Genomic DNA, 72,089 nt, shown 5'->3' on the forward strand with positions numbered 1-72,089 from the left:
TCATTGTGTATTCCACGGACCAGCAAATACCGGCCGGTTTAGCGAGCAGAGCGGCGGACACCCCTGCTGAAATCCGGAGGAAAACAGAGGATGCAGAGGGGGATCACAAAGCCGAGGAAAGAGGACCGGGTTGAGACAATAGAGATTTTTGGAGAAGAGGAGCTCGGTGGGTAATACCGTTCCGGCTGACCGGATATGCACTGAGAGCGGTAAGCATTAAGGAGTTGGGCGCTTACTGATCTGGTTAACAACGGATGGTGCAATCCTGGGCATATTACGATCAAGGAACGTCTTTGCAAACTGGATATTGAACTTTTTACTGTTGGACTTCGGCCATATTCTACCGTGATACAACAGTTGGCGGCACGGGAGGTCGTTCCTGCCTGGGGCCATCGAACGTGCAGCTCCTCCCGTGGAGGATCAGACACCCTGAACCAATAGACTGGTCCTGGACTTATTTTCCATCTGGCATAGTTTGCATTTTGTTGTTTGATTGTTGTTTTTTTTTTGTATTGCTATATTTACGCTCTATTCCTGGTTGGTGCGGCTGTAAAGAAACCAAATTTCCCTCGGGATTAATAAAGTATATCTATCTATCTCCCGAAGCAAGAGCCAGCAAGCCGCCTTCCCTTGCCAGAGCGGGTCCGTCAAAGTTAACCGGCCGGGGTGAGTCAAGAGCTCGCCGCTGCTTGGAACGTACTTGTGCCCAGTTATAGTACTGTCCATCGTTGTGCTGTCTCCGTATCCATGTCCTACGTCTAAAACGGGTGACCGGCCCTGAACCCTAGAGGGGTCCTGACCGTGTCAAGAAGAATCCCGATTCCGTCCTGTGTATAAGGAAGATTCCCGGCTCAGTGTTTTATGTCCTGTATCTGAGTCTGTCCAGAGAATAAGAAGACTCCTGGCTCCATATCCTGCGTCAAAAGAGGAGTCCCGGCTCAGTGTTCTTTGTCCAGTATTTGAATTTCCAGTGTCCAGTCCTGGCTCCGGTGTTCCCCGTGTCCAGTCCTGGCTCCGGGGTTCCCAGTGTCCAGTCCTGGCTCCAAGTCCTTGTCCATTACGCTTATTCCCGCTTCCGCTTTGCTCTTCTTGTAACGAGTAATAAACTCAATGTAGTTAAACCTAGAAAACGTGTTTGTGTCCCCTCTTGCTCCGCACTTATAACAGGGAGTGAGACTCCCATTTTTTAATCAGCACGCAACTTCCCCCTCCATCCCCCCCCCCCCCACCCCGTGCTCATTTTCAATCAGTGCGTCATTCCCTCCCTGTCGGCCATTTTAACGTGCGTGACTATTTTCAGAGAGTGCATCACTCCCTCCTTCGGTCACACTTCTGGCCATTTGGAATACATGACTTTTAAGAGAAATAAATTCAACAAGTATTTCCGGCGGGGGTCGGTCAACAACCTCTGCTCCTGAAATGAAACGCGCTGTTAACCGTGGGCGAGGGGGTTTCTTGTGATAATAGTTGTTCGGATGGAAATGCGATAATCTCTCTAAGTTTTTTTTCCCCCCCAGTTAGTGGAAATATATAGTCGAATGTGTTTGGTTTAATTTCAGCAGAAATGCGTCTCTCTGTACCTGAACAGCAGAAGGACGTTTGAGCTGGAACTATACCTATGCAGGACAGTCCTGTTTACACACGGGGCCGAGCTCAGATCCTCTCGGGACCTGGGATGGATCAAATTCGCAGCCTGGGATTCGCTGGGTTAAACAGAGAAACTCCGCCCCACTGGTAGCGATGCAAACAAAAGAAGAGCACTACACGGAAATCCAGACAAAAAGGTTAACGCAGCCTGTTTGATTTTTTTCCTCTTTAGGGTTGCTACATTGATCCCACTCCCGTCTCCTCCCGCTATCAGATCCGTCCTGAGCCGGTGAGAGTTAGTGTGACCCGGACCGCGGCAGTCCCGCTCTACCCTGGCTCACCCGGCCCTGTCCATCTGTAATGACCGACGGACTCGGGAGCAGCAGCTCAGACTCAACTCTCCGTACAGGGTGAGCGCACCGGTGCAGGACCATTGTCGGTCACCCGGGAAGTCAGTCTGTGATTTCCCGGGACCACACTGAACGCTGTTCTGTTACGACATCAGAGGTAAGTGTTGTCTATGATTCTGGATAATTATTCAGCGTTTACACCACGGCTCGGCTTTGCTCGGGATCGGGAGTGAATTTAGTGCGAGAAGGGAGTCCTGGCATGTTCATATTGAAGAGCCAATTATTGTCCAAATGGATTAAGAGAAACGATGTCGTTACCTTGAACCAGAAATACTCTCCAGGGTGGTTTCTACTGAGTGCGTGCCGAAGGCTTCTTTTACCCCGATAGTAACATGCGAAATATCCCACAGGGCTGTGATCCGTAACCGGTCTGTCTCTCATTAAAACGCAAGTACTCAGAATAACAGGTCGAAACCCGGTTATATTACGAAACGTCGCTTATGGGAATGCTTTGGTTTGATTTGTTTGAAGGAAGCTTGAAAATTATTTTGAGCACATCTATAGATGATAGGAGCCTGAGATAAAAACAAAATGCTGGAAACTCGCAGCAAACAGGGGAGCGAAGTAACTGGTAACTTTGCGGGTTCGATACCCCGGGTAATGTCCTTACATCGCGTCACTGGTTCTATCGCTCTTCCCTGTAGCAGAAAGTGTTAATTACAATATTAAACTTCCTTCACGCTTGAATGACGGTGTTTTGTCGAACGGTTTCGATTTGATTTCAGCGGAAAGGCCGCTCCCTGTTCTGAGGAATGTGCACGGACAGGACAGGCAGCTGCTTGCTCGCAGACCCTGAGCACCGAGTCTCACAGAACAACAACCCCCACCTTCCAAATCAGTCAATCATCTGCCCTCTTGCCCTTTCCATTCCACTCCTGATGAAGGGATTCTGTCCGCAACGTCGACTGTTTACACTAATCCGTAGAGCTGCCTGACCTGAGCTCCTCCAGCATTGTGTGTTGCCATGGTTATGGGTTTTCCGTGTGGGGCGGTGGGCGGGGCTATTTGTAACAAAATGATACACAGTATCCGCACTATCAGAGTATTCTTGGGGAATTAAGTTGAGAATATTTCAGCTTCTGATATTTATTTCGGAACTTTATTTCCCAACAACCAGTTGTCTGTGCATTGGTTCAGCCATCAAGGAGATATTTGCTCTGTTTTCAGCCACTTCTAGCTGTGGTGCCTCTTGTGATCCTACTGTTTCCACAGGTTAAGTTAAGATTAAGAATAGCTCCACAACAATGGCCAACTGTTCCAAGGCAAGGGTGCGAGATCTGTGTAGCAAACACCTGTTCCATTTTCAAAATTTCTTATTTCAGACGAATACATCTACAAAAAGGGTGTTATTTTGCATATCAATGCACACTATATACAGTATAATGTATATATGTACAGTATGTATATGTATAGTAATATCGTATATACAGCATATAAAGTATATATGTGGTCCATATATGGCAATGCATATACAGTACTTGAAATAGTATTCACCACCCACCAAAAAAAAATCTTTATTCACATAAATGAGTATTGCAACCAGGGATTTTAATCAATTTAGCTGAAGTTTTGTTGTTTTTTTTTCTGTGAACCCCATCCTCTTTCTCTGCCACAGCAGAACCCAAATCCATGGGAGAATTGTAAAGCATGAAAAATAAATAAAGCGGTAATATTAGCCGTTCAAATGTATTCATTCAGTCCTTCAGTACTTCACGTACTTGCTGTTCTTCAGTACTTGGGTGAAACACCTCTTGCAGCTATTATAGATAGTAATATTTTGGGACAGTCTCTATTAGTTTTCCACAACATGGAGTGAGATTTCTTTATTCCTCCTTGCAAAATTGCTCAAGCTGTGCCAGGTTAGTTGGGGAGCGGCGGTGGACAGCAGTTTTGATTTTGCTAGAGATGTTCGATAGGGTTAAGATCAGATCGCTGATTGGGCTACTCAGAGTCATCAATTTTCTACATTTGAAGCTACTTCATGTTTGCTCCCGCAGTGTGCTTTGGGTCGTTGTTCTGCTTAAAAATGATCTTCCTCCCCACTTTCAGATTTCTGGCTGTGTCGAGGGTGTTTGTTTGCTAATGTTTTATACAAAATCTCTGTATTTAGCAGCTTTCATCCTCACATCAAACCATACCAGATGGTGAGTCGTGCTGATGAAAAGCATCCCTGTAGTATGATGTCACATTCACCATTCTTTATAGTAAGGATGGTGCTCACTGGCTGATGCACAGCATTACACTTACATACACACACTGCTTAGTGTTGAGGCCAACATTTCCAGTTTAGACATACGCAATCTTTGCAGTATCCCCTAAGTGACGCTGCACAATGTCATATGGGCAAGGATATGCCTTTTCTAAGAAGTCAAATCCATTCAGTAGAGGCATTGAATAACAGAGCAGAGCACTTACTTGGGGCATATCTTAAAGAGTAACACTGAGAAAATAATAAATATTTCCTTTGTTTATTTGGACAGGACACTGTTGCAGAAAGTTAATATTGGACCACTGGAAAATGATGCTGGTGAGGTAGTAATGGAGGACAAATAAATGGCAGATGAACTTAATGGTTACTTTGCATCTGCCTTTACTGCTGACAACACTAGCAGTGTGTCAGAGGTCTGAGAGCATCATGGGGCAGGAAGTAGTGCCATTGCTATTACAAATTTAAAAAAAAAAAAAAAAATCTCGGCAAGCTTAAAGATCTTAAGTTGTATAAGTCACTTGGACCAGATAGATACATTCCAGAGTCCTGAGAGAGGTTGCAGAAGAGATGACGGATGCCATTAGTCATGATCTTTCAAGAATCACTTGATTACAACATGGTCCCAGAGGACTGGAAGATTGTAAATGTCAATCCACTATTTAAGAAAGGAGGAAGGCAAAAGAAAGAAAATTATAGGCCAGTTAGAGCCGATAGTGCAGGTACAACAGATTAGAGATAAAGGTGGGAAGATGTGCCTGGAGGCTGTGGAAGTGAGCGAGGTCCTCAATGAATACTTTTTGGTATTCACCAATGAGAGGGAACTTGATGATGGTGAGGACAATATGAGTGAGGTTGATGTTCTGGAGCATGTTGATATTAAGGAAGAGGAGCTGTTGGAGTTGTTAAAATACATTAGGATGGATAAGTCCCCGGGGCCTGATGGAATATTCCCCAGGCTGCTCCATGAGGCGACGGAAGAGATTGCCGAGCCTCTGGCTAGGATCTTTATGTCCTCGTTGTCCACGGGAATGGTACCAGAGGATTGGAGGGAGGCGAATGTTGTTCCCTTGTTCAGAAAAGGTAGTAGGGATAGTCCGGGTAATTATAGACCAGTAAACCTTACGTCTGTGGTGGGAAAGCTGTTGGAAAAGATTCTTGGGGATAGGATCTATAGGCATTTAGAGAATCATGGTCTGATCAGGGACAGTCAGCATGGCTTTGTGAAGGGAAGATCGTGTCTAACAAGCCTGATAGAGTTCTTTGAGGAGGTGACCAGACATATACATGAGGGTGGTGCCGTGGATGTGATCTACATGGATTTTAGTGAGGCATTTAAAACGGTTCCACACGGTAGGCTTATTTGGAAAATTAGAAGGCATGGGATCCAGGGAAGTTTGGCCAGGTGGATTCAGAATTGGCTTGCCTGCAGAAAGCAGAGGGTGGTGGTGGAGGGAGTACATTCGGACTGGAGGGTTGAGACTAGTGGTGGCTAAAAAGGATTGGTTCTGGGACCTCTACTTTTTGTGATTTTTATTAACGACCTGGATGTCGGGGTAGAAGGGTGGATTGGCACGATGGGCTGAATGGCCTAATTCTACACCTATGTCTTAAGATCTTATGGTTTAAATATTTCTATGAGCTTCAGTGATGTGTTGTGTTGCTCCTTAACCTGCATTTTCATTTTGAAGGCAGCAAAACAACTGAAATGGGAAGTATATTCACTAAAACTCAGCCTGAAAACTTACCGCAAGGGGAAGTTGATGATGCCACAAAATTGAAACCCCCTGGAAGCTTTGAACATGGAGCAGGTTAGTAGACTTCAAATTGTTTAAAATTAAGCATCTGGTAGTCACTCGAGTATTACTTATGAACTCATAATGTAGCCCCCTGGTAAGCCTCAGGCTCGGTCAGCTCGCTTTCCTCTAGAGGAAGCAGCCTTCGGCCCTGCCAAATGGGTAGTCAAGTTTGTGTGGATGCTGTGTGATGCAGCCCACCCCTCCAAATAACAGACAATGCACCATATGCGATTAAATTATTATAATTTATAGCTATTACTAGAACTATGTAATTAATAGAGATAAAATATAAAAGGAAAGTAAAAGGTGCCAAACTTATCAAAGTTCAACCACTTCGTGCACAACAGTAACGGAGTCCTCTTTCCACCATTCAATCACCTCCGACCACCTCGATCCGCCACCTGGGACCAACCACGGTGGTCGACCAGACACTCCACACAAGTCTATCTTCGTCTCCTCTCCTTGGCAAAGACCCTGGACCTTGGACTTCGGCTGGGGGTCCGTCTCGTCGGCCAGCTCACAGCATTGCGTCCACTGTCTTGGTCCCCATCTCACCTTCTCTGCCAGAGCCCACACATCACAATAGCTTACAGACACACAAGAAAGAATAACATCTATCGCAGTTGGTTAGCAACTGAATACAACTCTTTATAACCCAAACTGCTAGAGAACTTTCTCAGCAGTTAAATAACAAAGAAGCCATTTTGATTAGCCTAAGCGGTAACATCAAAGAAGAAACCCCTTACAATAATAATTCTGAAATTGGGGAATGCACAACAGACCGTGAAATCATATTCCTCGAAGGGCAGGCATGATTCAGTACTCTGTGGGACCTTTTTAGAAATTATAGCCGTTGAAATAGATGAGTGGGAGCCGGTGGACATAGCATAGAATTTATTTCTTCCTCCCTTCGTTTACGGCATGTCCCAACAAGTGCGTGCCGCAAATTATACGCTAGTGACTAATTAAACTACTAGCCCAAACATCTTTATAATGTTGGAGCAAACCGGAAACATGTGGTCACTGAGAGAAACGTATAAAGTCTTTAGACAACAGCAGCAGTTGAACGCAGGTCACTGTGGCTGTAAAGCATTCTGCTAACTACTATGTCACCAAATTCCTAACCAATTCACCTTAACTTCCAACTCAAGTCTTCAAATCCTGGCAACATCATTGTAACTTTTCTGTGCACCCTTTCAATCATGTTGATTTCTTCTCTGTCGTTAGGTGACCAGAACAACACACTCTGATCCAGATTAGGCCTCACCAATTTCTTCATGCACTTCAACATATTTATCCTTCCAAAGTACACATTTGTCTGCATTAAAACCCATGCCACTTTACAGTCCCTTTCCTGGTAAATCCCTCCTGCACCATGTCCAGATCAGTTGCATCCTCCGAAAAGGGAGGTAGGTTGAATGTCAGGTCCCGGGATTATGGTAGCACATGGCTGGGTAGGGTCCGCGTCCAGAAGGATGGGGCAATATGTGAAACGGTGAAGGCAGGGTGCCTGGAATGAAACATCGTAAGACCCTGTGAGCATGTGCTGTCTACCAACGAGACGTTATGCGACCCGTGTAGGATAGTGTCCTAGAAGATGGGATTATCAAACTAGACTCGGAAAGGCTAATGGAAGGTGGGTGAAAGGGGCCGTGAGATGGGGGCAGACCTCTCTCAGCGTGCCACCCCGGGGAGATGCTGGTAGAGCAGCCTGTTTCTCAGGCAGGACTGCAAATGAAATCTCTCGAAATACAAGCTGCTACCGGTGAATTTGCAGAATACCTGCTGGTGGCCGATTTGAGAATAGGAATAAGAGTGAGCAGAGTACATGGGTACATGGTCCACAACTTGAAATCCATAGCCTCCTCGGTTAATGTTAGGGGCTCATTATATAATAAAGGTTGTGAACAGACCGTTTACAGTAATGGAGAATTTTCTTTCGAGAGGACTTGAAAAAGAAATTTTCAGGAAGAGGTTTGCTGGAGAAAGGAAAAACAGAGGGGTTGGAATGTTAGCTGTTAGTTTCAAATTTCCAGTTTAATTATCGGCAATGATTAATTTGCCCCAGATGCACATTTTCCTCAGAAATGTGGGCTTCCCGTATCTTAAATAAAGATGCACAAATGTCCACGTCGACTGAGATTATACCTGGCCATTGTGGGACCAGAGTTAATCTAAACTTATTTCCGTGTAAAAAAGAAAAATATACCAGAAAAATCACAAGAAGGAAAAAAAAATCTGTATTTGCACTGTTCTTCCTTGCAGGTAACTGCAAACCTTAAAATGAACATTCATGTCCCACCATGACAAGCTTTCACACATTTTTCGGAGAACCAAGGAAGCGACAGAAAGCTGATGGATGGGGACCCCCGGCAATTTAACACATCATGCAATGTCTTAAAAGCACAGCCTCTTGAAAATGGTCTCTGGACCCTGTCTCTCACAGACATAAATGCAGACTCACACTCTCTTCTCTCAAATAAACTCAGTGTTGCCATATTTTACACATTTGAAGCATGCAAGATATTCACAATTTAAACCATGTCAGAGACCTCTTGTTCCTAAGGGTTAAACAGTTTCAGTTACAATTCGAGAACATTGAAAAAACTCCGAGACTTTAAAACAAATAAATATTCGAAGTTATTCACCATGCAAAAGAAAATAACATTAGACAAGTTTAAATCGTGAAATCCCAACAGTAACTAAATTACCAACATACTTGGACCTTTCTGTAAATCCAATCTCATTAATTGCCTCCAGAGTATTACTAAAGTTAAAATATAACTCCTGTACTTCCATCTCCTATGCTGTAATCATTCTCCTGAGTACCCATATCTCAGTTTGTGTACGGTCACTGGGATCATGCAGTCTCACCCCTTTCAAGATTCAAAGTTGCTATCAGACACAAATGTATACGTTGCGACAGCCAACTTGGGAAGAGTAGAAGGACCGAGTTGAGTACGTGGGTAAGGATCCCAACTGGGAGTCCATAGACGCCTCGGTTAATGTTAGTGCTCCATTGCATAATAAAGGTTCTGAACCCCTCATTTAGTGCAATCGGGAAGATGTTTCGAGAGGACTTGAAGAAATCCTCAGGCAGAGGGTTTTTGGAATCAGGAACGCCAGAGGGGATGAAGTGTGTGGGTTGTTATGAACACCACATTTGAGAAACAAGTACATGGGCGGCAGGGCCTAATGGAATACTTGGTAGGGCTCAGAAAACCTGTGTCAACCAACTGTTCAAGTTTATTTTCAATTTCTCATTGCTACATTTGCAAGTTTCCACCTGTTTCAAGCGCACAAGAAAAGCAGGATAAGATGTCTTAACGACTATCATCCTTGAGCGCTCATATCTATGGTGTGGGAATTATTTTAGAGGTCAGTTATGGCTGGAATCAATTCCCACTTCAGCAAGAACCTGGATCCTCTGTAATTGGCCAATCTCCACAATAGGCCTACAGTGGATATGATCAAATTGCATCTCCACGTGGCCAAGGATCATCTCGACAATACAAATACCTATGCCAGGATTCTGTTATTTAACTACAACTCATCATTTAACACTATCATTCCTACAATTCTGATCGAAAACGTCGAGAACCTAGGCATTTGTATCTCTCTCTGCAACTGTACTCTCAATTTCCAAACTGGAAAACCAAAATCTGTGCGGATTTGAAATGCAGTGCCTATGAAATATTCACTCCCCTCACCTTGGAAGTTTTCATGTTTTATTGTTTTACAATGGATTTAATTTGGCTTTTTTTGACACTGATCAACATGAAAATGACTTTCTCGTGAAAGCCAAAACAGATCTCCACAAAGTAATCTGTATTAATTAGAAATATAAAGCACAAAATAATTGATTGCATGGGTGTTCATCCCCTGTAATAGGACACACCAAATCATCACTCGTGCAGCCAATTGATTTTAGAAGTCACACAGTCAAAGTATTTCAATTGCTTGTAGTAAAACTACACCTGTATATAGAAGGTCCAACTGCTGGTGAGTCCGTATCTTGGCAAAAACTACACCGTGAAGACAAATAAATACAACAAGGATCTCCGGGAAAAGTTGGTAGAAAAGCACAAGTCAGAAGATGGATACGAGGACTTTTCCAGGTCACTGAATATCCCCTGGAGTACAGTTAAGTCAATTGTCAAGAAATGGAAAGAATATGGCACAGCTGTAAATCTGCCTAGAACAGGCTGTCCTCAATAACAGTGACTGTGCAAGAAGTGAATCACTGAGGTGGGGGGGGGGGGGGGGCACCAATGGTCCTATGATAACTCTGGAGGAGTTACTAGCTTCAGTGGCTGAGATGGGAGGGACAGCGCATACAACAACTATTTCCTGGGTGCTTTACCAGTCACAGCTTTATGGGAGAGTGGCAAAGTGAACGTTGCTGTTGAAAGAAACTGGCATGAAATCTTGGCTACAGTTTGCCAGAAGACATGTGGGGTAGGAGACACTGAAGTCAGCTGGAAGAAGGTTCTATGGTCTGGTGAAAAGAAAATTGAACTTTCTGGCCATCAGACTAAATCTTGTGTTTGGCGCACACCGCACATCATCAAAAACAGTCCATCCCTACCGTGATGCATGGTGGTGAGTTAATCATGCTATAGGGATGCTTTACTACATCAGATCCTGGAAAGCTTGTGAAGATAGAGGTTACAATGAATGCAGCAAAATACAGGGTAATCCTGGATGAAAACCTGATGCAGTCTGCAAGAGTACTGCGACCTGGGAGAAGATTTGTTTTCCAGCAAGAAAATGACTCAAAGCATAAAGCTAAAATTGCTCAGAAGTTGTTCAAAAACAACGTTAATGCCCTGAAGTGCCCAAGTCAGAGTGTGGACCTCACTGCAATTGAGAATCTGCGGTTCGACTTGAAAAGAGCTGTTCACTCATGGACCCCATAAAATCTGACAGAGTTTCAGCAGTAACGTAAAGAATAATGTGGAAAAATTTCAGTGTTCAGATGTGCAAAGCTGATAGAGACTGATCCATGCAGATTCAAGGCTGTAATTACTGTGAAAGGTGCATCTACTAAATACTTCTTGAAAGGGTGAGTAATTATGCAATCAATTGTTTTGTGATTAATAATTGTAATACGTTTGTATCTTTAGACCATTTCTTTAGAAATGTGTTTCACTGTGTCACGAAATAGTCTCTTCAGTTGATTAGTGTCAAAAAGCCAAAATAGATCCATTGTAATTCAATGTTGTAAAGCAAGAAAGCATGAAAACTTCAAAGAGAGATGAATGCATTCTAAAGGCGGTGTAACATCTCCACCTCACTGACAATCAACATTGGTGCACCACAGGGGTGTGGCCTTAACCATTGCTCTACGCTCTCTGCATCCATGACTGTGTGGCTAGGCACATCTCAAATGCCATCTTTAAATTTGCTGATGATATCATCATTGTTGTCAGAATTTCAGATGGAGATGAGGGGCCATTCAGGAGCGAGATGTATCAGCCGGTGTCACAGCTTTCCATGAACAATTTTTCACTGAATTTCAGTAAGACCAAATAACTCACTCTGGACTTCAGAAGGGGTAAAACGAGGGAAGACACACAAGTCCTCGTAGAGGAATCAGAAGTGGAGAGAGTGAGAAATTTCAAGTTCCTGGTTGTCACTATGTCTGAGGGTCTCACCTGGACCCAACATATCAATGCAGCCATTAAGAAGGCAAGACAGTGGCTATATTTCATCAAGAGTTTGAGGAGGTGGGGTAGTGGGACTAAATAGAAGAATGAGCTCATGATAAAATAGTGGAGCAGACTCGAAGGGCCGAATGGTCAACTTCTGCTCCTTTGTCTTTTGGTCTTATTGTCTTATGGAGATTTGGTATGTCACTAAAAGCATTCTAACCGATTGCATCACTGTCTGGCATAGCGGAGGCTGTTACTACACAGGATCAAGGGTAGCTGCAGAGAGTTGTAAAATTATTCAGCACCATGGTGGGTACGAGCTTTCATAGTATCGGGGACATTTTCAAGGAGAAGTGCTTCAAAGAGATGGCGTCCATCATTCAGGGCTTCCAGTACCATCAGAAAGGAGGAACAGAAGCCTGATTCAACAATAGCTTCCCACCCTCTGCCATCTGATTTCTGAATGGATACTGAACCCATGATCACTACTTCACTACTTCCTTTAAAATTTCTTTATTGCACTACCTATTTAATTGAACTATTTCAAATATATATATATATATATATATATATATACATATGTATGTTTATTTCAGAGAGCCCGAAAGTTGAAAACGCCATCCCCACCATGGCTGAAGATGTGAATATGAATGGGGATCCAGCGAACTCCAAAGAGGGAAAGGACACAGGTGCGTTTATAAGGTCCTGCATGGGAGTTCAGTCAAGAAGGTTCACTCACTTGGCTTTCAGAATGTGATAATTAATTCGATTAGACATTGGAGCTGTGGCAGAAGCCATAGGGTGGTAGTAGATAATTGGCTCTTGCACTGGGGGCCGGTACCTAATTCAAAGTTGCTGGTGAACGCAGCAGTCCAGGCAGCATCTCTAGGAAGAGGTACAGTCGACTTTTCAGGCCGAGACCCCTGAAACGTCGACTGTACCTCTTCCTAGAGATGCTGCCTAGACTGCTGCATTCACCAGCAACTTTGATGTGTGTTGCTTGAATTTCCAGCATCTGCAGAATTCCTGTTGTTTGCGGTACCTGGTTGTCTGCTGCAAGGACTGGTCCAGGATCTGTTGTTGATTGCATCTATATAAACGATCTGGATGATGATGCGATAAAGTGGATTAAAAACTTGCAGATGACACTGAGGTAGGTGGTACATAGGCAGGGTAATAGGCCGTCAAATTTTCCAGCAGGATCTGGACCCGATGAAATTTGGCTGAATATCGCAGATGGAATTTCATGCAGAGATGTGTGAGGTGTTGCATTTTGCGAGGACAAGTCAGAGTAGGATTACACAGCGAATGTTCGGGGAACTGAAGAATGCTATTGAACAGAGGGATCTGAGAATACAGATACACAGAACCTTGTAAGTGGTATCACAGGTAGATAAGGTCGTCAAGAAAGCTTTTGGCACATTGGCCTTCAGAAATCAAAGTACTGTGTTACAGGAGTTCAGATGTTAAGTTGAAGTTCTCTTAATTGAGGACTAATTTGCAGTACTGCGTGCAATTCTCGTCACCTACCCACAGGAAATACATCAACAAGATTAAAAGAGGGCAGAAAAAATGCAAAGGTATGGCCGGGATGTGAGGACCCGATTTGTCAGGAAAGATTGAATAGATTCGGGTTTTATTCTGCAGAGTGAAAGAATGCCAGGAGATTAGATAGGGCTATAGAAGATACTGAGGAGTGTAGACTGGAATTAGTTCATGAATTAACGATTGATGGTGAAATGTTTAAAGGGAAGAAAAAGAGGATCAACTTCACTCAGAGGTTGGTGTGAATATAGTCTTTATTTCCTAGAGTACAGGAGAATGAAAGGAGATTTGATAGAGCTATATAAAATTGCGCCTACACTGGAAGAAGAGATGATGATTTAAGGATGAATGGTAAAATGTTTAAGAGGAACAACAAGGAGATTATCTTCACTCAGACTTTGGCGAGAGTGTGGAACACGGTGCCTGCGGAAGTGGTGGTGGCCGGTACGATTTCAACTTTTAAGAAAATATAGGTACATGAATGGGAAGGACATGGAGGGCTATGTTCTGATTGCAGGTCGATGGGACTAGACAGATTAATATTTCGGCCGAAGAGTCTGTTTCTGTTCTGTGGTGTTCAATGATTCTAAGAAATGCCTGGCGAGGGAATAGATTCACTGAAGACTCTGGTGTTCATTAACGTAGTGACTGGGAAGAGAGATTTCCTGACAAATCGACCCAGCAACAAGAGTTCACCCAGTCTGGAGTGATGGTGATGTGCAGTCCAGACAGTGCTAAAGGAGAAGAAGTCCAGTCTGCCATGTCTGAGATTTTGCACGGCAACGTTCCTGTTTAGGAATACCACACCTTTATTCTTTATTCCCTTACTCTGCCATGTTGAAAACAATGGAAATCTGGGACATCAAATGTCACTAATGGCTGCAGATTCATAATTCCACATGATGATCCATGCTCTGAGCTTATCCACCTTACGAGCAGTATTCCATAGACCATAGAACATAGAATAGTACATCTCAGTGCAGGTCCTTCGGCCCACAATGTTGTGCTGACCCTTAAACCCTGCCTCCCATATAACCCCCACTTTAAATTCCTCCATGTACCTGTCTAGTAGTCTCCTAACGTTCACTAGTACATCTGCCTCCACCACTGACTCCTCGCATTCCACTCACCAACCACACTCTGAGTAAAATATCTTCCTCTAATATCCAGCTTGAACTTCCCAGCTTAAAACCATCTCATCTTGTACTGAGCAGTGCTGCCCTGGAGAAGATGCGCTGGCTATCCACTCGATTACTCCTCTTATTATCTTGTACACCTCTATCATGTCTCCTCTCATCCTCCTTCTCTCCAAAGAGTAAAGCCCTAGCTTCCTTAATCTCTGATTATAATGCATACTCTGTAAACGAGGCAGCACCATGGTAAATCTCCACTGTATCCTTTCCAATACTTCCACATCCTTCCTTTAGTGAGGCGAACAGAACTGGACACAGTACTCGAAGTGTGGCCTAACCAGAGTTTTATAGAGCTGCATCATTACCTCGCGACTTTTAAACTCTATCCCTCGATTTATGAAGGCTAACACCCCATAAGCTTTCTTAACTACCTTATCTACGTGGAGGCAACTATCTGGGATCTGTGTACACGTACTCCCAGATTCCTCTGCTCCTCCACATAACCAAGTATCCTACCATTTACTTTGTACTCTACCTTGGAGTTTGTCGTTCCAAAGTGTACCGCCTCACACTTCTCCGGGTTGAACTCCATCTGCCACTTCTTAGCCCATGTCTGCAACCTATCAATGCCTCTCTGTGATCTTCGACAATTCTCTACACTATCCACAACACGACCAACCTTTGTCATCTGCAAACTTGCCAACCCACCCATCTACCCCACATCCACGTCGTTAATAAATTCCCTTCACTAATATGCACGTAATTCCAAACAGTATTCCCATCTTGCTTAATCTTACCGTTCCTGACTTAATATGTAGGCCTTGCAACATTTATTTTTCGTGCAACCTCTCCACTATCTGCATAGTAAAATGCTTTCCATCACCTGCAACTCTAGATTAAAATGCCTGGGTAGGTTGTGAGACCATAAATCATAGGAGCAGATTTAGGCCATTTAGCCCATCGAGACTACTCCGCCATTCCATTTGGCTGACCCAGGATCCCACTCACCCCAATACACCTGCCTTCTCTCTTGTGTTGAGATACATCAGGCAATTTCCATGCGAAGATTGGTGACCATTTTGGGATCAAGGCACATCAGGACCAGAGAGACACACAGGCCAAAGGAGTAAACTGGCAGTTGAAAGAAGAAGAACATGCAGGGTTTTATATACCACATTTGGTGGCATTGCTTGTCTGTGCAGTCCCATAGACATTGAGCAGAATGCAGGTTCAAATCTCACCAGAGATTCTGGAATAGTGATGTGAAGTGATAACATAAATTGGTGAACAGCCAATGTCCGTAATCCTGACAACAAAATTTGTTCATATAACCCACTGAAGTATCACGACCTGAACTTGTTACTCTGTGTCTAAGCACGACGCCTACCTTAATCCACCCGATTTTTACCCATTCTTTAAAATGACGGCATTCCATCCCTCTAGAATGAAGGACACAACAGCTGGAAGTTTTGTAAATGGTGTTCACATCCTAGGAATGAGCAGATTAGAGGTCTGGCTGGATGCTATAATAGTAAATAACCCAAGAGCACATACTCGACGGGAACGTTGGCAATATTGAAATCCGACTGGAATTACTATAAATTTCAGATATATAGACTATAGTTCAATGTTGTTTTTCTATCTATATTATGCATTACACCGATACCACAAAGTTAACCAGTTCACGACATATGCCAGCGTTATTAAACCTCTCCTCTCATTCTGTTTCGGATATGAATAAAATCGCCAAGGCATTGCAGGAATTGTACAAGCGGTAAGTAAATGGGTTTGGATAGATTGTCAGTATGTACGTGATGATTTACCTCACAGACAGAGAGCAGTTTGCAGATGAGGAAAGAGCAGAACAGAAAGCAGTGTCTTACTGTCATTGGAAATCACCTAATCCTCATTCTGTTTATTGCAGAGAGCCAGGATGTTGAAAACCCCAACCCCACCATGGCTGGAGGTATGAATATGCATGAGGATCCAGTGAGCTCCAAAGCGGGACAGGACACAGGTGCGTTACAGAATACTAACAAAGTTAAATGTTGCCTTAACATCAGTTCCAGATTTAATGCCTGGGCCCGTAATTCATAGGAATACAGGGAAGACGTAAGGGCTGAGAAATATAGGGATAACATATACATGTTTATTATAATCACTGCTTGAGAGATTTTATGGACAGTAACTGGGACTGCCATGCTTGTAAATGTGATGACTGAGATAGAGATTGTCAAATGTGTTCAAATAACTTTCCTTAATCAACCGAGCGGTGCCATGGAGCAGCCCACCGATTTAACCTAATGTAATTCGGGGGTAAAATTGCAACGACTAATCAAACTAACCACCGGTACGTTTTTGGATTGTGAGAGGAAACCGGAACATCCGGAGAAAACAGTCGCCACATGAGTTGGAACATACAAATGTGCTCAGCGAGGACACCAGAATTGAACTCCAAATTAAGATGCCCTGAGCAGCAATAGTGTCGAACTAACGGCTGTGCTACAGCGGCGCCCCTGCTGTTCTGTTGTTTGAGAAAGGCTCTAAAGATAATCTGAGTAACTATGATGGACGTGCCATCAATACTGGGAAAGTTATTGGAAGTACTTTAAGTGTTAGAATTTTTATAGACAGGGACTGCTTAAGGATATTCAACATGGTTGTGTGGTAGTATGTTATGTCTATCCAGTCTTATAGAGTAATCAAGGAATATACTATGAAGGTTGATAGAGGAAAGGCAGTAAATCTTGGCAAGCCCTTTGAGAAGATCCTGCATGGGAGTTTAGTCGAGAAGTTTCAGTCATTTGGCGTTCAGAATGTGATAATAAATTGGATTAGACATTGGATTTGTGGCAGGAGCCAAAGACTGGTGGTAGAGAGTTGGCTCTCGGACTGGTGGCCGGTAACTTGTTGTCTGCCTCAAGGACTGGTCTAGGGTCTGTTGTTGTTTGCATCTATATTAACAATCTGGATGATGACGTGGTCAAGTGGATCAATAAGCTTACAGACGACGCCGAGGCTGGTGGTACATAAGCAGGGGGAAAAAAAAAAAATCCGTCAATTTTTCCAGCGGGATTTGGACCATAAGACATTTGTTTTAAAATCGCAGGTGGAATTTCATGCAGAGATGTGTGAGGTGTTGTATTTTGCAAAGGCAAGCCAGTATAGGATTACACAGCGAAATTTTGGGGTACTGCAGAATGCTATAGAACAGGGGAATATGAGAATACAGATAAACAGAACCTTGTAAGTGCTATCACAAGTAGAAAAGGTCATAATGAAAACTTTTTCACATTGGCCACCAGAAATCAAGGTATTGTGTTACATGAGTTCAGATATTAAGATGAAATTCTATTCATTGCGGACTAATTTGGAGCGCTGTGTGCAATTCTCTTCACTGACGTACAGGAAATACATCAACAAGATTGCAAAAGTGCAGAAAAAAAATACAAGGATATTGCCGAGATTTGAGGACCTGAATTGTTGGGAAAGGTTGAATAGGTTCGGACTTTATTACCCAAACCAAAATAGAATGAGAAGACTAGACAGAGCTATAGAAAATTATGAGGAGTATATACTGGAATTAGTTCATGAATTAAGAATTAATGGTGAAAACCCTCACTAACTTTTATAGATGCACCGTAGAAAGCATTCTTCTAGGGTGCGTCACAACCTGGTATGGAAGTTGCCCTGTTCAGGACCGGAAGAAGCTGCAGAAGATCGTGAACACGGCGCAGCACATCACACAAACCAATCTTCCGTCCTTGGACTCACTTTACACCGCACGCTGTCGGAGCAGTGCTGCCAGGATAATCAAGGACACGACCCACCCAACCAACACACTTTTTGTCCCTCTTCCCTCCGGGAGAAGGCTCAGGAGCTTGAAGACTTGTATGGCCAGATTTGTGAATAGCTTCGTTCCAACTGTGATAAGACTGCTGAACAGATCCTGATCCGGATCTGGGCCGTACCATCCAAATATCCGGCCCTGCCTCTTGGTTTTTTTTTTTTTTTTTGCGCACTACCTTACTTTCCCTTTTCTATTTTCTATTTATGATATATAATTAAAATTTTTATTTATGATATATAATTAAAATTTTTACTATTTACTATCAATTTGTACTCCAGAGAGCGTGAAGCGCAGGATCAAATATCGCTGTGATGATTGTGCGCTCTAATATCAATTGTTTGGTGACAGTAAAGTAGTAAAGAAATGTTTAAAGGGAACAAGAAGAGGATCATCTTCACTCAGAGGTTGGTGTGAGGGTGGTCTTCATTTCCTAGAGTGCAGGAAAACAAAAGGAGATTTGATAGAGCTATATAAAATTATGCCTTGACTGGAAGAAGAGATCATGAGTTAAGGGTGAATGGTGCAATGTTGAAGAGGAATAAGCGGATTATCTTCAATCAAACTGTGGCTAGAGTGTGGAAAATGGTGCCTGCGGATGTGGTGGATGCCGACACAATTTCAGCATTTAAGGGAATTCTGTCATAAGGCGATGGCTGGGAACGGACCCAAGTGCAAGACAGAGGCACTGAAGTACTAGGGACAGGACTAGAATGCAGGGTGAGGGCAAGGACATGGACACAAAAACCGGGAACCCAGAATAGGACTGGTCAAGAGAGTTAGGAGCCCGGGCTTGGACTCCGAGCCAAGACAGGACAAAGCCCCAGTACCTGGGTCTTGCCTCTGGCTTGGATCCCAGAACTAGGCAAGGACGAGTCCTGGCTGGCAGGCAAGACGAGGCTGGAGTCTTCAGGCTAGAGACTTGAGGTGAGGCTTGGCAGGAGGCTACTCCTGGGCAGGGCACGGTATTCCTGGGCAGGACGCGGATCACCACCCGACGGAGGCAAGGGACAGAACTAACCACAGGTAATGGCGAGACGGCCTGGCTTACCCGACGGAGGCAAGGGACAGGAATGGAGCTAGGTACGGGGTGGCTCCAGGACAAGACTGAAGGCGAGACGAGGTGAGAGTTACCGGCAAGGCTTCAGGCGAGGAAACAGGCAGAGAAAGGGATACAAGGAGTAAGGACAAGAACAATCCAGCAGACACACCCTGGTCTCTGAAGATATTCATGCAGCCAGCCCCAACGAGCATCAGCTGCCTCAATTAGAGCTCAACAAGAACAGAAACAGGGTAGACAGGAAAACCTGGAGCAAGGGTCGATGGACCGGACCGTGAATCGGAATATGGACTTCATGGACCGAGCCATGACAAATTCAGTATATGTACATGACTGGGAAGGACATGGAGGGCGTTGTTCTAGCTGCAGGTCGATGGAACTAGACAGATTAAGATTTCGGCCGAAGTGTCTGTTTCTGGGCTGTAGCGCTGAATGATTCTAAGGAAATCTGGAGAGGGAATGGATTCACTGAGGACTCTGGTGTGCATTAATGTACTGACTGGGAAGAGAGGTTTCCTGTGAAATTCGCCTAGCAATAGGCGGTCACCCAGACTGGAGTGATGATGATGTGCAGGTCAGGCAGTGCTAAAGGAGACAAATAAGGATTTGGAATCCGTAATCATCGGAATAACTCGAGTATTCTCCAGGGTACAGGTCAAAAATGTAGTTAATCACGGAGCACTACAGCACTTTGGCGAATATAGTCCATGCCTCAGTAGGCCAGCTGTCCAGTCTGCCCTGTCTGAACTTTTGCACGACACCTTCCCTGTTTAGTGATACCACACCTCACTCTTTATTCCCTCCTACTCTGCCAAGTCTAAAACAATGGAAATCTGGGACATTAAGTTTCCAGTCCTGCCTCTCCTGCATACAATTCTCATTAATGGCTGCAATTTCATAATTCCACATTATGATCCACGCACTGAGCTTAAACGCCTTACGAACAATATTCCCTGCACTAATATACACGCAACTCTGAACAGTATTCCCATTTTGCCTAATCTTACTGTCCCTGACTTTCTATGTAGGCCTTGCAATATTTTTTTGCACAACCACTCCACTATCTGCCTAGTAAAGTGCTTTCCACCACCTGCAACTCAAGATTAAAATTCCTGGGTAGGTCATGAGACCATGAAACATAAGAGCAGAATTAGGCCATTCCATTATGGCTGATCCAGGATCCCACTCCACCCAATACACCTGCCTTCTCTTCTTATGTTGAAATACATCAGGCAATATTCATGAGAAGACTGGTGACCATTTTGATATCGAGGCACATTAGGACCAGGGAGACACACAGGCCAAAGGAGAAAACTGACAGCTGAAAGGAGGAGAAAAATATGCAGAGTTTTAAATACCAGGTATGATGGCATTGCTTGTCTGTGCAGCCCCATAGACATTGAGCGTAATGTAGGTTCGAATCTTACCAGAGATTCTGGAATAGTGATGTGCTGTGATAAAACAAAATGCTGATAGGACAGTGTCCGTAATCTCGAGAACCAAATTTGTTCATATAGCCCACTCAAGGATCAGCACCCCAACTTGTCACTCTGTGTCTGAGCATGACACCAGACCTAATCCAGTCGATTTTTACCTGCTCTCTAAAATGAAGGCATCCCCTCCCTCTGCAATGAGGTACACCACAGCTGGCAGTTTTGTAAATGGCGTTCACATCCCAGGAATGAGCAGATTAGAGGTCTGGCTGGATGCTATATAAATAAATAATCCAAGAGCACATACTCGACAGGAAAGTTGACAATATTGCAATCCCACTGTAATTACTAACACTGAACATTGTTACATTTTGGAGAGGAGGGGGGATTGCAATATTTTACACCCGCTTCCTCATCATTGTGGTGGCAATGACAGCTTTAGTAGAAGGAAGGAGAAAGTATAACTGAAGCGATGATGCGTGTGGGGCGAACGGCAATGCTGTTCCGTGCAGCTCATGGTGGATTGGGCGAATGTGGGGCCTACATACGGAACTGCGCAAAACTCTTGGCACCCTACCTATATATATGTCCCTAATGCTTTTGCGCAATACTGTAGTAATGTTATGTAATGAATGGTACTGCAGCTGCAAAACAAAAAAAAAAAGTTAAATGTGTGAGTGATAATAAATCTGATTCTGATACGCGCCTTTATTGTGGACTGAAAGGGCGAAGGGGGCAGAGAGAGGGGAATTGTTTGGAAAAGTGTAGGGAAAGAACACCAGAGAGACATTAGTAATGATCAATAAGCCAATTGTTTGGAACCAAATTACCTTGCCTCGGTTCTTAGGGCTGGATGTATCCGTACCCTTACTACAGCCGACCCCAGGCACTTCTATTCTGCTACCTGTCTCACTTCCCTCCCGCCATCTCTGCCATGGATCCCACGCCCCTCCTGCGGTGCACGCTCTTTTCCAATATACTTTTCTCTCCGTCAGATTTACCAACTCGCACTCCACTCCACGTTGCAGAGTACTGTACAGTGTTTTTATATTTCGATTCCCAGATCCCAATTCTACGATCTCAGATCTCCTGACACAGTGTGAAGATTATCAACTGCGCAACATGACCATTTTCTACCGAGAGAGACTGAAACCTGCGATTGAGGAGCGGGTAGAAGGACTCAGCTTGACTTTGAGACAGGAAGGACAATTCAGCAAACGGGAACACGAGGTGAGTGGGAAAAATGGTTGGGATACAGTTCATTTTGGTGAAAAGAGGGATGAGAGACAACAGTCAGTCTAGCTCATCCTCTTGTTTCTCTACACTGCAGTGATGATATTGATCACTGAACAAATTGGGTCCAAAACATTTGCATCAGGGCTAACTGCAGTTTCAAACTTAATTCATCAGTACAAACATGCTGAACTTAACACACTGGTGAGAGAAATGCGATTCAGTGAATCAGCAGCAGAAATAAAAACCCGATTAAAATACCCATGAAGATCTTTGGTCACATTCGGATTAATTTCATTTCTCCTCATGGACGATGTAGATGTCCAGTTCCCTGCTGCCATGTGTGGAAAGACACCTGGCCACGACATCGATATGGTCACATCACTCCCGTACGAAGCCAGGTGCCTGGAATTTCGGTAATGTGTCGTGGTCCTCGCATTAGAATCACACAGCAGGAAAATTGGCCAAGTCGCCCTAAATCTTTCCTATCATGTGTTGCTCAAATTATCTTCAACATTTCATAGCTTCAAACAACGCTCATTATCAAAGTATGTATACAGTATACCACCTTGAGATTCGCTTTCTTACAGACATTGAAGAAACACGATAGGACGTATTCTTTAAAAAAACTCACATAACAGAGACTGCCAAACACCCAATGTTTGAAAAACAAAATAGATCATCCGAACATTAAAAGTAAACAATTATTACCCAGAATATGAACTGCAGAGAACACCAAAGTGGAAAGTGAGTTCACAGTCACCCAAGCCAGATTCACTGTTGCAGCCGGTCCTTGATCCCAGACCAGACCCGCAGATGTGAGTAAATTTCGAGAATCAGTGAACTAAACACCGGCTTGCCCCTCGCAGCTGCAACATCAGAAAGTTTTCGATCTGGTCTGGCACTGAAATCGACAAAACATTGGCTAATTCTTCGCTTTCGGGCCCATTCCCTGCCACTTCAATCTGGCCCCAAGTTCGAATTAGCAATGACCGTGGCGGATGTGTACACTAGAGACTCCAGTTTGCCGAATTCCCCCACAGCACCACACATACACCAGGTCGGTTCAAAAATAACAACTTGCAAGTGAAAGGCTTTGCAATATTCGTAATATAGAAAAGTGTGAACTGTAGAGTTGCTGAAGTTTTCTTTGCTGTCTCACCAGCTCCATTTTTCCAGGACAGTACGAATGTACTCATCATATAGAACCTGATAACTAACTCAAAGGATTCACTTTAGATCAGGACACATCAGCCTGGTCACCTGGGAGGATCCTTTAGAACAGTAGGAATTTGCCGAGTTGTCCCAGAGACTAGTCAAGACACAATCCAATATAATCAAACATAGTCAACTTTTCAACTGTGGTATCTGCCAATAGAGGTCATCACCCCGAGTGCTTGTGGGTAAGAAATGTTCTCACTGATCACATCCATGTCATGTCACTTTCATCATACTGAAAGAGACAGAACCAGACCGGAGAGCGCCGCGAAGCTCTTTGTCCATGGGACAATGCATTGTGCAGCAGCAGTAGAGTTGTTACGAGGCATAGTCTACGGGTTAATGGCAAACGTCTATCTCACATTGCCATCACCAAAAAAAAACATGTCACAGGTCCACAGGCATTATAAAGGAATGTGCAAAGGAGATTACTTCACTCTGCAACAATAATATTAACTTGTTATTACCTTTAGTTCGTGTTTTGGTTCCATTGTATGAACCCATAGATTTGCAGAATGGATCAGGAGACAGACCAGTGGTTGCCCCGGTGTCCTTGGGCAAAGAGACTATTTGAATGTCCGATCAATGAGCAGATATTTTCCTCATCGTTCTGTGTCTCTCCGTCTGATCTTCACTGTTGTTATTCACAGGAAGTCACGAAGCTCGTTGAGAGGAGAAACCAGGAAGAGAGTTCCAAACTCTTCCTCAGTCTGGTGATGGAAAAAGGCGCCCAGGCCCAGAGGGTGATGTGGGAATCCTTTGTGGAAATGAGGAAGGAGTTACCAAAGTTGGACAAAATACTGATGGAAATCCAGGAACTCGGTACAGTGAAATAACACACTCTGCCCTAAATCAGATTGAAACTTTCCATATTTAACAATGCACTTGGCACCCAATTCCATGAAAGTTTTTCGATGTCAACAGGTCCTGATCCATATGAACACATGAATGTCAGCCGAGGCTTTTGTGAGTTACCATCGCAGCTGAGGGGTGAGTGATGAAATAAATGATTGAAACTGATTACTTGACAGAAATGAAGCTGAACAGCAATTGTTCACAGATTGCTGAAACTAGGAGCCCAGCTGTCAGTGTTTGTGGAAAGGGGTGGTCATGACTGGAAATCACTATCAGTCAATTGGTATTCTGAGTTGAAGCTACACTTCAGACCATTCCTGACATGTTGTGCAAATAACTCAGTTCAGTATGCGTAAGAGTCACCTAGGCATTTACATCCAGCAAGGTCCTGCTGCCCAAGAAACACAGACATTGCTGGCAGTCTGCTGATGTGTTGTGAATTCCAACAATGCTGGCTGCTGACACAGCAGATAGCCCCAGATTGTCTGAGAGTGGAAGAGTCGAGAAGTTCTTCCACGGTTAGGACGACATGCTAGAGTTGCGGTGAGCGTACAGTTTTTCAGCATCAGTGATCTAGGTTCAATTCCCGCTTCCAGTCCGTAAGGAGATTGTACTGTCTCTTGTGGCCGTGCGGGTTTCTTCTGGATGCTCCAGTTTCTTCCCACATTCTGAAGCTGGAGTCATAGAAAAGTACTGCACAGCATCAGGCCTACTCCCACTGACCTCCATCGATGTACTTATCCAAACTTCTCTTAAACGTTGAAGTCGAGCTTACATGCGTCACTTGTGCTGGCAGCTTGTTTCACACAATGACAAACATCTGAGTGAAGGATTTTCCCAATATATTCCCTTTAAAAAGTTCACCATGGCCTCTCGTTGTAGTCCCACATATTGTCAGTCGAACATGCTAGCTTACATTTTGCCGATTTATACCCCCCATAAATTTATATACCTCTATCAAAGCTCCTCTCAATTTTCCGCGTTCCAAGGATCACAATCCCAATCCATTCAAACTTTCGTTATAATTCAGGTCTTCCAGATATGGCAACGTCCGTGCAAAATGTTCTCTGTACTCTTTCAACCTTATTTCCATCTTTCCTGTAGGTCATCATAACTAGACCTCAACAATGTCTCACACAACTTCAACAAAACATCCCATCTCCTGTACTCAGTACTTTGATTTATGAAGAATAATATGCCAAAAGCTTTCTTTATTACCCTGTCTACCTGTGACGCCATTTTCAATGAATTATGGACCTGTATTCCCAGATCTTTTTATTCTACCACATTCCTCAGTGTCCTACCATTCACTGTGTCGGACCCTCGCGCTTGTCTGCATTAATTTGTATTTGTGATTTTCAGCCATTTTTCCTGAAGTTCCAGATCCAGCTGCGAGTCACGATAGGATTCCTCGTTGTCGAGTACACCCACAATATTGATATCATCTCAAATGTGCTGATCCAGTGAGCTACATTATAATCGAGATCTTTGATATAATGACAAACAACAATGGACCCAACCCCGACCCTGCAGTACGTGTCACTTGTCTCCAGTCAAACAGGCAACCATCAGTCAGCCAGTGTTGAGTCCAATTTACAACCTCATCTTGAATGCCAAGCACTAAACCTTCTTGACAAAACTCCCATGTGGGATCTTGTCATATACCTTACTAAAGACTATATAGACAACATCCACTATCTGGTCTTTATCAACATTCCGGGTAACTTCCTCAAAGAACTCTATAAGATTGGCTAGACATGGCCTATTACCCACGAAGCCATGCTGACTGTCTTCAATCAGTCCAAGTCCAGATGTACAGATCAATAGGTTATTTGGTCACATCGGTTTAGTTGGGCAGTGTGAGCGCATGGCTGGAAGTGGTTGCTACTGTACTGTATCTCTAAAAAATAATGAATCCGTTCCTTCAGCCCAACTCCCACGCAGCACAATAAGCACGAGTATTAAAATATACTTCATTTAATCCACATTAGAACTATTGATTGCATATACCTCTGGCAGGGTGTTGATGATGGGGAAATCTGAAGAAACACCTGGCTAGATCATAATACACTGTGAAGCACCATGCAATTCTGAAAGTGACCCGGTACTTGGTCGAACGCCTCCAAACAGCCCTGGAGGTTTCCTCATACACTGATGACCCACATACCCTTGGCAGTGTCTTGATACACTGAACCTCTCTTGCCTTTGATGTATTCACAAAAGCCTTTTGCTTTTTTCTTAACGATTGTCATTCACTCCCAGACTGGTCTTAGAACTCATTTCCAGTATTTATACTCTACTCTTGTCAGAACATTTTCTTTGTTTTTTACTCTCAATATCTGAGAATACCACCTTTTATCAGTTAAACCACTGATAAACCTTGATGTTAAATTTTCCTTACAATTTATTCCTTTGGCACCTAAGGGGGCACATTGGCCCCAAAGTCCCACTACTCACTTTTGAATGACTCCGGTTTAATGGGTGAAGAATTATCTTCAATCAGCGCTGTGGTATACAATCAAAATAATCCTTCAACTTCAGGATATCTATGTCCAATCCATCTGTTCTCCTTTCCATAACTGCTATGAAGCTTAGCTACATTATCCATATTTAAAATACTTTAACTGCAGGATATCTCCTTGACACACTTTAAACGTTATATCCTCTTCAATCTGTTAATGTAAGGCAATTCAGATTCATTTTTAGGAAAGTTGGAATCTACTTCTACGACGGCACTCTCATTTGTAACAGCTCTGTGTAGCTTATCTACTCCTGTATCTCCTGATAAGGTGTGTGCGATATCTGAATCAAAGTGGTTGCACTCTTTCTGCAAGGAAGGCACAAAGTTCATGTGTAAGTTGGCTTTCACTTCATGGTTAAATAGCTGAACATCCTCTTCAAAATGTAAGTGTTTTGATTGAGATGTTGGCTCAGATTTGTTACTTGAACTTACATGTATTGCTTATTACGTTAATGGACAAGAGTTGGAAATCTAACTTGTTGGTAAACATGTTAAAACTAATATTATCGATCCAGGCACAGTTTCAAAGATAGAAATCAAAAGGGGAATAAAAAAGCGCCGTGATCCAATTAAATCAGTGCCCAAGTGAAGTAATCCAATTCAATATTCGCCACCTCTCAGATTCCCAGTGTCCATATAAATACATTCACTTCCTAACGTCTTCAATTTTTCACATCCCTTTATCAACCGTATCATGGTTGACCACAGTCCTGTTAAGCTGATTGACGGGGTAAAATAGACGCTTATAATCTGCACTTGCTTCATAGTTTCAACTGTCACTATTTTTTTTTTCCAATCTGTATGTAGCCCCCGGCCACCCTCAGGGTCGCTCGCTCGCTGTCGTTTAGGGAAACAGCCTCTGCTTTGGCAAACTGAGTAATTTGTTTGTGTGGATGCTGTGTGATTTACCCCACCCCGCCCAAATAACAGACAATACACCAGATGCAATTAAATGTTATACAGTTTATTACTGGAACTATATAATTAAAAGAGACTAAAATATAAAAGGAAAATAAAAGGCGCCACACTTATCAAAGTTCAATCTCTTGGTGCACAAACAGTTGGAGCTCAAGGACCTTCTTCTTCACCCTGCGACCCCCTCGGACCACCTCGACCGGCCACCTGGGACCAACAACGGTGGTCGACGAGACGCTCCACACGAGTCCGTCTCCGTCTCCTCGCCGAACGTCCCGCTCCGGGTCCGACCCCGTTAGCGGACTCACAGCACCTGGTCCATCCTCTGTCTCGCTCTCCCGCCTTCTGCCCCAAAACCCCCGCATACAGTATCTTCAAATAAACCAAAACCATAACAACTATCCCAATTGGTTAATAGCACCCTCTAAACCAAAACAAGCTGCTAACGCAAACTTTCTCAGCGTTTAACACAACAAAGCCACATTCCCCTGATTAAGATAACAAAGACGCAGTTTTAATTAGCCTCCGCAGTAACATAAAAGTCGAAACCCCCTTACATGTAAGACGGCTTCTTTTCCTGTTTATTCATTATTATTTGTAACATTGCAATATATCCCAACAGTAGACCAGCTTATTGGCCAAAGAAATAAATTGAACACACTCTGCAGCCAAAATTCCTCACAACTCACAAACTCGTTTGATTCCATCTCTTTTTGCGGTGGAACAGGAAACTTTCCCAGTGAACTAGTGACAACAGTTGCCCGGCATATTCAACATGGATTTTCTCAAGGAATCTATGCATATTTTGTTCACGTTTTATCCCTAATTTATCTGTACAATACCCCGGATAACAAATACAACAATAAAGACGATTCTGGAAAAAGGTTGAAGAGCTTTAGGAAATGGATATTATAGTTCAGATCAAGGGCTATCATTGGATATTTGGAAGGGTGAAGAGGCAGAATGGCTGAGCTGAAGGAGTAAAGGTTTCATGTGGACTTTTGCGATGAAGCAGGTTGACTGAGAGGTAGTGATGAGCAGAAATTGTCTATGAATGGGAATTAAAGTTGTTAATTCAAAATATTACTGTGTGATTCCAATGCAGAAGGATGACTGGTGTTGGGTCAGAGGACATTGCTGAGAGCTGAGGAACTGGTGTGAAATTTTCAAACAAGTTCAGGGCAGTGAAAAACAAAGGATGAGGCCACCAGGACGCCAGAGTGGCCCATCAGTAAGGGGCTGTTATGAAAGAGATTGTGGAGTCATTATTGATGATCTGTCAAAAATCATTGGGTGTCAGGAAGAGTCTCTGGACAGGAAAATCACATGTGTCTTTATGTGGGCAGGAAGATTATAACGAAATAGCGGTAGGAACTTCCACCTTCACTGTTCGCTGAATATTAGATGGTGGAAGTCTGATATTTTCTGGTTCATATCTCTTTCCCCTTGGAAGACGTTCAAGCGAAACACAAAGAGACTCTGCGGGCACAAACAGAAACACTGAGAGTGAACACTATCCTGATGACGGAGAAGGTGAAGATTTTCCAGCTGGTTGATCGATACGCTGAGATCACGGTCATTTCTACTGTTCGAGATCGGAGACTGGTGGAACATGAGCTGCTGGCGACAGGCCGAACCCATGAAAAATGGAGAAAGAAACACCTTCGCGGAGAGCTGGAAAAAATCCGGACTGATCAGTTGTTTCAGAGCAGCTTTTCCCGGAGGAAATCGAAATCTGGGAGTTCAGCAGCAGTGGCCGGAATCCCGGGAATTGGGAAAACGACAATGGTACAAAAGATCGTTTATGACTGGAGCACGGGGGAAATATATCGACAATTCCAGTTTGTCTTCAGTTTCAAATTCAGGGAGTTAAACACGATTAATTGCAGAATAAACCTGAGGGAACTGATTCTGGGTCAGTATCCTTACTTTGGGGAATTCCTGAGAGAAGTCTGGAAGAACCCAAAGGGATTACTGTTTATATTCGATGGTCTAGATGAATTCAAACACAGAATCGATTTTGCTGACAGTCGGAGAGATACAGAACCCAAGCACCAGTGCCCAGATCCCGAGTGGTGGTGTGAAGTGTCTGACATTGTGTACAATTTAATCCAGCACAAACTGCTCCCAGGGTGTTCAGTGCTGGTGACAACCCGACCCACTGCGTTACAATTATTGGAAAATGCGGAGATCAGTGTCTGGGCTGAAATCCTGGGATTTGTTGGTGAGGAACGGAAGGAATATTTTATCCGGCATTTTGAAGATCAGACGGTGGCAGCAGCTGTTTTCAAACACGTGGAGGAGAACGAGATCCTGTACACCATGAGCTACAACCCCTCCTACTGCTGGATCCTCGCTCTGGCACTGGGCCCTTTCTTCACACAAAGAGACAGGGACTCCCAGCGAGTTCCCAAAACTATAACCCAATTATATTCCTACTATACTTACAACATCTTAAAAAACCACGGCCGTGATATTGAGAACCCCCGTGATGTGTTACTCAGGGTTGGTCAGATGGCCTTCACAGGAGTGTCCGAGAAGAAGATTGTGTTCACAGATGGAGATTTGATCAAGTACAATCTGCATCCTTCCCAGTTCCTGTCCGGGTTCCTGATGGAGCTTTTGGAGAGAGAGGATTCTGCCCGGTGTGTGGTGTACACATTCCCACACCTCACCATCCAAGAGTTTATAGCTGCAGTCGCACAATTCCTGAATCCACATCCCGAGGATATCCTGAAATTCCTCACTGAAGCCCACAACACGACAGATGGGCGATTTGAGGTATTTCTCCGTTTTGTTGCTGGTCTCTCCTCCCCAATGACAGCTCGGGGCCTGGAGGAGTTTCTGGGTCCATTTCCTCATGAAACAACCTGCCGGGTGATTGACTGGGTGAAGGAGGAGGTTAAACGCCAGAGTGGAGACATGAGGAGTGATGCTGGTAAAAGAAGCCTCCTGAACACATTGAATTACCTGTTTGAGTCTCAGAATCGTGGGCTGGCTCAGGCTTCACTGGGATCTGTAGAAAGACTTTCATTCCGTGGAATGACACTGACCCCGATTGACTGTGCAGTCCTGTCTCGTGCCATCGGACTCTGTGATACAATAAAACAGCTCGACCTGGAGTGCTGCCACATTCAGTGTGAAGGAATCCAGCGGCTGGGACCTGGGCTGCACAAGTGCCAGGATTTGAGGTAACTTAATTTAACTCTCACTCAGATCTGTGAAACTGTCCAATTGTGTTGTTTCAATGTCAAGGGATTTGGGTAAAACTGTAGTAAATCAGATCGTGAAGAACAGTGTGAAATGATGGGGCGGGGGGGCGGGGGGAATCGGTCAGCAATTCCCCAAGGCCAGGAGGGTTCTGTGGTTCTTTGTGAAGGGATGTTGGAGAGTTCATCAGATCAGTGAACAACGGCCACTGGTTTAATGGTAGTAAATTACAGGAATGGCCGTGTTTCTCGCTGCCTGTGACACATCCATTGACAATATTCCTTCTCACTGTTACTGACACCCAGACCGACACTGACTGCAGCAGGTGGGTCGGAGATTCACACCCACTTCCCAGTGAGGGACAAGAGACCGTCAGCAGACTGCCCCAATGAGAAGGGAAGAATACCATTGTGAGATTGTCCTCCCCTGACATTCCCCGTGTGTGACTATCACCATCAGTCGAAATCTGTGGCTTTGCTCAGCACAGTCGGCTCCTCTCCTCTCCCGATTGTGGGACTCTGTTCAGACCCACCCCTCTTGTGCAATCTATTTCTGCCTCCTGTCTTGTGGGATTATATTTTCCCATCTGTATCCTCCTGTGGGATCTCTCTTCCACATACACTTCGTCCTGTAGGGTCTCTCTTCCCCATCTCCCTTCCTCCTTTGGGGATCTCTCTTTCTCATCCCTTTCCCCTTGTGGGATCTCTCTCCCCACCTCGTCCTCCTGGGATCTGACTTCCACAAACTCCCATGGACAATCTCCACCCACAACTCTCCTCACTGTAGGACTTTCTGCCATCCAACCCTGCCTCTTCCGACACTCACTCGTCAGTAACAATTTTCTGACCATCGGGGAATGGGACAGAATATGTGGAGTTTACAGGGTCTCACCGACAGACAAAATTACTGGCATTCAGTGACTACCGTGGAGCTGGGCAGTTAGGGACATTGACAGTGATGGGAACTCCAATCAGTGCTACACTGAAGGGTTTAATCATTCCTGAAATATCCAAGTGAGAGAAATTCCTTCAGACCCACGGTTTGAATCACTTTGTTCGTCAATTTGTCTGGTTGTGTTTAGACTTGGGGAGAATAAACTGGGAGATTCAGGAGTGAAACTGGTGTCTGCGGCTCTGAGGAACCCGGAGTGTAAAATACAGAAACTGTGGTAAGTACCAGACTGTGGGAGATTGTGTTTACAGTCACTGGGTGTCTGACACTGAACATTAATATATCCATATAACAATTACAGCACGGAAACAGGCCATCTCGCCCTTCTAGTCTGTGCCGAACGCTTACTCTCACCTAGTTCCACCAACCTCCACTCTGCCCATACCCCTCCATTCCTTTGCTCTACATATAGCTATCCAATTTAACTTTAAATGACAATATTGAACCTGCCTCAACCACTTCTGCTGGAAGCTCGTTCCACACAGCTACCACTATCTGAGTAAAGAAGTTGCTCCTCATGTAACCCCTGAATTTTTGCCCTTTAAATCTTAACTCATGTCCTTTTGTTTGAATCTCCCCTACTCTCAATGGAAAAAGCCTATCCACGTGAACTTCATCCATCCCTCTCATAATTTAAAATACCTCTGTCAAGTCCCGCCCTCCCCCCGCAACCTCCTACGCTCCAAAGAATAAAGACTCAACTTGTTCAACCTTTCTCTGTAACTTAGATGATGAAACCCAGGTAATATTCTTATAAATCTTCTCTGTACTTTCTATTTTGTTGACATATTTCCTATAATTCGGTGACCAGAACTGTACACAATCCTCCATATTTGGCCTTACCAATGCGTTGTACAATTTTGCATTACATCACAACTCCTATACTCAATGCTCTGATTTATAAAGGCAGCATACCAAAAGCTTTCTTCACCACCCTATCCACATGAGATTCCACCCTCAGGGAACTATGTACCATTATTCCTTGATCCCTCTGTTATACTGCATTCTTCAATGCCCTAACATTTTTCATGTATGTCCTATTTTGATTAGTCCTACCAAAATGTAGCACCTCACATGTATCAGCATTAAACTCCATCTGCCATCTTTCAGGCCACTCTACTAACTGGCCTAAATCTCTCTGCAACTTTGAAAACCTATTTCATTATCCACAACTCCACCTATCTTAGTATCATCTGCATACTTACCAATCCAATTTACCACCCCATCATCCAGATCATTAATGTATATGACAAACAGCATTGGACCCAGTACAGATCCCTGAGGCACACCACTAGTCACCGGCCTCCAATCTGAGAAAAAGTCATCCACCACTACTCTCTGGTGTCTCCCATCCAGCCAACGCTGAATCCATTTAACTATTTCAATATTAATACCTAACGATTGAAAATTCCTAACTAACCTTCCGTGTGGAACCGTGTCAAAGGCCTTACTGAAGTCCATATAGATAGCATCCACCGCTTTAACCTCGTCAACTTTCCTAGTAACCTCTTCAAAAAATTCAATAAGATTTGTTAAACTTGGCATTCCACGTACAAATCCATGTTAACTGTACCTAATCAGACTTGGTCTATTCAGATAATTATACATACCATCTCTAAGAATACTTTCCATCAATTTACCCACCACTGACGTCAAAGTCACAGGCTGATAATTGCTAGATTTCCTCTTAGAACCCTTTTTAAACAACGGAACAACATGAGTAATACGCCAATCCTCCGGCACCCTCCCCATTTCTAATGACATTTGAAATATTTCTGTCAGAGCCCCTGTTATTTCACACGAACTTCCCGCAAGGTTCTGGGGAATATCCTGTCAGGACCTGGAGACTTATCCACTTTTATATTACTCAAAATCGGCAGTACTAGCTCTTCTTCAATCATCATAGTTTCCATAACTTCCCCATCTGATTCCCTTACATAATTCAATAGTCTTCTCCTTAGTGAATACCGAAGAAAAGAAATTGTTTAAAATCTCCCCAATCTCTTCTGGCTCCACACATAGCTGTCCACTGTGGTTCTCTAAGGGACCAATTTTATCCCTCACTATCCTTTTGCTATTAATATAACTGTAGAAACCCTTTGGATTTATTTTCACATTACTTGCCAAAGCAACCTCGTATATACTTTTAGCTTTTCTAATTTCTTTCTTAAGATTCTTTTTACATTCCTTATATTCCTCGAGCACCTCATTTACTCCATGCTGCCTATATTTCTTGCAGATATCTCTCTTATTCCGAACCAAGTTTCCAATATCCCTTGAAAACCATGGCTCTCTCAAACTTTTAACCTTCCCTCTTAACCCAACAGGAACATGAAGATCCTGTACTCTCCAAATTTCCCCTTTAAATGACCTCCATTTCTCTATCACATCTTGCCATAAAAACAAATTGTCCCAATCCACTCCTTCTAAATCCTTTCGCATCTCCTTGCAGTTAGCCTTTCTCCAATCAAAAATCTCAACCCTGGGTCCAGGCCGATCCTTTTCCATAATTATATTGAAACTAATGGCATTGTGATCATTGGACCCGAAGTGCTTCCCAACACAAACCTCCGTCACCTGACCTATCTCATTCCCTAATAGGAAATCCAACACTGCCCCTGCTCTAGTTGGTACCTCCATGTATCGCCGCAAAAAAAAATTATCCTGCACACATTTTACAAACTCCAAACCATCCAGCCCTTTTGCAGTATAGGCTTCCCAGTCTATGTGTGGAAAATTAAAAGCTCCCACAATCACAACCTTGTGCTTATTACAAATATCTACTATCTCCTTACAAATTTGTTCCTCCAATTCTCGTTCCCCATTTGGTGGTCTACGATACATCCCTATAAGTGTTACTACACCTTTCCCGTTCTTCAATTCCACCCAAATAGCCTCCCTAAACGAGCCCTTCAATCTATCCTGCCAGAGCACCGCTGTAATATTTTCTCTGACAAGCAATGCAACACCTCCTCCTCTTGTCCATCCGATTCTATCACACCTGAAGCAAAGGAATCCAGGAATATTTAGTTGCCAATCACACCCCTCCTGCAACCATGTTTCACTAATAGCTACAACATCATACTTCCAGGAATCACTCCATGCTCTAAGCTCATCCACCTTTCTTACAATGCTCCTAGCATTAAAATAAATGCATTTAAGGAACTTTCCGCCTCTAACTCTCTGTTTATCACTAACGGTGCAAACAACTTTATTATCTCTTTTTTTTCTTCCTTCTCCCCTACGTCTGTTCCCACATTCTGGTTCCCCTCGTCTTCCGCCCCCACCCCGCCCCCGTATCTAGTTTAAATCCACTGGAGCCTCTCTAGCAAACCTACCTGCGAGAATATTTGTCCCCCTCCAGTTCAGATGTAAACCGTCCCGCCGGAAGTGGTCCCACCTTCCCTGGAAAACTGCCCAATTATCTACAAATCTGAAGCCTTCCTCCTGCACCATGTCTTCAGCCAAAGTGTTGATCTGCGCTATCTTACTATTTCTAAACTGGCCTGCACATGGCACTGGTAGCAATCCTGAGATGGCTATCCTGGAGCTCCTGTCCTTCAACTTGGCACCTAACTTCCTAAACTCGCCTTTCAGGAGCTCCTGACTCTTCCTACCCACGTTATAGGTCCCTACATGGACCACGACATCCGGCTGCTCACCCTCCCTCTTGAGAATACTGAGAACTCGATCCGAGATATCGCGGACCCTGGCACCAGGGAGACAACAGACCATCCGAGATTCTAGACCTCTCCCACAGAAGCTCCTATCTGTCCCCCAACTATCAAATCCCCTATCACAACTGCTCTCCTCTTTTCCCTTCTTCCCTTCTGAGCTGAGGGTCCCGTCTCGGTGCCAGAGACGCAACCACTGCAACTTGTCCCTGGTAGGCCGTCCCCATCAACAGTATCCAAAATGATGTACTTATTATTGATGGGAACGGCCACAGAGGTGCTCTGCTCTTTCTGTCTCTTCCCCTTCCCTCTCCTGACAGTCACCCAGCTACCTGTCTCCTGACTCTTAGGGGTGACTATCTCCCTGTAACTCCTCTCTATTTCTGCCTCTGCCTTCCGAATGATCCGAAGTTCATCCAGCTCCAGCTGCCTAACTCTGTTTGTCAGGAGCTGCAGCTTGATGCACCTTTCATAGGTGTCATCATCAGCGACAATTGTGCTCGCCCTGACTTCCCACGTACTGAAAATGGAGCACTCAACTGTCCTAACTGCTGCCTCTATTACCTACTCTTTAAGGTAATTAAATTAATTTAAGGAACTTACCCGGCCTTACCTCACTTGGAATGAAGTCTCCTTCTACTCCGTCGCCCTCTACAACGTCGCCCGCTTCGTTAATCTTCTCGCTTTTAAACACTTAAGCTGCCTCACGGTCCGACTTACACACGCTTGCGCAGTCGTGCCCATTTCAACTGCCGAAGGGGAAAAATGTGATCAGTAATTGCCTTACTGATAAACACTGGGGATTTTTACTGTCTCCTTTCTCTCTGTGTCCTTCCCCCTCACTCTCTCTCCTCTCCAGGCTGTGGGATGTAGGTCTCACAGATTCTGATGCCGAGGATCTCTTCTTCGCTCTCAGTGCGAACCCATCACTGACGGAGCTGTACCTGGGATCAAACTTGCTCACAGACCGATCTGTCCCCGCTCTTCACCGCCTCATACTGACCCACCCGACTCTGGAGCAGATCGGGTGAGTGTTTATATTAATGTGCAATGTGATAAAATATCAGTGGATCCGTGGGTTTTCTGGTGATATTTGTCTGTGAGTGTTGTTGAACCATTAACCCCAGTCTACTGTTACTGACACTGTTGTGTAATCTGTTTATTCCATCTTTATTCTTCCATCTGTTTCAGGCTGGACTGGAATCCCTTCAGTGAGAACGGGAGAATGGAACTGGAGTCTCTGCAGGAAACCAGACCCGGACTGAGAGTGGATCCTTGAACATCTGAATGTCCGAAAAACCCCGCCCGCTGAATGGGGACATTTTGGCCTATTTCCTTGCCCTCTCCTTTAATGGCCACACTCCAGGTGTAATTCCCAACGGTTCTACCGGAACTCGCTCCAGTTTCGTGATCTGTTTTGTCCGAAGAGGTCCCGTAGTGACATAATTCCGCCTCCTGCAGAGCGCTGCTGCTTCCGGCACGTGTCCGGGTTCGAGAGCTCCCCCAAGTGGGGCGACGGAGATTTACACAGACAGGAAGAGCCCGGATTCAGGGGCTCAGTCAAGGACACTGTTGACCCGGGATGGGATTATCCTGGGAGAGAATTGTTTTGCTCCCTTTGCAGAGTAAGGTGAATTCAGCAGTCTGGCTGATATAATAATGTTAAATAGACAAATCCCTCGGCAGTAAACCTGGATTTGCAGGGATCTCTGACTCGGCCCCGAACTGTGATTTTATAATCATACGGGAGGAGAAGATAGCAGCGCGCCTGTGCGTGCGCAGTTCTCCGGTGAAAAATGATGTCGTATCTGTTAAATAGGGGCCGTGGACAATTCTGATTTGATGGAGAATGGACGTGAAAGCACAAAGGAACATTTGGCTACATTTCTGAAACGCCCATCTGCTGTTGTCATTACTGTGTCGTCGGGAATCTTTCCGAGAGTAGGCCTCAAAATCCACGGCCTTGCCTGCTTTTGGCGACCGAGAAGGAGGTGGAATCTTTCGGACAAAGATGGCGCTCAGTTCTCGGTGTCGGAGAGCTGATCAGAGCTCGAAGTTTTCGGATGACTCAGACTCAGATTGTGGTCGGCATGGCACGGAGAGCTTTTCTTCCTTCTCCCATCTGCGTGAGATTTGGGACATTTGAGAAGCTTTGAACTTTACTGTGCTCACGGACTTCTTCATCAACTTATGGTATTGTTACACTGTTTGTAATTATGTGTTATAATTATGTGGTTTTGTCCGTTTTTTCAGTCTTGGTTTGTCCTGTGTTTTTTGATATCACATCGGAGGAACTAATGTATCATTTCTTAATGCATGCATTACTAAATGACAACAAAAGAGGACTACGTGTCTTCATAATCATAATAATCGGTTCCCCGATGCAGAGTGACGGTGAGAAACGGGATTGATTATTCAACTGGTCACCCGTTGTCGCCGGTCTGTTAAATGTGTGTGACTGTGAGTGAATTGGGTGCAGCTTATTTATTCCCGCCGGTTAGCAGCTTACACATTGTTTAATTTACATTGGTCATGATAAAATCAGTAAACCGCTGCAACTTCCTGTTTTGGTGTCAGACTTGAGTTTTCTGCTGGCCCCGCACCCTGTGCACTGCAGCAGCGGGTCACTGATGAAACAGCGTCACAGCTCCAGGGTGAGGGAGGGCGAACTTGCAGAGTTTGGGTGCCTAGGATCTCGTCTCCACCCAACCCCTATCCTGGCTCATTGATTCTGCCCCCGCGCTGTCCTGGCCTCCGCACACAGTTTAAATCGACTATAATATCAGAGGTACGTCCACTGAGATCCCGAGTACGAGAGGGGTCAGACACAGAGTGAAACTCCCTCCACACCGTCCCATCACACAATCCCATGGTCAGACAGAGCGTGAATCTCTTTCTAACTATCCCATCACACATTCCCGGGTTCAGAAAAAAGTGTGAATCTTCCCCTCATCGTCCATTGCACATCCCGCGGTCAGACACAGATTGAAGTTCCGACTATACCGTAGCATCACGCACTCCCGTCGTCGGAAACAGTTTGCAGCTCCCTCCACTCCATCCCATAAAACATGCTCGGGGTCGGACATAGCGTGAAGCTCCCTCCACATCCTCCCATCACACACACGAGGGGTCAAACACAGAGTGAATATCTGTCCACACCGTCCCATCACATACTCCTGTTGTCAGGCACTGTGTGAAGCTTCTTAAACACTGAACCATCACACACTCCTGGGATTAGTGACAGAGTGAAGCTCCCTCTGTACCTTCCCTTCACACACCCTCGGGGTCAGGCACAGAATGAATCACCCTCTGTGCTGTCCAATCTCGCCCTCTTGTTCCTAGACACGGAGAAAAGTTCTCTGCAGAGTGAGATAAATTCTCGCGTTGAAACGGATGATAGAGGACATTCTCAGCTTGAAGCTGTAGCACAAGGACCTGCCCTCCACACCGGTTTATTCTCTGGAGGTGGTCAGAGAGACCAGAAGAAAAGTAGTGGGACGACGGGGAGTGATACAGGGTGCCCGGAGCAGCAGGGACTGGGAGAGGCACAACAGACAGGGGAGTACAAGTGGATATTAGAATCCTGGCGTTTAATAATCACATTTATTTTCAGGGTCGATAAGTAGCCAAGGATGAAATCGAAGATGAGGATAGTTTTGCCAAAACGGGACCTCACCTCTCCCCGTCCTTTCCTAACGTCGGCACGCCCGACAGGACGCCGTCCCTTCCCGTCCACGCACACGGGCCGCGCTCCCAATCAAACTCCGCCCTTTCCCATTCACTCCCATATTCCGCACTCCCAATGGAATCTCTCCAGTTCATTTCCAACGGGACTGAGATCCTGGAAATTGGCGGGGATGTCTGAATTCCGTCTTTGAAAGAACGCCGGGCTGTGTTTAGGAAGTTTGACCAGACCGTCGGTGGGTTTATTCGTTACAAGGAACGTCCAGGGTCGTGTGGATGTTGACTTCGTAAAACTGACGAAGCTCTATCTCCTGGCAGATACGATCGGACCTCAAGAACTTCTGTAAGCTTTCTTGAAGATGGTTGGGGGTGTCCTGAGATAGGTTGATGGTTTCCGTGTCCCCACGCCAGGAGATTCTTTGCTCCACGTTCCCGGTGTCCACATAGCACGCCGGAATTTATACAAACCACGGTTCCCGCACTCCATATCCCAAAGCTGGAATTTTCCCAGTCACGTTTCCCGATCTCTCCACACCGAGAGTTATACTGCGCACGGTTTCTATTTTCGTATGGACACCGGCAGTTTTACCGCACACGTTTCCTGGTTTCTGTATCCTCCTCTCTCCTCGACGCTTGGAGTAATAACGTACAGCATACTGAGATGTAAACTGACCTAATGGGAGAGAGTGACGTTCTGACATAAACTGGCCGCTGCTTCCCTTAAAATGTCTGATGTTAGTGATACCTTGTATAAAGTGAGCATCGGGAAGGAAGGGAGTGAGTCGCCGATTGATAACGGCCCTCACCGTCTTTAATGTTGTTGAGAAAAAGGGAGAGATGTGGTGAGTGAAGGAGACCCCGTTCGGCCGGGTTGAAACGGGACCAAGGACGGAGCGAAGCCTTGGTTAAAGTGAGCGGCAGAGAAGGAGTGAAGAACACGTTGACTTCAAATGGCCGACGCTTCACTGGAAATGTCTGCTGGGGAGGGAATGACAGATTGGTAGAAGTGAGCACAAGAGAGGGAGGGACGCGCTGATTTAAAATTGGCGAATCCTTGGTTACTATGGCCGCCAGGGATGGAGTGAGACACTGACTTATAATGACCACTGTCGCACACGGAATCTATGGAGAAGGAACATGCGGTGCCCGTGGATACAATGCCGGGATCGAGTGTGTTATTGATTGTAATAACAATATTTTAATGTGTGTTTTATATAGTCTTTCGTATTGTATATACGTTTTAATTTAATATTGTTGTCATTGAATAAACCAATGTATATATCTCAGATAGTCACACATACACTTTTATATGCGGGTTTTGGGGAGGAGGGGTGAGGGGTTTGGGAGGAAGAGGAGAGACGGGACGAGGAGTGGACTGATGAGACGGTGAGCGTGGCGAAGTCACTGACTCAATAGGGGACGAAAAGTGGAGGGGCGAAGGTTCCTGTCACAAACTGGTGGCCGAAATGGATAAGATAAAGACGGGGTGAGGAGGAGTGAAAGGGCAGGAAGGGAGCGGGGCTGATGGGACGGGGAGGGAGGGGAAGCAATGGGATGGGAAGTGAGAGGGTGTAATAGGATGGGAGGGAGTGGTATGATTACAGGATGGGGAGTGTGGGGGGAGTGCCTCTTTCAATGGTGGAGGAAGGATGGGTGGTGACATTTCCTTCGCAAATAAGACTAGCTGCAAGAGAGGGGACGTGGACGGGGTAAAGGGGGAGCAAGGGTTTGGGACGCCGTCAGGGCTGATACGACGGAGAGTTGAGTCTCTCAACGGAGGGAGAGGGAAGCGAGGGAAGGGATCGGGTGGGGAGAGAAATTCCCATCAGAAAATGTTCAGCACCGAGGATATGGTGGATGGCGGGAGAAAGGGCAAGGGGGCTGCGAAAGGAGGGTGTCAGGAGTGATGGGGTGAATAGGAAAGTGACACACTGCGTAACAGAGAGAAAGAGCGCGATGAGGAGAGGCGAATATTGGCATCGCAAAACGGCAGCCAACCAGCATAACATGCAGAGCATCGAGGTGGTGGGGAGAGGAAAGCGAGGGTAGGGAGGGAAGGGGTTTGCGTGTGATGCGATGGGAAAAGGGTTGACAAGATGGTGAGTGTGAGGGAGTGACACACTTCGTGGTGGAGGAAATGGAAGGGAGGGTCACACACTGTCACAAAATGGCTGTCGACAGAAGGTTAAATGGAGAGTCAGGAGAGCGGGCACCGAGGGTAAGGAAAAGAGTGGTGAGGAGTTGAGATTGAAGAAACAGGGAGGGAAGTGAGTAATAGGTGAAGAAAAGGATGTGCCTCATTCTATGATGTTTGGAGAGCAGTTCTCAATGGTAACCATCACAAGATGGCCGCCGGCCAGGGTGAAATGTGCGGTGATAGAGGGGAGAGCGATGTAACAGAGAGCATAATGCTTCAGGAGTGACAGGATGCCGAGGATGGGACAGGGCAACTTGTAACAAGGGAGCTGGAATACTGAGGGGTACCCATGGGGAGGAATGTAGCTACGGGTAGAGTTTGGCACCGTTACCACCTCTTCCCATCTCCAAAATACCGCATTATTTATTCTCCCTCCGCTCCTCAGGTCGTCCGGCACGAATCCTTCAGGTTGTCCCGCGGAGCGGGGAACGTGACGTGACTGGGGCCCGTCAAAGGCAGGAGTGGGCGCAGGCTTGCTGGAAAAGATGGAGACAAGGTCTGTCGGTGCGGGCTAGTTATCGGGAAGCGGGGTGAGAGGGAGGGATCAGATTGACGGGGAATGGGAGAAAGAAAAGGTGCGGAGAGGAGACTAGATGAGTAAAACCATCATCGCCTCTGTGTCGTCCATTACCCACTCCCTCAGCCTCTCTCTTTCTCACTCCCCTCACTTCCCCCTCTGTCCCCTTTTCTCTCTTCAGCTCTTCCTCCACGCTGTCCTCCAGCCCCTCTCACTACCCTTTATTTATTTTCTCCCGCTGTCACCATCTCTTTCTCTACCCGACACGCGCTCTTGCTCCTACTCGTCTCTTCCTATCCTCTTTTACTCTCAAGGACCCCAGTCTCTCTACCCCCCCCCCCCACGCCGCATCTCTATATCCCCGGTCTCATCCCAAATCTCTCCCTCACCCCGACTACTCTCTCATCTACGCTTTCTCTCCCTCTCGTCCTGATCCATCTCCTATCTTGGTCTCTCCCTCTCCCTCATTGGCCTTTCTCCCTGTATCACTCTCCTCCTTCCCCAGTCGTCCTCTCTCCGCCCTTCCAGATTCCCTCTCTCCCAGATTCCCTCTCTCCAACAGTCTCTTTCAAAGTTAAAAGCAAATTGATTATGTATGTACATATATGTCACCAGTTGCAGCTCTGAGATTCATTTTAGAAACATAGAATATAGAAACATACAAAACCTACAGCACAATACAGACCCTTAAGCCCACAAAGCTGTGCCGAACATGTCATTTTCTTGCAGGCATACACAAAAAACAACATAGTATAATAACCATAACAGAATCAATGAAATATGTATGCTGATGGTAATTAGGCAGGGTTTTCTTCCTCCAGTCTGGGGCTCCACTCTCTCCTCTCCCTCGTCTGTCTGCCTCAGACTCTCAGTCCCTCTGCAAACTCTCTATTCCTTCTCTCTTCCTTCTCTCTTTCTCGTTTCTCCTCTGCCGTCTCCCTCTCCCCCCCCCCCAATGACCTCAACGGTGACGTTGAGTGTGAGGTGTGTTGGGGGTAAATGTCTCTCTATCTCTCTCTCACACACTCTCTCTCCCCCGCCCCCCTTTCTCCCTGATGTTGCAGTCCCTTTCTCACAATCCCAAACCCCAGACTCTCCCACGGGAGCAAGTGCGAGGAGAGAGAAAAGGATTGTTATAGAGAAAGATTTACAGGCAGTGAGAAAGAAAAGAGACGGGCAGTCAGACAGGCAGACACATATGGGTGAGAGACAGAAAAAAAAAGAAAGTAAACGCAAGGGAGAGAGTGAGAGAGTAAGTCCTAGGGGTATATGGGGTGTCAGGGAGGGGTAGCACCTCTGGTGGGGGAACATGTCGCGTCCTTTTCAGGGCGGTTAGTCCACCTTTGGTCCCCACCTGGCACTCAGCTCTCACCTGTGGCTCCCTGTAGCTGTTTGCATGCAACAGCGGCCATACCCCGGGCAACGGCTTCGACAAGCCGGCTAAACCAGGTGAGGGTAGCCGCCGGGTCTCAAACCCTTGGTGAGATAGGGAGTTATCTATCCCAGCATGTGAAGACAGACTCCGGCGGATTGAGTGGACGAGACCAATGGAAAGTCCAACGGTCAGGAAGGCTGTCTCTGCAAGCGTCGTGGAACGTGTAGAGCAGGACAAGACACAGACAACGTCCTGGTCATCCACTGCGCCTAGTCCCATCTCCAGCCGTCTAGACTCTGTCTTGCCACTGGACCCAGATGGGAATTGGGAAGAGAGAGTGAGGCTGACGCTGCGCAACTCTCCCTCACTTAAATCCAAATCACGCGCTAGTCTCGACACCATCATAATGGTGTCGAGGTCCTCATCGACGTACGATGGACGAACAACAACAAGTCAGAGAGAGCAATGAGTAAAACCGAGAGAGTAGGAGATTGAGAGAGAGAGAGAGAGAGAGAGTGTGTAAGAGTAAAAAAGAGAGTGACAGTTAAAGAGAGAGAGAGGGATAGAGACAGAGAAAGACAGTAAATGTCAGGATCAGTGTCAATCAAAGATGAGATGTGGACGGAACAGCGACACGTGAAAGGTTCCATTCAGAGAAGCGAAACTCGCACTGTAACTCGGGAACAGGAGGAACTAGCGAACGGTGCGACAATGGGAAACCTCAGACCCCTCCCCTTGTGCTACCTTGGTTACTGTGTTTGGGTCAGAGAGAATAGAAATTCTCACTCCCTGTCTGAGTGTGTGTAACTCCCTCAGCCTCTTCTCTCCTCTGTCCACACGCCTCACCTCCTCCATCTCCCCCATACTCCTCACCCATCACAATCCTCACACAGCAGTATGTCAGTAATCTCCAGAAAAGCACAATACTAAACACGATTAGAATAGTCGGAAAGTTCTCAGCAATTGAGAAATGAGTCTGCTCGTACTTCTAGTTTTATCACTTTCAGCCGAGAAAAACAAAATAATACAAATTGACGTGAATAATACATATATCGCATAATATCTTGGTCTGAAACCGATCTGGAAAACTTACAATGGAAATTAAGGACTGAAATTTTAGAAAACACCATGTACACTCAAACGCACTTTCATTAACTCCAACGAGCAAAGAAGGATGAACAGAATAAAACATAAATACTTTACAGAACAGTCAGATAAAACTTCTAAGGATATACTTTCATTAACAGAAACATGACTAACAACTCCAACGAACATACACTATTGTGATAAGAAGTACACGAAACTGAAATTAACTGAAGCACAAAGATGAAAATAAAGGAAGTATCTCTACAGTAGATACTACCTGTGACGCCACTTTCAATAAATTATGGACTTGCACTCCCAGCTCCCAGCTCCCTTTCTTCTACCGCATTCCCCAGTGCCCTACCGTTCAATCTCCCCGGTTATTTCTACCGAAGGGCAACACCACGCTCTTCTCTGCTCTAAATTCCATCAGATATCTTTCAGCTCATTTTTCCAGCTGGTGCAGATCCTCGCTGTCCACTACAGCTCCAAACATACTGTCATCCGCAAATATCCAGGAAACAACATTATCATTCAGATGGTTGATATAGACGAGAAACAAAAATGTGTCCAGCACTGATCCCTGAGGGACTGTAGGAGACACAGGTCTCCAGTCAGAGCTGCAACAACCTACCTCCACTCTCTGGCTTCTGCTACAAAGCCGATGTCTTATCCTAGTTACTCCGTCATCGTGAATGCCGAGCGACTGAACCCTCGTGACCAACCTCCCACGCGGGAGCTTGTCATCTGGTTACTTACACAGACACAATCACGCGGCAAACTTCATTCACCAAAATCTTGTTTTAAAAGGTGCCATACATTACTATAAATCCTCGTCATGTTTCAGAGTCAGAGTCGGACAATAACATGACGACCGATCCAGTATTATGTGCAGGGCAATTCATAATACTTGGAATAGCACACCAGGACACCCAGTCGTAAGCAGAAAGTAAAGGTGATAATACGTGTGGATTTCAAAGATAGGTATACGGATAGTAAGAGTTATGATAATAATGATAATAATAATAATCATAATAATAATAATAGTAATACTTGAACTTAGAGAGAAGAGCGAGAACATACACTTCAGTCAAAAATCTAAAAGGTGTGAACCCTACATTCGGTGGCATAAGGAAGGAACATGCACGAAGCAGCGCAGTCTTACGCCTTCATCAGCGTTTTGGGGGATGTTAACCAGGCCAGTCTGAAAAAAAAACTCTAAGCAATTACTATCAACAGATTACTTGCAATAGCAGAGGAAACAACACACTGAAACACAGTCACACCACCATCAAGAGTGCCTACTGTGCTATTCCACGCCCTCACTTCGGGAAGTCTGATCACCTGGCTGTACTTCTGCTCCCTGAGTACAGCAGAGCCCGAAGACTGCAGCACCAGCAGTGAGGACCAAGAAGGTACGGTGAAGGGAAGCGCAGGAGCGCCTACAGGTCTGCTTTGAATCGGTGGACTGGACTGCATTCAGGAATTCATTTTCGAATCTGGATGAGTATAGTGTGGTTGTTACCAACTTCATTAAAACTGTGTGGCTGAGTGTGTGTCTACAAAGAATTACTGCACATTCCCAAACCAAAGGCCGTGGATGAACCGGAGAATACGTCGTCTGCTGAAGACTAGATCTGCGGCATTTAAATCTGGTGATCTGGTCTGTACCAGAAAATCAGGTATGATTTGTGGAGGGTGAAGCGACAATTTCCAACGAGGTTGGAGGCGACATCGGATGTACGACAACTCTGGCAGGGTTTGCAAGACATTACTCGCTATAAAGCAAAACCCAATAGCATGAATGGCAGCGGTGCTTCACTACCAGATATACCCAGCTATGCGGGAGTATAACTACAGCTGTGCAGACCCCTGCTGAACGCGGTGACGCTCTGATCTTCGTCTCAGAGGCCGATGTTAGGTTGCCCTTAAAGTGTGTGAATCCTCACAAGGCGAAAGGTTCGATAAAATTCCTGGAAAGACTCTGAAAACCTGTGCCAACCAACTGGCTGGACATTTTCAACCTCTCACTGCTACGGGCAGAATTTCCCACTGCTTCAGAAAAAGGCAACAGTTATACCAGTGGCTAAGAAGATTGATGTGAGCTGCCTTAATGACTATCGCCCGGTAGCACTCACATCGACAGTGATGAAATGCTTTGAGAGGTTGGTCATGACTAGGGAAAAACTCCTGCCTCAGCAAGCACCCGGACCCAGTGCAATTTGCCTATCACCACAACAGGTCAACGGCAGAAGCAATCTTAGTGATTCTTCATATGGCTTTAGACCACCTGGGTAATATAAATACCTATGCAGGATGCTGTTTGGTGACAATGGCTCAGCATTTAACACCATCATCCCGCAATCCAGATTGAGAAGTTACGGAACCTGGGCCTCTGTGCCTCCCTCTGCAATTGGATCCTCGACTTCCTAACTGGAAGACCACAATCTGTGCGGATTGGTGATAATATCTCCTCCACGCTGACGATCAACACTGGTGCACCTCAGGGCTGTGCGCTTAGCCCACTGTTCTACTCTCTGTACACCCATGACTAGCTCATATACCATCTATAAAGTTACTGATGATACAACCATTGTTGGTAGAATATGATATGGAGACGAGAGGGCGCACAGGAACGAGATATACCAGCTAGTGGAGTGGTGTCTCAGCAACAACATTGCATTCAACGCCAGTAAGACGAAAGGGCTGATTGTGAACTTCAGGAACGGCAAGACAAGGGATCAGGTACCGATCCTCATAGAGAGATCAGAAGTGGAGAGAGTGGGCAGTTCCAAGTTCCTGCGTGTCAAGATCTCTGAGGACCTAACCTGGTCCCAACATATCGATGCAGTTATAAAGAAGGCAAGACAGTGAATATACTTTAGTTTGAAGAGATTTGGTATGTCAACAAATACACTCAAAAACTTCTATAGATGGGCGAGCATTCTCACAGGCTGTATCACTGTCTGATATGGAGGGTTGGGGGTTGGGGTGGGGGGTTTCTACTGCACAGGACCGAAAGAATCTGCATACAGGCGTAAATTTAGGCAGCTCCATCCTGGGTACCAGCCTACTAACTACCCAGGACATCTCCAAGGAGCGGCGTCAGCGTCCATTATTAAGTCCCCCGGCACCCCGGGCATGGCCTTTGCTCATTGTTACCATGCAGAAGCCTGAAGGCACACAGTCAGCGATTCAGGACCAGCTTCATCCCCTCTGCTATCCGATTCCTACATGTCACATATACTGTCATTGAGTTACTTAATGTTTTATTCTATTACATGTATCGCATTGAACCGCTGCTGCTAAGTTAACGCATTTCACCACACATGCCGGTGATAATAAACCTGGTTTCGATTCTGTAAGATTCTGTGAGAGCGAAGGACCTGTCAAGGCACAGATGACCTCACGGTTCTTCACTGGAAACAAGAAAGAGGTCAGTTTGTGACGGTTGTTTGTACCACTGGACACAGACTTCTGAGGTCAAAAGAGTGGAACTGTCTCAATGCAACAAATTTTGCAATTTAAAACTCTGTCTCCCTCTTTCTCTCTCTCTCTCTCATTCTTCTCTCTCTCCCCCTTCTCTCTCTCTCTCATTCTTCTCTCTCTCCCACTTCTCTCTCTCTCATTCTTCTCTCTCTCTCTCTCTCTCTCTCTCTCTCTCTCTCATTCTTCCCTCTCTCCCACTTCTCTCTCTCTCTCATTCCTCTCTCTTCTCCTCTCAGTCTCTCTCTCCCCTCTCTCTCATTCCTCTCTCTCTCTCTCTCTCTAAGCCAAATACTCAAGCCAATCTGCTTTACAATCATACTATTCTAAAGTAATCTCTTGAAACAAATATCGTTTACTTTTTAAACGTGATTAATAAGAGAAACTACAGATTTTACTTCATCTTCGAAATGTACTTTGCCTCATTTTTTGCTAAATCTGCTGAAAAGTGTCGAAGCAAATTATGAATATATAAAACTTCAATGCTCGAAATTATTTGACAACACCTCCCCACACCTGCTGCTCAGCTGTAATGCAAAAAGGGTTAACTGCATCTGTCATTTCATTAATGCCAACATCGTCATTTCCACGGAGGGTTCAGGCGTCAGAAGGGAGTTCCCCTCTCCTACTAATAAGCATCGGAATCATTGAGTTCTCACTGATCAGCCGCTCCGGCACTCACAGCGGTTCGCTGATCCACACAGCGGGACAGGGAGAGCACACTCTGCGGAAGGAAGGTTTGCTCGTTCCGTAATGGATCAGAGTCCGGGAACAGCAGCGTGGAATGTGGCAGAAAATCCTAAGAATGTCTTCTGGGCTGCAGAATATGTCTTTGCGAAGTATGAATGGATGACCTTAGATCTTCGAATCGCTCACGCATTAAAGTCATTCAAGTGATTTACTACCCTGGTCTCGCTATCATTGCTCTTCCCGGTGAGTGTCTCTTCAAAGCTCAACTATACAATGTTAAATTTACAATTCTAATGTTTATCACCCATTTGAAATTATTGCTACTGTCGCACACTCCAGGTAAGAAATCTCCAAACGTTCAAATTCTGCAACGGTGCTGTTCACTGTGGTTCTTGAAATTGTGCGGGTGTAATGGCCAAGGATCCAATTGGTAAACCCCGTTCAATCGTTGCTCACATCAGTTCATGAACGAGGTTCTGATATTTTGCCTCTGGAAGCGTTGCTTCCTTTCAGTCGCTCGATCGTCCGCTCGAAAATATCGACTTTTGAATCAAGTTGCTTCAAACTCCTTGTGTTTGCAACGGAATTTAATCTGACTTCCAAGTGCGGATTATTCTCGCAGACAACCCGTCTGACTATCAACTACCCGCGAAAGTCACTGCACACCCAGCGCCGCCAAGTTTCGTACGTGCCTGCCACGTCACCGAACAGAACATCCCGCCTTCCCACTTCTCCAGAACCGACTGTCTATTCTAAAACTCTCGGGCTGTCCAGGGAATCCGTGGTCCTTTCCTGACGGTTCACCACTGGCATTCGTCCCGCTGCAGCTCCATCTCCGCATTATCGGAATTTGTCAGCAAATGTCTGAATTGTTTCACCTCTGCCCTTTCCTGTGGTAAGTCACGTGATTTAAAACAATCCTTCATTCGCTTTTCAAATGTCATTCTGAGGCTTTCGCAGAATTGGGTTATAATGATGATAAACAGAGATTGCTTATTATCTGTCTTCTTCTGTAAGGAGTTACAATATGGTAAATATTCCCGCCTCTAATATTCTCTAGTCACTTCAAACAATATTCATCTGAATAACACTGTGCAGCAGAAAATGTAGTTGTCTGTATGGACTGAATTCTGCAATACCGTTCGAAGTTCAGAATTCTCCCTTGAATTACATTGGCATTTTATTCAAAAAAAAGGAAAGAGATCTCATTTTTACTATTTTATCGTTAAAGTATCCTCACAATCATTCGCTCTCCTCTGACGATCCACCTCCAATCGATATCTGTATCGGATTTGATTCTACGATTGGAACTCAACAATTATAAAATGCCACTGTCCTTTCTGTGTCTTTTATTTTTGAATTTTTGACCCGCGAAAATTGACTGTGATCTCAGTAAATTAGAGTTGTCCTGGTACAAAACTGATTCCATTCTCCTATTGAAATTCAAAAACGTCCTCAAGTGATCATCTTATTACCGTCAGCGTTTACATTTGACTGTCAACTCGGTCGGTGTTCTGAAGCGACAGAAACTAAACAAAAAATCTGCGCACTGAACGATTACGAACAGGCCATGAAATTCTGACAGCGACGCATTGCTTTGGGGATAAAAGAGGGTCTTTATTGCGGGGAAGCATTTTATTTTTACCACGAATGAAATAAAATGCAAAGGAATGGAGGAAAATATCTTTAATAAGGGCAGGAGTATCTGAAGGGGATAAAGAACCGTGGAGGAAAAAAAAACAAAGGAATATCATTTGCCCAGTTAACTTCCGGCTTGTGAACATAGCATCGGCTGCACCAAAACCTGGTCTCCCGCTGAACGTGTCAGAGAGTCGACCAGCTTCTCTGAGATTCAGGTCAGCGGATTCAAAACGGTTAATGGGTCGTGTGAAACTTGGATGGATTCCGCTGCTCGGAATTACTCGCACATTGAGTGAATTCATCGGAACTACTGCTGACAGGATGACCAGTGACAGTATTTTATATACAGCGAGGATGCCCGAGACCTTTCCTCCGTACCGTAGTAATTGTGTGTATTCCACTGTACTGCTGCCGCACAAAAAGGAACTGATCTCTTGACTTAAGATGGTGACGTTCAATCTGATTCTGATATGGGTGTCGGTTGTCGACTGAGAGTGGGAAGGGGTCAGGGTGAGGGAATCGTAGTTGGGAAAAGTGGGAGGGAGCGGGAAGCACCGGGGAGACATTCTGTAATTGACAATAATTTTCAACATCGTTTTCTTCCGCCATATTTGCAACCTGCTTCTCCGCTCTACGTTGACAATACGGTATTGTGCAAAACGCTTAGTCTACCTAACAATATATATGTTTGCCAAAGACTCTTGCAGAGTAGCGTATAATGATCAGGGGAGGGAGCCTGCCCTTGATCTAAACAGTCACTGTTGAGGAAATTTATCTAATAGAATTTAAGTTTCTGTAGATTTCGTTTTTGAAGTTCCATTTCCATCTTTCCCCTCAACATATGCAAAGTTACCAATTACCAGTGATCGTTATCTGTGTTATTCACTGATGTTTCTTGTGTGACATCGGCCCGAAAATATTGCGGTTCATTTTTCACTGATTTCAATTACGATTTGATTCTAATAATTGGTTTTCTTGATAGACTACCTGAGAAGCATTTATTCACTCATGTGACTAGACACAGAGAACAAATCCGATAAATTGTATGATAATAGAAAACGCTTCCGGGTGTGTCTCCACTGATTGTGTTTTATGCTTCTTGCAGTGAACCTGGTGACGATTTTAATCTTGTCCAGAGGAAAGTGCGGTCTCTCCAGAGTTGTCACTCGCTACCTAGTTGCCATGGTAGCGGCAGATCTTATGGTTGTTGTCCTGGACCTGATACTAAGCAAGATTCCGAATATTTACGTGCCAATTGAACTTCTCATCTGGGCTGCGGACACACCAGTGTGTCAAATCCACGCCGTCCTGCTTTACGCCGCCACCGATTGTTCGGTCTGGTTCACCGTCACTTTCACATTTGACCGGTTTGTGGCCATTTGTTGCCAGAAGCTGAAAACAAAATATTGCACCGGGAAAACTGCGGCTGTGATTCTGGGGACAGTGACTGCGATCAGCTGTTTAAGGAACATTTACTGGTATTTTCGACTCTCGGGGTATTATGCAGCGCTGATCGCTCCATTTATTTGTGTAGATACCGCAGGTTATGTGCCTTTATTTGTCGGAATGTCAATTGACTTATTTAATAACCTTCTCACTCCTGTAATCCCATTCCTGCTGGTCCTCCTGACGAATGCATTAACCATCCGGTACGTTTTAGTCACCAGCAGAGGGCGCAAGAGACTCCGGCGTGCTGACAAGGGACAGAGTGCCAGGGACCCGGAGATGGAGAGCCGCAGGAAATCACTTATTTTACTGCTGATCATCTCTGGCAATTTCGTCCTGCTGTGGGCACCGTTCACTGTGTATTCTGCTTGGAACCGACTGTCTGCTTTATCTACCGTGACGCTTCCTGCTGATTCTCTGCGAGGACTGGGCTCGATGCTGCAGGTTCTGAGCTGCTGCACAAACACGGCTCTTTACGCCGTCACCCAGACCAAGTTCAGGGAGCAACTGAAGGACGCGATAAAACATCCCCTGGCTCTCATTGCTGCAAGGACGTCATGAGTTAGTGATGTTTCCCTGCCTGGCCCAAATAATTCACCACCCATTGCAGGCAATCTCTACACCAATGGATCCAGGCGTTCTCCTTCTTCATTTCATTCCTCGCCAGCATGATTCCTCGCACTGGCTCACTGAAGATCATTTTAATCGTTTTTCCTGCATTCACCAGTTTATATCCCCCCTCTCTTCCCCAGTGGAACGTCCTATATTTGTTAGTGTAGACCAGCGCCATCGTTGTGACCCACAGTTCTGACGTCAAAATCCCACTGTTCGCCCGTTCCAGCCGCCCTGCTCCGCTCCAGCGTGAAACCTCTCCTGTGTTCCCGAAACCTCTCCCGTTTAACGGTGACTGCGGACGGTCCGGTTCACCCAGCTCGCAGGTCATACTGGAAATTAGCTCTTGTCCCGGGTACCGCTCTGATAAATTCTAGCATTCCAGAAACATCATGCAATCACAATGTTAAGGGAAGTTTGAAAAATCGATGTTAGTGTTGAGGGAATGCGAATGCCAATCCGCAACGTGGGGTGCAGTTGCTCTCGTTTTTTTTAGTATTACCTTGGCCGCAGCGGCATCCGAGGACAGACATGTCGAGGGATTTGCATTGCATTTGCAGTCTCTCCCGACAGGGCTATGGCAGGGCCTGGGTACGGTACTGTGTGGTGACAAACTTAACAATATTTTTAGAGCACGGCCGCTATCAGGTTTTATCGAACGCGGCTGGTTGAAGAGAGCCGAAACTCTACGGGTTGTCTCCATCGCAGAGGCCGGATTAGACCGAAACTGTATCACTGAATGTGTCTCACTGAGTAGAGAGGAAGGAGAGCTGACCAAGGATCTGATTTCTGGAAAAGATCAGGAACGCGCGAGTAAAGCTACAGAGTACAGCAAACACATAACTACAGGCTCGGGCAGGTCTTCTGCTCTGCTGATAAAATATTGTTGAAATGATCCCGACCACGATAATATGGACTCTTCACCTTCCAGTTCATTCCGTTGTGATTTTCCTCCTTTTTTGTCTCCTTGTTATTCAGTGTATCTGTAGTTGTTACATTTTATTCAGAATTGTAACTGTTTGACCTTGTTCTGTTTATTCTACTTCACGGCTCTATACAATGATTTGAACTGTACACAAGACTGGAATTTCACAGCATCTCAGTACATGTGACAATATTAAACCGATTCCAATTCCATCTATCTGGAGAGCAAATCTGAATCAGTCTCCCTACCATGGGGGAGTCACAGTCCGTGGACAGATCAGGCCGCTCACATGGAGTTCCCTTGTCCGGACCACAGTGAGAAGTGAGCGGCTACCTGGATTTCACAGGTTCGCAAGTTCTCAGAGTACGAAACGGCGGCACGTCATTTCCGGGAAAGGTGTTCTCCCTGACTGCAACTGGATGGCGAAACTTTCATGCCCCTTCTATCCAAATCCTCACCCAGATCCTTCTGATCTGTCAGACTGTCTGCCGCCGCCGGGCGCTCACGCAATCGGTTTCAGATCTTCAGCAACTCACCCGGTGAGGAACAAAGCGATCCGATATTCTCTGTGTTCGCTGTACTTCAGAACCAGCTATGGTGCCTGGATGCTGACGCCTCCTTGCGTGGGATATATTACAAACTGGTTATCGTCTGCCAATAATCGCGATCCTCTCAGCCTCAGGGTGTTTCGCTACAGCGGTCACAAACCTATCCGGCTCATCGGTTTCGTGCTGGTTTCGGATTAGTCCTCTCACGTGTACCGAGATACAGTGGAACTATGTCTGGCGTTTTGTTCCATGAAACTCCAATGATTACACAGTGTATTGAGTAGAACAATGTACAGCAATATCATGTCTCTGTTCTTGTGCACCGTGTCTCGTGTAATTAAAGGAAGCATGCATTCCAGTTTAGATGGAAATGTTGGGCTGGGGATTCATCGTTCACTGGCTCCGGGAATCTGTTGCATCCAGCAAGCCGTTCTGTTCTCAACCCGGTCTGGGTAAAGAAACGCGGGGGAAATACAGCGCACATTCTTTGGTGTTTTACCTATGGGGATCTGTAGACTTAAAACTCTGGAACGGCTCGTTCCTTCAGACTTATCACAGATTTAATGTCATTGGCGTGAGTTCTAAATTTATCAGACTTCCCGAAAATCTGTTAGAGTCACTTAGCGTCTTTGGATCAGCCGGAAAATTGAGCTGAAAAGTGGTAGATGGAATTTCATGCAGAGAACTGCGAGCCGTTGAACTTTGGAAGGCTTACACGTTGAATGTTGGGGCACCGATGAGTGCGGTGGAACAGAGGGATCTGGGAATAGAGATCCATAATCTCTCGAAGGTGTCATCGCAGGTCGACAGGGTGGTAAAGAGAACTTTTGGTACATTGACCTTTATAGGTCAAGGTATTGAGTATCGGAGATGAGATGTTATGTTGGAGTTGAATAAGACGTCAGTGAGGCCGATTAGGCGTATTGTGTGCAGTCCTGGTCACCTTTCGGAAGGAAAGATAGCAATGAAATTGAATGAGTTCATAGAGATTTTTAGGGGTTGGATAAGGTAATTGTAAGCATGTTCTTTCCCACTGAGGCTTGGTGGGACTAATGGTCAGAGGTTAAGGGTGCAAGGTGAAATTCTTAAGGGGAACATGCGGGTGGTGAGAGTGGAACAGGCTGGCTTCGGGAGTAACGAGCGGAGGATTGATTACAACATGTGTGGGGTTCTCAGTAATGTTAGCTGCTAAGACTGCTGTAGTGGCTTCCTTGTAATGCTAACTGCTGATGTACTGGTTTCTCTGTAGCTGCGATGTTTGGGTTATACTTACAGATAACGGGAAACTAACCAATGGGAGTCATGTTATTCTGTCTTGTATGTCTGGGAACCGAGTTTGTTCGCGGGCTTTCGGTCGAGGCGAGGAAACAGGAAGAACGAGTGCGGGGAGCGTTCGGTGTTCAGCAGACGGAGAATATGGGAATTCAGCATCCGGAGAATGGCGGTGTTTCGGCGGAGGTCGTTAAAGGAGGGACCCCAGAGGCGTGAGCTCCAACGAATTGTGTGCACGAAATGTTAACTTTAATAAGAGTGGCGCTTTTGTCATTTATATTTTGTTTCTGTACTAACCACACAACAAAATAAGAGTTATAAAGTGTAATCATTGACTCGGTTATTGCGTACTGTCTGAAATTTGCATTGTGAGTTTGTACTGGGGTACTTACACAACATCCACCCAAGTTTGAATGCTCTGTTTTGGAGGGGCCGAAAGCTGATTTCCCTAGACGAACGTGCGGGCAAGCCTAGTCGGCTACACATGCAACAGAAGTTTGGACAAGTACAGATGCAACAGGAGTTTGGGAATGGAGTGCAGGGCTATGGTCATGGTGCGGGTCAATGGGACTCGGCAGAATAGTTCAGCATGACTACACGAGCCGAGTGGCCTGTTTCTGTGCTGTGATTCTCCATGTCTTTAGAAATTTCCACCCAGACTACCACACACGCCACGGGATAAGATCTCTCTCAGCCCTGGGAATTTGTTCTATTTTTACGGACATGAGAATACCAATAATTATTTATGGAGAACAGCGGCAGAATTTCCTCTTTCTTTTAGTGAGCACTACAACTGTAAAGACCGATTTTCTGACCAATATCGACAGGAAGTATTATTTTTGTGTCCTGTCTCTATGTTTAGAGCTTCTGCTCTCCGTTTAGATTGCATATATTGTACCCCTGCAGTACCAGCACTTTCCATCAGCGTTTGCATGTCCATGTTATGCTGAAAAAAAAACCTTTGCATTAATCCTAATGACGTCAGCTGGGGAATTCCCTTCATCTCCAATTGGTCATATTGACAGTTTCCTGAACTGGACAGCTTACTGTGAATTCGCGCAAACAAGATGCTATAGATTCAGGTATTTCGTGAATGAAAGCAAAGTTTCACCATCGAGCGTGAAGATTAGCAATTAATTTCATTACACTTCTCGAACGTGAGATAGATCACTGGCAGGACTTCCTCCTTCAAAGTGACCCATCACTTCAACATACAGTAAACGGAACGATCAGACTGCTGGTGACGCATCACTGATATCCAGTTTACTTTTATTTTCTTCAAGTAATTTCTCACACTTCAACTGAAACTGTTTCACATGCATCAAACCCGTACCTCTCTGATACTGTAACTCAGTAATCCTTTCTCTGAAGGTTTCTACCTCCTTTCTTTCTGTTTCAATCTTTTATATTGACTTTCAAATTGATAAACATAACAATGATAATAATACAAATAGATCGGGATTACATTGATAACGGTTAACGTATACAGACACAGACTCCGAGTAACATGTTTAATTTAAACCTCCCAATCTCTTAATAACTGAACATGAAAAAAAAATTCAAACAAGTTTTTACCCCCTACACTGAAAAAAAAAGAGTGCGCTGCCATATTTCATCGGTTAAAATCATTATTTGTCATTAACTCCGTTTTGCTATACACAAACAAAAAGTTATTTAAAAAGATTTGGAAAAGGTAAGCTTACATCATATGAAGATGTTGAATAAATAGCCTCCAGTTCTTTTGTTTTCAGATTTAACCGAGGATCGATAGTACCACTCCTATTTTTTTTTACAAATTTAAACATGTTATAGTTAGGGGAAAACCATTGAAAAGTAGTAGGGGGATTAGAATCTTTCCATTGAAAAAAACGGATCTTCTGGATATTAATGTAACAAATGCAATCAAACGACAAGCTGAAGGGGATAAATGACTAGAGTCCATCACTGGTAGTACAAAAAAATTGCAATAATACGATGAGGTTGTAAATTAATCCGCAAAAATACTGAAATAATATCAAAAATGTTTCATTAGTTTTATTTTGATCATAGACAAGGATAGATCTGGTCCCAGGGTTGAGGTTCTGAACTGGAAGAAGGCCAAATTTGAAGAAATGAGAAAGGATCTAAAAAGCTTGGATTGGGACAGGTTGTTCTCTGGCAAAGGTGTGATTGGTAGGTGGGAAGCCTTCAAAGGGGAAATTTTGAGAGTGCAGAGTTTGTATGTTCCTGTCAGGATTAAAGGCAAATTGAATAGGAATAAGGAACCTTGGTTCTCAAGGGATATTGCAACTCTGATGAAGAAGAGGAGTTAAATGAAATGTATAGGAAACAGGGAGTAAATCAGGTGCTTGAGGAGTATAAGAAGTGCAAGAAAATACTCAAGAAAGTAATCAGGAGGGCTAAAAGAAGACATGAGGTTGCCTTGGCAGTCCAAGTGAAGGATAATCCAAAGAGCTTTCACAGGTATATTAAGAGCAAAAGGATTGTAAGGGATACAATTGGTCCTCTTGAAGATCAGAGTGGTCGGCTATGTGCGGAACCAAAGGAAATGGGGGAGATTTTAAATAGTTTTTTTGCGTCTGTATTTACTAAGGAAACTGGCATGAAGTCTATGGAATTGAGGGAATCAAGTAGTGAGATCACGGAAATTGTACAGATTGAAAAGGAGGAGCTGTTTGCTCTCCTGAGGAAAATTAAACTGGATAAATCTCCGGGACCTGACAGGGTGTTCCCTCGGACCTTGAAGGAGACTAGTGTTGAAATTGCGGGGACCCTGGCAGAAATATTTAAAATGTTGCTGTCTACGGGTGAGGTGCCGGAGGATTGGAGAGTGGCTCATGTTGTTCCGTTGTTTAAAAATGGATGGAAAAGTAATCCGGGAAATTATAGGCCGGTGAGTTTAACGTCGGTAGTAGGTAAATTATTGGAGGGAGTACTAAGTGACAGAATCTACAAGCATTTGGATAGACAGGGGCTTATTAGGGAGAGTCAACATGGCTTTGTGCGTGGTAGGTCATGTTTGACCAATCTATTGGAGTTTTTCGAGGAGGTTACCAGGAAAGTGGATGAAGGGAAGGCAGTGGATATTGTCTACATGGATTTCAGTAAGACCTTTGACAAGGTCCCGCATGGGAGGTTAGTTAGGAAAATTCAGTCGCTAGGTATACATGGAGAGGTGGTAAATTGGATTAGACATTGGCTCGATGGAAGAAGCCAGAGAGTGGTGGTAGAGAATTGCTTCTCTGAGTGGAGGCCTGTGACTAGTGGTGTGCCACAGGGATCAGTGCTGGGTCCATTGTTATTTGTCATCTATATCAATGATCTGGATGATAATGTGGTAAATAGGATCAGCAAATTTGCTGATGATACAAAGATTGGAGGTGTAGTAGACAGTGAGGAAGGTTTTCAGAGCCTGCAGAGGGACTTGGACCAGCTGGAAAAATGGGCTGAAAAATGGAAGATGGAATTTAATACAGATAAGCGTGAGGTATTGCACGTTGGAAGGACAAATCAAGGTAGAACATATAGGGTAAATGGCAAGGCACTGAGGAGTGCAGTAGAACAGAGGGATTTGGGATAGTGATACAAAATTCCCTGAAAGTGGCGTCACAAGTAGATAGGGTCGTAAAGAGAGCTTTTGGTACATTGGACTTTATTAATCAAAGTATTGAGTATAAGAGCTGGAATGTTATGATGAGGTTGTATAAGGCATTGGTGAGGCCGAATCTGGAGTATTGTGTTCAGTTTTGGTCACCAAATTACAGGCAGGATATGAATAAGGTTGAAAGAGTGCAGAGAAGGTCTACAAGCATGTTGCCGGGATTTGAGAAACTCAGTTACAGAGAAAGGTTGAATAGGTTAGGACTTTATTCCCTGGAGCGTAGAAGAATGAGGGGAGATTTGATAGAGGTATATAACATTATGATGGGTATAGATAGAGTGAATGCAAGCAGGCTTTTTGCACTGAGGGAAGGGAAGAAAAAAAACAGAGGACATGGGTGAAGGGTGAGGGGGAAAGTTTAAAGGGAACATTAGGAGGGGGGCTTCTTCACACAGAGAGTGGTGCGAGTATGGAATGAGCTGCCAGATGAGGTGGTACATGCGGGTTCTTTATTAACATTTAAGAATAAATTAGACAGATACATGGATGGGAGGTGTATGGAGGGATATGGTCCATGCGCAGGTCAGTGGGACTAGGTAGAAAATGGTTCAGCACAGCCAAGAAGGGCCAAAAGGCCTGTTTCTGTGCTGTAGTTTCTATGGTTTCTATGTCTTTCCAATATTTTTTCAAAAGCGTGAAAAACCATAAGGTATGTGTCAAGGGAGCTACCTCAGAATTACATCTGTCACAGACAGGATTTATATGCTCTATGAACCACCTTAAATTGCATCAAAGCGTGTCTGGCACACATTGAAGAAGTGTTAACTAGTTGGATAATTTTCTTCCATTTCTCAATCGGGAAAGATGCCTGAAGTTCTCTTTCCCATTCATTCTTAATTTTATCAGTCATACCTAAAGGTATTTTCGTAATTAAATCATAAACAATTGCTATTAAACTCTTCTGATAGGGGTTTAAATCTGAAATATTTGCTGAAATTTCAGTTTGAGGTGATATCGCAAAAGTAGGTAAAATAACCTTCAAAAAGTTTCTAATCTGTAAACATCTGAAAAAATGTGATCTAGGCAAATTGTATTTATTAGACAACTGTTTAAAGGACATGAGACAATTATCCATGAATAAATCACGAAAACATATTATTCCTTTCGTTTTCCAGAAAAGAAAATCTTGATCAGTTCTGGATGGTTGCAAGAAAACAAAATTTGATATAATAGGACTTGATAGGACAAATTTATTCAATCTAAAAAAATTACCAAATCGAAATCATATTCGTATTGTATGTTTAATTATTGGATTAATCGTTTATTTATTCAGTTTATTAAGTACAAATGGAAGACATGCCCCTAAAATAGAAGCCAATGAGAACCCCTGTACAGACTCACACTCGAGGTTCACCCATCGTGGACATTGAATTTCATCCAAATCTTGTGTCCAGAACAACAGACATTGAATATTAATTGCCCAGTAATAGAATCTAAAGTTCGGTAATGCCAAACCGCCATCCTTTTTTGATTTCTGTAAATATTTCTTACTTAATCTAGGAGTTTTATTCTGCCATATATATGAAGAAATTTTAGAATCAATAATATCAAAAAATTATTTAGAGATGAGGATTGGTACCACCTGAAATAGATACAGAAATTTAGGTATAATGGTCGTCTTAATAGCATTGATTTGACCGATCAATGATGAGGACAATGGGGAGCATTTAGTAAGCAATTTTTCAACATGATCAATGAGGGGTAAAAGGTTAACTTTAAATAGATCCTTATGCTTCTTAGTAATTTTAACACCCAAATAAATAAAATAATCTGTAACCAGTCCAAATGGTCATTGTTAATAGATTGGAACTTGCATATTTAATGGAAAAACTCACTCTTATTAAGATTCAATTTATAACCAGAAAAAAAAAACTACTAAACTGAGCAAGTAGTAATATTACTGCAGGAATGGATTTCTCTGGATTAGAGATATATAGTAACAGGTCATCTGCATATAATGATATCTTATGCTTCCCATTCCCACCAATAATGCCAAATATATTGGGTGAATCACGAACAGCGATTGCTAAGGGCTCCAAGGCAATCTCAAATAGTAGGTTTCTATGTCCTTTTGGAGCCTTTTGTGTTCTCCCTCCAACCTCTCTCGCTCGGCGTCAGCTCTTTGCAGATATTCCAGAACTTCCTGTTGTAACCTATCTCGCTCGGCATCTGATTTATGTTGACATTCGTTTTCCCCTTCTAATCTGTGCCATTCTGCCTTAGCACTTTCTCGTAATTTTATCAAATCCTCCATTAAACATGCAACCACGACTGATTTTTGTAATTGTTTAAACTTTCTGCCAGTCAGCCTCCATTCAAAACAATCCAAGTCTTTTGGACTTGCAGAATTTCCTGAATTCTTCATCCTGGCGGGTTGGAGGTGGGAGCAACCGCTAACTACCCAGTCCCAGATCTCTCTGTACCTCACCCACGGGATCCGACTCGAGTCTCCCGCTGAACAAAGAGATTTGTCCTCAAGCCCCAACAGGGACTCCAGTTCTGTTACAAAAATCACCCTTTGTAATAATGATCAGTGAGGGGCCGGGAATGAGTGTTTGCCGATAAGTATCTGCTATTGTCTGAACTAAAAAGCCTGGGTTCACAAACCAAGGAATTTGAAACATTGCTCTTCAATCAGTCCCATATTTACATCAGAGTCAATGGTGTTGAATAAAAGTGTTTGTTCAAGTAATTGTAACTTATGAAGTTGGTCAGGAATATAACCGTATCTCTGGAGACTGATCATTTGTATATATCACAGATGTTTTGCATTCATCAGCTCAGAGTGTTCTGCTGGGGCTGTGAATTCAGGAGCAATAGAAAATTTCACGGAAATGGGGTATCCAGTCATCCTGAGAATAGGGGAAGTTTACTATCCTTTAATTTCAGCCTTTGGAATTCCCGGTAAGCCGCCGTATCAGCTGCTGTAGATAGGAACTGAAGTTGAGTTCCAATGTTGTAATTGTTTTTGTCGCTGGATAGCACTGCCACGTCCAGTCCCAGTCTGCCGCATTTCAGCAATGGAATGGAAGCACTGGAAGTGTGTTTTTTTGAGATTTGAGTCAAAAACAATCCAATGTTGGAATTCAGCGATTCTGGAGTTCGACGCTTCTCTAAGCTGCTTGCGTTCGATGGCTTGATGTTCGGGTTTCTATGCTTTTGGACCAGTAGCGGCTGCACTAATATTGCATACATTTTCTTTAAACTTCTCCCGGTGTTTATACCGACTGATTGTTTGCATTGTTATGTGAGCGGACGTGTTATGTACAATAATCAAACTATCGACTCATGGAGGAGTTCCATGTCGCAGCATGAAACTTGTGGATTTTTAATAAACGGGGAAGTTTGCTAGTGCTGCTTCGGGAGGTTTAAACTAGCTTAGCAGGGGGAGTGGAACCAGAGTGTTAGAGCAGATAGTCAGGTAGAGGAGGATAAAAGTCATGCGAGAACTGCAAGTATAGACATAAATCGCAGGTTTGTATGAGATAGAAATGTTCTCAGGTGCACCTGTTTCAATAGAAGAGAATTTTAGGTAAGGCAGCTGAGCTCAGGTCATGGATTAGCACGTGGGATTACGACAGTATTGCTATTACTCAGACTTGGTTGCAGGAGAGGCAGGACTGGCATCTTAATGTTCCGGGGTTCCGTTGTTTCAGATGTGACAGAGTGAGAGGAATGAAAGGGGGAGGAGTTGGCGTTACAAGTCAGGGAGAATATCACAGCTGTGCGTAGACAGGACAGCCCGGAGGGCTGGTCTACAGAGGTCATATGGGTGGAGCTGAGGAACGGGAATGTTGCGACCACACTAATAGGGTTGTATTATAGACCGCCCAATGGTCCGAAAGAATTGGAGGAGCAAATCTGTAGAGAGATAGCAGACCGATGTAAGAAACAGAAAACTGTAATAGTAGGGGATTTTAACTTTCCACATATTGACGGGGACTCCCACATTGTGAAAGGGCTGGATGGCTTGGAATTTGTCAAACGTGTTCAGGAAAGTTTTCCAAATCAATATATAGAGGTACCAACGAGAGAGGATGCAACACTTGATCTCCTATTATGAACCAGACAGATTAGGTGTCAGAAGTATGTGTAGGCGAAAATGTTGGGTCCAGTGACCATAATATCATTAGTTTCAAGTTAATTATGGATAAAGAGAGGTCTGGTCCTCGAGTTGAAGTTCTAAATTGGAGAAGAGCCAATTTTGTGGAGATGAGAATGGATCAAGGAAGAGTGGATTGGGATAAGTTGTTTTCTGGCTAGGATGTGTTCAGTAAGGGGAAGGCCTTCAAAGGAGATTTTTGAAGTGCAGAGTTTGCCTGTTCCTGCCAGGATTAAAGGCAATGTTAACAGGCATAGAGAACATTGGTTTTCAAGGGATATTGGTGATCTGGTTAAGAAAAAGAGAGATGTGTATGGCAGGTATAGGCAACTAGGAACAAATGAGGTACTTGAAGAGTGTAGAAAATGTAAGAAAATACTAAAGAAAGAAAACGGGAAGGCAAAAAGAAGACATGAGGTTGATTTGGCAGGTAATACGAAGGTAAACCCGAAGGGTTTCTACAAGTATATTAAGCGTAAAAGGATAGAAAGGAACTAAATTAGTCCCCTAGAATATCAGAGTGGCCGTCCATGTGTGGAGCCTCAGGAGATGGGGGAGATCTTAAACGGTTATTTTTTTTTTCAGCAGTATTTATTCAGGAAACTGGCAGAGTGTATATGGAAGGAAGGGAAACAAGCAGTAGTGTCATGGAACATATAGAGATTAAAGAGGAGAAGCTGCTTGCTGCCTTACAGCGAATAAAGGTAGATAAATCCCCCGGGCCTGACAGGATATTTCCTCGACATCGAGAGAGTCTAGTGTAGAAATTGCAGGGGCCCTAGCTGAAATATTTAGAATGCCCTTAGCCACCGGTGCAGTGCCGGAGGACTGGAGGGAGGCTCATGTTTTTGTTTTCCGTTGTTTAAAAAGGCTCCACAAGTAAACCAGGCAACTACAGACCGGTGATCCTGACATCAGTGGTAGATAAATTATTGGAAGGTGCTCTGAGAGATCGGATATGCAACAGCCAAGAGTTGATTAAGGATAGTCAGCAAGGCTTTGTGCGTTGTAGATCGTGTTTAACAAATATTCAGGAGTTCTTTGAGGAGATTACCAAGAAGGTAGATGAGGGAAAGGCCGTGGATGTTGTCTACATGGACTTTAGTAAGGCCTTTGACAAGGTCCCATATGGGAGGTTAGTTCAGAAGGTTGAGACACTAGGTATCCATGGAGAGGTTGTAAACCGGATTCGAAATCGGCTGTGGGGGAGAAGACAGAGAGTGGTAGTGGATAATTGCTTCTCAGACTGGAGGCCTGTGACTAGTGGAGTGCCTCAGGGATCTGCGCTGGGACCATTATTGTTTGTTGTCTATATCAATGATCTAGATGATAATGTTGAAAATTGGATTAGCAAGATTGCTGATGACACTAAGATTGGAGGCGTTGTGGACGGAAAGGAAGGCTTTCAAAGCTTGCAGAGGGATCTGGACCGGGTGGAAAAAATGAGCTAGAAACTGGTAGATGGAAGTTAATGCAGACTAGTGTGAGGTGTTGCATTTTGGAAGGACAAATCAAGGTAAGACGTACATAGTAAATGGTAGGGTACTGAGGGGTGCGGAGGAACGAAGGATTCTATGAGTTCAGATACATAATTCCTTGAAAGTGGCGTCACATGAGGATAGGGTGGTAAAGAAGGCTTTTGGCATCCAGGCATTCATAAATCAAAGCACTGAGTCTCGCAGTTGGGATGTTTTGGAGAGGTATAAGACGTTTGGAAATTGGAATATTGTGTGCAGTTCTGGTCACCCAACGAAAAGAAGGATATCAGTGAGATTGAAAGTGTGCACAGAAGATTTTCTAGGATGTTGCTGGGTCTTCAGGAGTTGAGTTGCAGGAAAAGATTGAACAGTTTAGCACTTTATTCCTTGGAGCGTAGAAGGAAGAGGGGAGACTTGATAAAGGTTTACAAAATTGTGAGGAGTATAGACAGAATAAATGCGAGTAGGCTCCTTCCACTTAGATTAGGAAGGATAAATACGAGAGGACATGACTTTGGGGTGAAAGGGGAAAAAATTAGGGGTAACATTAGGGGGAACTTCTTCGCTCAGAGAGTAATGAGAGTGAGGAACAAGCTGCCATCTGACGTGGTAAATGTGGCTCACTCTTACGTTTGAAGAATAAATTGGATAGATACATGGATGGAAGAGGTCTGGAAGGTTATTGACTGGGTGCGGGTCAATGGGACTGGTGGAATAAAGTTTCGGCACAGACTAGACGGGCCGAATGGCTTGTTTTCTGTGCTGTAGTGTTCTATGGTCTATGCTGTGTGCTGTGACTGACTATAAAACAGTTGATCGACAACACAACTCAATTGTTGCTGAGCCAATTACCACAACCGACGTGTTACTTCATAGTTATCAATACTGTGAAATATATTATGTTATATTTACATCCGGCACCTTTACAGATATCTGAATGCGACACCGTGTTTGCTGCCAGGCAATGAATTTCTCCTCCCTGCTTCCCTCTGCTGGTTTCAATGGCAGACTTCATATCTGTCTTTCACGTTGTGTCATACTGCGCTGTAACTGCGGTATTAGTCAATCTTCTTTTCTAAAGTAGGTGAAGTGGTAGATTCTGGAATAGGAGACACACATGTGGAATACTGGAAACACTAAACCCCAATCAGCTAGAATGGAAAGAGAAATGTTAAAAGGGATGTCAGCGGCCTGTCTGAGAACATTTATGAGAAGAGACAATTTAGAAGTTTTTCCACATATTTTGTTTCGTCTGGATGCGTGTTTCCAGCATTTCCCTTCTCTTTTTTTTAAACGTCCTTCGGCTTTCGTGGCTGGGAGTGCTATAGAAGCTGCTGAATTTCCAATGGAAGTATCCTGCAATCAGGGTGCAGATTTATTCACTTTACGAACACGAAACGCGGAGACGCCGTTAGAAAATGTTCCATCCAGTATGGACTCTGAGGAGGTAGTTACCCAGTTTTAGCTTTCACCTGCCACTTTACATTTCGGTCATCAGTAAGAATCCGTATGCAAATCGTACTGATTTTATTGCACTGTGTCTTTCTTTGTCTCCTCCAGATCTGCCCACTCTTTGCACACTTGCACCACTGAACGCAACAATATCATGGGGGTGTTAGAGTATCCCCTCCAACTACTCCATTAGCCTCCGCTCAGAATTTTTTCAACTTGCTGTTCCCTGTCTCTCTTCCAGCGAACCTGCTCGCGATTGTGATCCTCTCCTGGAGAAAGTGCGGTCTATCCAAATGCATTAATCGCTACCTGGTTGGAATGGCCGCTGCCGATCTCCTGATCGTTATCTCCTATCCGCTGCTGATGTGGACTGCTTGGATTTACTTCCGTCGGTCTTTCCTTTTCATCACTCCCGTCTGCAGACTCGGTGCATGGTTAATTTCTGCGAGCACGGTGACCTCTGTCTGGCTGACTGTAGCTTTCACCGTCGATAGGTTTGTGGCTATTTGCTGTGAGAAGCTGAAAACAAAATATTGCACCGAGAGAACGGCGGCTGTGGTTATCGGGACAGTGAGTGTGCTGGCCTGTTTGGAAGGTGTCCCCTGGGGTTTTGTATACGAGCCTTTGGTAATGATTGATGGTGTTCCCTGGTATTGCATTTACACACGAAACTACAAAAGATCTCCCTCATGGGCGGCATTTGCAATGTTTCACCGCATTTTAACTCCTTGTGTTCCATTCTTGCTGATATTGCTGTTCAATATTCGAACTGTTAGGAGGATTCTATCGACAAGCCGAGCCCGCCGGGGGCTCCGGGGACGAAGGAATGGAGAGAATGACAAGGACCGGGAGATGGAGAACCGACGCAAATCCATCGTTTTGCTCTTCAGCATAACTGGTAGTTTCATACTGTGCTGGGTAACACGGCAGGTATTTTATATCTATCAACGGATTTCAATGACTTTTGTTTACTATTCTGTGACAGATACCCGTTACATCACCGAAGAGTTATCGGGAATGCTGCAGATTCTCAATTCCTGCACCAACACTTTTATATACGCCCTGACCCAGAGGAAATTCCGAGAGGAACTCAGGAATATGCTGAAATACCCATTGAATGGGATTTTGAAACTCGTTAAACGTTAGAAATAAATGCTGTTAAGTATTAAAATCAAGCTATCTTCGTGATCCCTATTCTGTACCGCAACTTGTTGGCAAATTACAACAACGTGATGCACAGAAAGATGAAACTAAAATACGAGAAAATCTGCAAATGCTCTCCACCTGTAGGTTCTCCTCTACCATCACGAACCATCTACCAATAGCATATTTTAATTCTTTTAAAATGAAGACAAAGTACCTTTATTTTACTTGTAGCTGTTGAGAGAGAGAAAGAGAGGGGGGGGGGAGGGAGAGGAGATGTTCTGTACCGCAGAGATAGGTGGAGTTATTGGAGTCAATATCGGTTTTGGAAGCTGAAATTGGTCTGGGTCTTGGCGGAATATCAGGGGCCAGCAAGCAATACAATAGTGAACCGACAGAATGAATAGTGACCAGGAAATGTATTCACTGAGGAGAATGAATGGGACTGAAAACTGCAGTACACTGGCGAGAGCACAGGACCACTCAGTGACAAAGAAGGGAGATTGTGTCTGGAGCTGGAGTTAGTATGTGAGGGACAAGATCATTACGTTGCATTCACTGGTGTTCATTAAGGGGAAGGACATGGAGGAAAGCGAGATCAAGAAGTGTGTATGCTGATATTCTTAGTGTTGCTACCAAAGGGGAGATTGCTTTGGGCCAAAGAGCAGTAAGGTGTAAATCCCTCAGGGAATTTAGTTCATTGGAGGACAGAGATCACATGCGGGGAAATATGCGGTTTAAATTGTCATCATGATCAACAGAAACACACACACACACGCACACACACACACACACACACACACACACACACACACACACACACACACACACGGTGAGGAGAGGTAACTGTTCCTGTGCTGTACCCTGCAGTTTATTGATTAGTGATTTGATGCCCAGTGGGCCAGGATCCAAGGGGCAGGTGATGAAACTCGTATTTCTACGTTGACTCTGATAACAGCTGGGACTCACTGCTTTTAAGGGTGGTACGAACGAGACAATGGAGAAATCCTACAGGAGAATTAACCTGCCGAGCTTTGGGGAATGAGGATGTTATAAAAGGACAGTTTGTGTAATAAGTGTAAATTTGTGTAAAACACTGGCATTTTTTCCAAGCGCACTGAACAGCCATTGCAAAGCACCGACCGGTAAGGACACAGACCAGTGTAAGACTCTAGTACAAGGACAGAGAATGATCAACACGTAAATCTGATGAACCAGAGTCGGATAATCCCTGTCTTTTTTTTACTGTAATAAACATCGTCTGCACTATACTGTAAGGGCACAGCCCTTTATAACATCAAGCGCATACTGAAAGGACACAGATCTTTATAACGGCTGACCAGACGAAGGACAGAGATCATTGCAATAGTCGGCAGCATACTCTAAGGACAATCGATGTTTACAACAGCTGAGTTCGTCCTGCAAGGCCACTGATCCTTCGAACAGCCGGCACCGTACTGTAGGGATACAGACCAGTACTGCAGAGCGTACCACAACAGCAAGTGTAATCAGCTTCACAGCAGTTATCACCGTGGTTTCAGGACGCAGGTCCTTACAACTGTTGGCCGTATGATGTAACGGGACCTGTCTTTACAAGCGTTGGGCATACAAATACCTGAAATAAAACTGTGTACGAGCATAGGAGCCTGTAGAACAACAGTCAGCAGTTGACTCCAGGAGCAATGACCTTTACAATATCTATACCTTCACTACCAGGACACAGACTTATAAAACTTTAAACATTGTGCAGTGAGCACACGGCCCTGCACACACCCAGTACTGAACTCCACCGGGAAACACTAGTACAACCCCAGAACGGTAGGGACAGAGATCTGAGCACTGCAGACACTGGACTGCAATTCATCGGCACTGTCAATCACCTCCCTCCCAATGGGCACCTTTCAACGTGTAACGGAGAGCTGATAAAGGGTAGCATTGAGATGTTGCGTGCTTCAATTACCAAAGGATTTTGAAGCTCCAGCTGGAGAGATATGCACAGAAATATAGGCAGTTTATTAAAGTCGCAAAATTAACAGAGTAGTGTGTGACTGATATCCCCGATATTGACTGGGATTCTTAGTGTAGGGGCTCAGAGGAGTGGTATAGCAATGGAAAGATATAGCAATATTTACAGTCAGTTTGTGTCATTTTGTGCAGATTTAGCATGTCGGCTGAACCAGGCAATTTTTTAGAGTGGTATAGTAGTGAGTACCCTGACTGGTTGCATCGTTGTCTGCTATGGAAACACCGAGTTCCTTGAGCAGACTAATCAATGAAAAGTTGTGGATGCAACGAGTCCATAAGATGTACATCCCCCCCCACCACTGAGAACATTTACAAGGAGTGAAATCACAGGAAAGCAGCATTCATCATCAGGGACGCCCGTCACCCAGGTGATGCTCACTTCTCCATGCTGCTGTCCAGAAGGAGTGACTGGAGCGTCAGGTCCCATTGCAACAGGTTCAGCAATACTTCTACTCGTAAATGATCAGGCTCCTCCAGTGGAGGGGATAATTGCACTTACCCCAACAATGAACTCACATGAGAGGACTGAACAACTCATGTTCATGATATTTACTCAATTAATAATTAAATAAAATCAATAACTTTAGTGTACTTAGTCCATTGATAGATTATCTCCTTTGCCTCCTACACAACTCGTGACGAGTCTGCAATCAAAACAGTAATCGGTGGCAACTCAGCAAAAAGCTGGTCCCATAAATATCGACCGTATTAGTGTGTAAGTGCGTTGGAACTGGAAGCTCCCCCTTCATTACTCTGGTTCTTGCTGGGTGAAGCAAGTCTCGTCCTCTTATCTCCAATTCTGAAGTCATGTTCTCAATTACAATATTGTAACTTTCCAAAGGACACTCTTTCCACCCGTTGGTATAACTTGTTTTTGTTGTGGCTATAATATGCCTGTCCCACGAAAGCACATTGTAAGAAGATCTCATTCGTTATCGTCAGAGCAGACAATGAACAATCCTCGTAAGCACTGAAAGCATAATCCATGTATCTATGTTTTCTTATCACTTCCGGACAAGCACGTCGTTTATCCCCTTTTATGACATCTGGATGATTCTATTCCTTACTTGGTACCATTCATAACAATAACACGTGTTGGTGGGTTACTTTAGAATATAAGTCTCCTCGTGATATATGCCCGCAATGCAAACTCTTCTCAAATTAGGGCTCAATTATTTCGATGTCGGGGAATATGAAATAACATACCGACATAAAACATTCCTGTACTGTCATCCAATGTAGCCAGTACTGTATGGATTAGTGTAAACTTCTAATATTACACAAGACAACTTTACCTCAAACCCTTGTTTCTTAATCTGATACCCACATTGATACTTGATGTGCATCAAGTTGAAGTAACATTAGGCCAATCATGTCGAGCAACCAACTGGCATATGTAGTAGAGGACTCAGTTTAATGCGTTCCCTCAGATTTGGACAATGCGGTCAATAATCAAATTCGTGGAAACTTCAATGGGCTTCACGAATGTAATTGAATTCATAGATGTGTCCCCACCAATTTTATTAGTCTGTACATGATCCCGATAATTTTTCCGCTGAGGACTGTAACTGGTTTTCTAACTCTGGTTTATCAAACGTATTGACCATTGCAAACCTTGATGCATAACATGCTTTCAATAATTCCACTTTTCTTTCGCTTTTCTCATTTTTTGACCGACGCAAACTCCTCTCTGCTTAATTGTCTTGGAACAAAATTGTAAGTATATAACGGTCCAGTTCCATACAAGCACCATCTGACTTCCCCGTTCTGCCATCTTCTCTCTCCATCTTCCGCCGAACAAAAGACCGTGAATCCTTCGCTCGGGCACACAAGAAAGAGAAAAAGAGATCTCCCCTGATTGTCGAGCGCATATTCCAAAGCCCCGTTATCTCCATTCATAACACAAACACTGTGCTACAGAGAAACCATTACATTAGCAGGGAAACCTCTCCCAGGTCGTTACACTTTCCCTCCCCCGCCACAACGCCCCCCCCGCCAAACACAACCAAATGTAGTCATGTCCTGATGACCTTGAAATAATTAGACAACCCTTTCTGCAAGGCACAGGTCCAAACTAGGTGTAAAAGGCAGTGACATAGCTACAAAAAGCGATAGGGGCCGCACTCTGTTTGCCCGGTGTCAGCTCATCCGGTGCTCTCCTAATTCCCTGAGACCTGCGTCCCTCCTCACCTAACTCTTCAGATTCCGAAACTACCCGGGATGCTCCTGATATAACGGGCAAGGCTAGCCCGGCCTATCACTCGTGCCCACCTACAACTCGGACCACTCTGTCACTTGGCTAAACCCCGCTTCAACCCGGGCTGTCCACAGATAACCCCCAATCCCACCGGACCCAGCGGGAGAAGGATGGGGAGACTCTGTCTCAATCAATATGGAGTTATGAAAAGGCAGCATACACCACACATCCAGGTCCTCATTCTCCAAATCAGTGTCCGTTTCACGGGTGGGGACCGGCTTAACCTCGCCTGCTGTTGGCCCTATAGTCTCCCCACATCTCCGCAGAGTCCTCTTACTAGGCCTAGGCTGCAGGTCGGCCTCTGGGTCAGCCTGCACCTCTTGTCCCAGAGGCAGAAGGTAGTTCCGATGCAGAATCTTGTCAAACCCATTCCCATCCTCTGGTTTCATCCGGAAAACTGGCAGGTTTGGCATCTGACCCTCCATCGCAGAGGGCGTAGCCGCCCAGTGGTCAGTTTTCTTATGCTTCCCTGGTAGCCGCAAGTTCTTCATGTGGACTCTATATCCCGGCACGAGTTGGGAGAACCTCACTTTTTGATGACACATTTTGATACACACAAGGTCCAAGGGCCCCGCACGTTCTAAGTGGAATAAGGGAGCTGCCCGCGTAGGCTGCGTCTTCCACCATATGCATCGATGCACGACCTCCGACTTCATTCGTGGCCGGTGAAACGGATCTCTGAGCAATCCATATGTCGTTTCAACCCTGAAATATTCAGAATCATCATGAACCCTTTCAGGATTCTTTTGAAGACCCGTACCTGGAGTTACACGCTGACTATGGCTCTTTGCAGGAATGGGACCCGCTCTTGGGGTTTCACAACTGGCCCTTGTTCGGCACGCCAAACGCTTGGCCTACACAATCGGCTCGCTCTTGGAGACTTAGAATCTCGGTGTTCTGGAGATGGGGCGGGGGGCGGGATCCGTTGTGTCGTTGCGGGAGTCGAGAGATCTACGGCTGTGCGCCAGAGACCCGAGATCATTGAGCCCAGAGCTCTAAAGAAGTGACATAATAGATTTTTAACATGGTCAACAAGGGAGCTGTGTGTTCCGTCTCTACTTTCGCTGTGAAACGGATACACTTCTTTCTCCCTTATTAGGGCGAGAGAGCGCAGGATGAATAATGTAGTGTCTGGAATACTGCGTCTGTATATTTACTGCTGCTTTGCTGACGCTTGAGTGCTGTGGTGGGCGCCGATGTTTTTTTTTTTGCTGGTGGGGGAAGAGGAATCGTTGTTTGTTGCT

At 44.6% G+C, this 72,089-nt stretch overlaps 1 protein-coding gene across 3 annotated transcripts; it reads left to right on the forward strand.

Annotated features, from left to right (window-relative positions):
- The first annotated feature begins 1,531 nt into the window (after positions 1-1,531).
- On the forward strand, positions 1,532-37,846 carry LOC140206813 (NACHT, LRR and PYD domains-containing protein 3-like). 3 transcript variants are annotated; one of them, XM_072275051.1, is made up of 11 exons: positions 1,532-2,094; positions 5,895-6,014; positions 12,253-12,345; positions 16,259-16,351; positions 21,738-21,904; positions 23,776-23,947; positions 24,050-24,115; positions 28,870-30,607; positions 31,708-31,794; positions 36,111-36,278; positions 36,443-37,846. In XM_072275051.1, exons 2-11 carry the CDS (start codon positions 5,912-5,914, stop codon positions 36,528-36,530), a joined length of 2,775 nt encoding a protein of 924 aa, XP_072131152.1. In that variant the 5' UTR covers positions 1,532-2,094; positions 5,895-5,911; the 3' UTR covers positions 36,531-37,846. The 3 variants fall into 3 exon arrangements, with proteins under 3 accessions (XP_072131152.1, XP_072131154.1, XP_072131153.1); XM_072275053.1 differs by lacking the exon at positions 16,259-16,351; XM_072275052.1 differs by lacking the exon at positions 12,253-12,345.
- The last annotated feature ends 34,243 nt before the right edge of the window (positions 37,847-72,089 follow it).

Source organism: Mobula birostris, chromosome 13 (genome assembly GCF_030028105.1).
Source record: "Mobula birostris isolate sMobBir1 chromosome 13, sMobBir1.hap1, whole genome shotgun sequence".
NCBI lineage: Eukaryota > Metazoa > Chordata > Chondrichthyes > Myliobatiformes > Myliobatidae > Mobula > Mobula birostris.

Bases quoted from the DNA above. Each gene is read 5' to 3' on its own strand.
- LOC140206813 (XM_072275051.1), top strand. From the start codon at position 5,912: ATGGGAAGTATATTCACTAAAACTCAGCCTGAAAACTTACCGCAAGGG. The intron at 12,346-16,258 runs GTGCGTTTATAA...TGTTTATTGCAG, and splicing joins CAAAGAGGGAAAGGACACAG to AGAGCCAGGATGTTGAAAAC. The intron at 31,795-36,110 runs GTAAGTACCAGA...TCTCCTCTCCAG, and splicing joins TGTAAAATACAGAAACTGTG to GCTGTGGGATGTAGGTCTCA.